Source organism: Populus nigra, chromosome 11 (genome assembly GCF_951802175.1).
Source record: "Populus nigra chromosome 11, ddPopNigr1.1, whole genome shotgun sequence".
Classification (NCBI taxonomy): domain Eukaryota; kingdom Viridiplantae; phylum Streptophyta; class Magnoliopsida; order Malpighiales; family Salicaceae; genus Populus; species Populus nigra.
In genome coordinates this window covers 1799291-1871216 of record NC_084862.1, presented here as the reverse complement: position 1 = coordinate 1871216, position 71926 = coordinate 1799291, and the positions used below count along the sequence as shown (strand labels likewise).

Genomic DNA, 71926 nt, shown 5'->3' with positions numbered 1-71926 from the left:
GGATTGATTCTCTTCTTGCTGTAGCTGTGCTTATCGCTGGTGTAACATTTGCTGGTGTACTCCAACTTCCTAAAAGCACAGACCTGCCTGGAAGTAGAGCTTCTAACATCACCTCCAACAATATCCAGATCCAGGGGATATCAGAAATAAATGAAGGCATCCTAAGGAATGTTTATATTTATTTTGACATGGTAGCCTTGAATGCCGCGGTCATGGCATCGATAATCCTTTGTTGGGCTCAACTATATGATGTCAAAGTAGCAGCACATGCAGTTTGGTTGGCATCAATATTAACAGGTGGTGCTATCTACTTGATGTGCTTAGCATTCGTCTTTGCCGTTGCTATTGATGTAGGCAAAAGCTTTGCCTTCTTCGTTGTCACCATTGTCGTCGGAGGAGCGTTTTTTATTTTCCAAACCGTGGTTTCTATTCCATTGATTATTCCGCCGAGTGCCAACCAAATCATTGAAAGAATTGCTTCACCTTTCATCTATCTCCTGATTTTCTTCATACATTTCCTTTTGGACTGGCTGTATTTTAAATTGAAGAAAAAAAAGAAGCCACAACAAACAAAGTCTTCTTGATACGATGCTCTTCGGATCAGTGGATTGTGTGTGTTTAATCATCGTAATAATTTAATGTTGTTGATTGTATTAATTATTTGATATTTGTATTGTTGTAATAATTTGAGTTTATTCAATTCCATGGAAATGTACGTCTCCCGGTGAGCATTTTCTTTATTGAATAAAATAAAAGAAATGTTTTCTACTAATATAAGTAGTTTCTTTATGCAAATTAATTAATGTGATATTATGTTAGCATTCCATGCAAAATTTAACAAACAATTACTGTCCATGAGATGCCCTTTCTTGATCTGAAGTTTAGAAAACAAAAAATGTTTTCTTCGTAATAAAAATAAACAATAAACAAATTAACAAAAATTAAAGAAGAAGAAGAAGAAGGTGACAATATTGTAAAAAATTCATCTCCTTTCATTAAACCTTTGAAGAAAAAATGTCTTTTAATCACATTCCTTATATTAATTATAATTATAAATCATGTATTTTCACATTTTCATTTTCTATCATGAAAATTCATGTCTCATATATATAAAAAATAATGTATTTTTCATTAAAATTACAGATTTTGAAAAATATAACTATTTCACCAACAATAACAATCACAACTATGATTTTTTGTATCATCTTTTGGAAGCAAAGGTGTAGCACAGCTACTGTGTCCTCACATCCCTCTCCTAATCACCAGGATAAATTTCTAGGGTGATAATGCGCTTCATCTGGCTGCCAAAACTGGACGGCTAGACACAATTAAAAATCTCTTCGAGCATGTAAAATATCATCCTGAAACAATTGAAGTTCTAGCTTGCTGAGGATGAGGAATGCTAAGGGAAACACCCCTAATTTGCATGATGCAGTCATCAAGAGCAACATCAAATCCTTAAGATTCAGCCCTCAAATGACTTGATTTGTATTAAAATTCAGTCCTTAATATGTAAAGAGAGGAGAAACAAACTTTATTGTAAGATCATGACAATGCAATCCTGCTATCATGGTGTCCACTTGTTCTTACTTGTAAAGCCACTTTGTTAATAGAGATTACAACTCCCTGGATGGACAAAGAAAGGAGATAAGGGGCCAGGAAAATAATTAGATTTCTTTTACTTGATTTTTTTTTTCAATTTCTAAGGTGAATAAAGATTTGTTTTAAGGTTGTATAACAATTTATATATGTCTTTACAAGCTAAAACAATGGAGAAATGAGGTTTGGGAGGCCTGATCCGATGGCCTCCAATTCTTCAGCAACCATAACCCAGCTCTAGGGCTCATATTTTATTTTTCTTTTTCCCTCTTAAGTTGGGCGTACAAGGCCCAAGAGCATGCATTTGTTTATTCTAGACCTTTGTGCATGGGCCTAATGCACACCTAGCCCAGCTTTCCTCTTTTATTTTCTTTCTTTTTTTTTACACTGTTATTTTTTTATATTCATTTTTTTAAAATCAAAATTCCCAATGAGAAAAAACTCATTTTTATTTGGATAATTTTCATTAAATAATGAAGTTATTTCCATCAGATGCACATTTTCATGACGATAACAAAAATAAATCTCCTTGGTTTGATTTAATAAATAAATAAATAGTTTATTTTACATGATACAAAGTAAAAAAAGTATTATTTAAATTAATTAATTTTTGGAATTATTGAAAAATTGTATGTGAGTATGAGTGGTACTTCAAATTTACAACATATTTTTGATATAATTGAAGTTTTTTCGGATGATATGCGAACATTTTATATATATAAAAAATATTGTTATTTTCTCAATTACTAATACATTTTCTCAATTGTTAAGAAGAAGAAAAAAAGTTTATAGTAACTTATTATGAGTGTTACATTAATTTATAGTAATTTCTCAATTACCCGCTCATTTTCAAAAAGGATTGGAGTTTCTAAAGGTTAGCATGACCCATATCACTAGTGTACTCAAGTAAGACACTCAGTTTTTGTCCACATCATATAAATGAGATCCTTACAAGAGCTTTTGTGAGGAGGTTGACCAAAGAGAAAATATACTAAAATTGAAAGATAAAGTTTGTGCCCGTTATGTTCAAAAAGTAATTGCTTATGTTTGATCATGTCCGCAAAAGTGTTTTGACTTATAGTGATTTTTTGATCTAGTTTAGTTTTAATGGTAGTTTGCCTCATAATACCACAAGACTTTCTCAGTCAAATGAGCCCTTATTTTTTTTTAATGAAATCATGCATTTTCTTGTGTTCATGATGTGCCTTTATTTATTTATTTATTTTGCAAATAATACACTTATACAAAGACACCCTATACTTTCAGGAATCCTAAAAGTTTCATGATTCACAAAACCACTACACCAAAAATTCTTTGGTGTATTCCATTTTCTTTCAAAAACTATGCATGATCTTATGTTTTAACAAACGTTTCTTGAAAAATCAAAGTTTTAGTGCAAAAATAGAATTCAATTGGTGTTTATTCTAATAGGAAAGTTCTAAAAATTCAAGTGATCTTCTAAAAAAGTGACCATACACCTAGAAAAACCTGAAGAATAACCTAAACATAATGAGATGACTTCAAAGCTGAATTTTAGTTAAATAAATATTGAGAAACTATTTTGCATGATCACATGAATAAAAACAAAGAGAGCAAAGCTTACCGATTTTAAATGGAAAAAGCCATCTTTGATAATCTTTTTACATGGCTAAATTTATTATTTGTAGTCCCTATTAAACCTACTTTCTGTCGTAAGCAGGGGGCAACTGTTATAACTTTTTTTTAGGTTATTCCCCTAAAATTTACCTATTTTTTCCTTCCCTGTAAAAAAAATAAAAAATAAAGTAATAATAGCAAAAAAACCCAGCGATTTGGCAAAAATAGACTGATAAGGATTTCAAATATATAGAAAAATCAAGGTGTAATTTTGGATGGAACTAATAGCTTAATTATACCCCTATTGTACCTAAGACTAGAGAGACAAAGCGAATTCAAGGTCAAATGATTATTGGATGAATCTGCATAAAACTTAATTCTAAGGACACAATTAAATTTTTAATAGGCAAATTTGATTTAATCATAGGTCAAATTAAAAGTTTAATTATATTTAAGAATCAATTTGGGTCAAATTAAAGGATTCAATTAAGTGCAAGGACTTAATTATAGTTTAAATGGGTCAAATTAATGTTATTAGAGACTTAATTGGTAAAACTTAAGTTTGGGAGCTCAATTTTAGCTTAATTGAGAAGTTTGAAATTTTAGAGGACTAAACTTGATTTTTACAAAGTTAATTGATTGAAATCAGGGGTAAAATTACAACAAAATCAAAGTTTATGATCAATTAAGGGTTAAATTGAAAAAATTTATAGTCAATTATCTTTTTGAAAAAGACAAATTCTAGGAATTCAATTGATTGAAATTTGCTCGGATGACTACTTTTTAAGGTCATTTAATGCTTCTTCTCTCTCACTAAAACGAGCAAACCATACACGACGACATTGTACTACACCTTAGAATAGATCTCGCCAGGCAACTGCCCCTATGGCAGCCGCAGTGCTGTCCCAAAAAGGTCAACTCAAGCAATCTTTAACTACCAACTTTTCAGTCTATGATTGCTCCTTTGAGCCAACGGTTGGGATCATTCTTAGTTGAATCAAGGGCTAAGATTTATCTCTAATAAAAACAAAAGTGTCTCTCTTCCACCCCTTGTAAATAGAGGTGGATTCCAAACATTAAGTACCAAGAAATCAAAGTGCAAAGTGAGAAAAAAACTAGCCTCCTTAAACATTTTCAACATTTTTTTTCTTTCTTTCCCTACTGCCACCACCTCCTACATTTACCAAAACAACCACCAATTGATCAAATCCTCTCCCCTAGCACCATTGTAACCGATAGCTCCTCTCTTAGCACCGTTGTGATCTAACAACAACCACCATCTCTGACAACCTCGTTAGTTTCTACTTCTTCCTCTCCACCCCAGCCTCTTCAGTCGCCACACCCCCATGTCGGACCTCTCGGTAGTGGTTGCCACGCCACCTCCACGCTTAGTAACTTTCTTCTTTTCCTCGCCTTTACCCCCTTCCCCCACCTGCATTCCTTTTGCATATAGGATATGAAATAATTCATGTCCTGCAACTGCTGGTTTTTGCCAGCAGATCCAATAATGGGCCAGAGTCATTTCATCATAGCCCAGATGGCTGGACTAGGTCATGCCTAATATTAAAAAAAAAAGAGAGAAGGATGTTAGGTCGACAGTAGACCCAATTTGAATAAGTTAGGTTGGACTCGTTTCAGTCTGACCCAACATAAGAAAAAGGTTGTTGGGCTATCAGTCAACCCAACCCATCCGGGTTGGACCTGTTTCAACGAAGCCTAGATGGCTAGGCTGAGTTCAACCCAAGTAAAAAAAAAAAAGAAAAGGTATGTTGAGCTGTTAGTTGGTCCAACCCAACCTGACCGGGCCCTGCCCAGATGGATGAATCAGGTCCAACCCACTTAAGAAATAATATAATATAATAATATTAAAATATTAAAAAAATATTTAAAAAGAAAAAAAAATCAAAATGGCATTTTAAAAATATTTATGGGTCTCTTACATGTTTTCCAACTATTTTGCATAATATTAGGTTGTAGGTTTATATTGTAAGATATAAATCCGGTATTAAAAATACCTGATTTTCTCTGCAACTTTTTTTTAAAAAATTAAAAAATAATTAAAAAATTAAAAAATAATTTTCTCTTTCCAAAAACACAAAATATGTTTTGTTTTTGTACATACGACTAAATCCTAAAAGTTTTTAACATATATTTTCTAGAGAAAAATAAAATTATTTTTAACATATTTTTTTTAATATAATATAAATATTGTAATTTGGTTTATAATTATCTATTAGAATTTAATCAAAATATAAAAAATTTTATTTTAATTAGTTTGTCATTCAGATCATGCTAGGACTTAGCTATGCCAAAAACCTATGAGTGTTAACATATATTGTCACCAGTGCAGTTTTTTCAGACGTTATGCTTACACCTTATATAAAAGAAACATTGTCTTGTTGTCAATTTCTAGGAAACAAAATAAAGAAAATCTCTCTAAGTTAGCATAATTAACCTATTTGTATACAAGTTAAACTTCATTTTAACGTTTCTATTTTCTCAGTGGCAAACAGGCAAACCTTTACTTACAGTAGTTTGATGAATTTTGTGCACAAATAATATGATCAAGTTATCACAATATGCAAAAATGGAAGCTCCATATAAGAAATAATTAGGTTAATGAACAGGTTTAATAAGAAATAAGATCTTTTAAACTGTTAAAATCTTGAAAAAGGTTCTTCCTATGGTGGGTGCGTGGGTTTGAAGATTCAGAAATTCTAGAAACTGTAAATTTTAGTGTTGTTTGTAATTGAATTATGCATTTCTATGATAATAAATGGCATACAACCTGAACTTTGGAAATATGATTGAAAGGAAAATCATGAAAGATGGAAAATCGGGGACTTGAGATAACCTAAAGGTTACTTAAATATTTCTCACACAAGGAGAAAAAGAATAATCTGGTAAAGAGTGCTCTAAAAATAACTTATAATTGTTTAAATAGGCACTAAATAAATCTAATTTGGAAAAGAAAAGAAACCCTAAAATAGTTAAAAAAATAATAATCTAATAACATAATAAAAATTCAAAGACAACATTTTCTAATACTAATTTGAGGAACTTCCCGATTTCATTGGCTAAACATTTTGTTAAAATTTTAAATATGAGTATAATCTAATCTATAAAAATATTTGCTAGACATTATAGTTCAATTAACTTTACGCATGATATGATAAAAGTATTATTAAAAAAAGTAATATTAAAACACTCACTCCACCTTGGATGCTATGTGTTGCACGTTCATCACAATATCTATTTAAAAAGAAACGAATGGTGTAAAAGAATAAATTAAGTACTGTAAAATAATGAATTGCATTCAAAAGAGAGAAGCAAAGAAACCTGATTAGCTTAAGAGTTTTTCTTTGCATACATGTGATGCACGCGAAAATCATCAGGATAATAATAATATAGAAAATTCAATGAATAAAAATGATTGTAGATATAAGCTCTAAATTAATTCATAATTTATTCTTTTAAAAAATAAAGCTAAAAAAGTCTTTGAACCTTATTATTTTTACTAAGAAACAACTAAAAATCTAAAAACACAAAGGAAATTAATAGAATCCAAATTAAAATAATAAATTTAAAAAACTAGAAAAAATAATAAAATTAAAAAACACAATAACTTTTAGATAGATTTAATTTTAGAAGATCCAACATTGCAATAAACGATGAAATGACTCTCCTAGAGAAAAACTATATATAGAATCATTTGAAAAAAAAAATTAAAATCAATTCAATGATCAGATCTCTTTTGACATGACTTGATTTTCTTTTGGGTTTAAATTTATCCTATTAGTTTATAAAAATATATATATGCCAAGCCTTTCAAATAATTTCTCTATGATATATTTCCATCTAGTTACTACAAATCTCCATCCAAAAGCTCACAACTTCAGAATCTGCAATTGCTTAGGCAGTATCAACAATTCTCTTAATTTCGTCTAATCATTGGAAGGGTAAGCACTCTTGGTATCATTGCTGGCGAATCAAAATGGACCTTTCTTCACTTTTTCGTACTATCTTCTGCATGCAGAAGGTGATATTCTTTGTATATCCATGCACATTGATTTATATAATTTCTTGCATGCAAAATTCGAGTCCTTTTGCTAATTCAAGGCTGTAAAAGAATCCACAAATTAAGCTGGATAAATTAATGCCGCGCGTCTCATCTCATTGTTTTTAGGCCTTCTTTTTCTACTTTCAAAAGATCACTCTCCTTGTTAAATGTAAATTATTTTATTACAGGGATGGTGTTGTACGATGATCCTAGCCTGTTAAAGCCTTGCTTCTTCTTCTTTTTTAAGATTATCAGTTTGGGGCCTAAAGTGATGGCTTTAATTAGTTTAATTAAGGCCAGCGTGTATCTTGTTTGAGCCCGCTTGCAAACACTGTGCTTGGATTCTAAGTAAGAGCACCATTGCTCTTTTTGAGTTCTGGAAATTTCCCTCCATTTTTCTATTCTCTTGTATGCTAATAACAGCTCCTTTAGCCATGGTGAAGCTTGTCCTGGCATTTTCTATCAGCTGGTTCCTCTCGAGTTGAGACAAGGTATTGATGCAGGTGAATCAGAGTGAACCTCACTTCACTTCGGATTCTATTCATCTATAGCCTACGGGTCTCCTTCTATAAGTAGAAGACCAGCTTGGTGGCAACAACAAAGCTAATTCAAGAAATAAACTGTCATCGTTACACTAAATACCTTCTAGAAAGCCTCTCATTTCCACTGTTGCAACAATAGAGCTACATCCAAGAGCCATTTCATAATCAGTGTTATGGAATTATCGATAAACATATGCGGACAAGCCTTCAAACAGAGAGATGAGAACTTCCGAAAGTGTAAGTCAGAGAGTTTCCCATCACAAATACCAGGTGATGATGACGCGAAGAAGTTGATGGATAAGGAGTTATACAAGTACGCAGCAGAAGACAAATTTGATGAATTATTTGGTGAACGGCAGCGTGTTTCATCAGCGGAACTATCATCCATCATTTACACACAAGTTAGCCCTTCTGGAAATTCATTGCTTCATGTTTCAGCAAGCAATGGAAGCAAACATGTGACGGAGCTCCTTCTACAACACTTTCCGCTTCTAATGATGAGGAAAAACTTCCACGATGATACTGCACTTCATTTAGCAGCCGGAGCTGGACAGCTGGAAACTACAACAGTTCTTATCAACAAGGCAAAAGGCCATGGAGGAGCCAGCGACTTTCCTAACTTTTTGGAGATGAAGAATGATAGAGGAAACACAGCTTTACATGATGCAGTCATTAATGGGCACGACATTTTGGCCCATTTTCTGGTTTCAGAGAGCTTGAAACTTTCCTATTCCGAAAACAATGAACGTAAGTCTCCCTTGTATCTTGCAGTCGAGAATAGTGATGAGAAGATGCTCACTATTCTTATGGATGCTATACCTGATGATGTTGATTTACTTCACAAGCTAGAAGGAAAGTCTCCAGTGCACGCCGCTGTCCAGGGAAAAAAGAGAAGTAAAATGAGTTTTTTTTCCTTCTCCATATATTTTCCCTTCTACCATGGCAGTGTTTTTTTTCATTATTTAATAGATCATTCATTTGTTTTAAATTAATTTCAGATATACTGGAACAAATCGCGAATAAAAAGCCAGACCTTTTATGTCAGAAAGATGAAAAGGGCAGAAATGCACTTCACTTGGCATCGCTCATAGGTCATCTAGAGGGAGTTCAATTCCTATTGAAGAAAATTAGGAATGGTGCATTTGAAAATGACGACGAAGGGCTCTACCCCATCCATGTAGCTAGCAAAAATGGCCATGTTAAAGTTGTGAAAGAATTGATAAATCAGTGGCCCGATCCGAAAGAACTCCTGACTAAAAAATCGAAGAACATTCTTCATGTGGCAGCAGAGAACGACAGAGAAAATGTCGTGCGGTACATACTCAGAAATCACGAGCTGGGATTTCTTCTAAATGGGAAAGATGAGGATGGAAATACGCCTTTCCATTTGGCAACCAAAAATGGTTGTCGTATGGCAGTTATTGCTCTAATTCAAGACAGACGGGTTCAGAAAGAGAGTGTAAACAGCGAAAACATGACACCATTTGATTTCGTCGTGGGACAATGTCAAAAAGCTGAAGCACAATACTTTGAAAGCCCTATTTCAAATGGAAAGGTATACATGATATACAGTATCAAATTCTACTCACAGCTACTTGTTTTTATCCCAATTTTATTTAGTTATGACTTCCTTGCCCTAGTGATTCCTCTATGTTCCTTACCCAGGACATGCAGCCTTCAACAACCAATTGCGGTGATATCCCCTGGAAGGTATAACCTTCCGAGTTTTAATTTTTCTTTTAGTACCATGTTTTCTTTTCCTCTTTTCAAGTTGAAACTGCAAAATTGCGAATTGGATTGGCACTCAAATAATGCAACAAAAATTCATTACAAACTAAAACCCAATAATCCATGAATTACTGAAACAATTGATTGGTTGGTGTGTGCTAAATCAAATAATTAGAGAATAAATATTTTTCCGAAGAATGGATTCAACGTAACATGGCCCTACCTCCTTTCTTGTGATTGAAGTTATTGATGTGTAATACAGGACCATCCAGTTAATGCAAATTTGGTGGACCATGAAAAGAGTACTCGACCTAAAGCAGTGGACTTGAAGGATTCTAAACAACTAGATTATAATGACTTGGTTAGTGTTTCAGTATTTTTATTATTTTTCTTGGTGAAATTATCAGAGATTATTATATAGCTTATATACTACTTTAAAGTTCTAACTGTACTGCCTTTTCTTCTGTAGATGATGATATTCTCGATCTTTTCGTGGTTCACTAAACGTGAATACCCCTTTGATGAAATCATACACGTTCAACGCAAACCCTTCTCAAAAGAGGACATGATAAAAAGGATAGATACTCTTCTTGTGGTGGCAATACTTGTTTCCGGCGTAACCTTTGCCGGTGTTATCCAGCTACCTCAACCAGGTCACAGTGGTGGTAAAAGTATTAAGGTTTTGCTAAGCATGTATGTTGGTTTGGACGTTCTCGCTTTTCTTTCTGCCACATCAGCAGCTATAATCCTTTGTTACGCACAATTAAATGATATCAAATTTGCCAGTCCTGCAATTTGGTATGCCTCAGCATTTGTTGGTTATTCTATGTACATGATGTTCCTGGCATTCTTATTTGCTGCTGTTCTAGCAGTAAGGGAAAATCTTCCGTTCGTGGCGATTATCATTCTGGTCGGAGTAGTTTTCTTCGTTTATCAAACTTTGTTTTACATACTATGGCTGATTCCTCCTGCAATAAACCGAGTTGTACATACATTCTTCTCGATTTCCCTCCACAAGTTCATGTTCTTATATACTTATGTTGTGGAAAGGTGGCTTGAGATCTTAAAGAAACCCAATCAACCGGAAGAGCAGCTAGCTAGCTAGCTATTCTAGAAGTTGCCTGCGGAGGGTGGCAGTCTTGCATGCCAGCTTCTTTTACTTCTAATTAATTATATCTAAGAGAAGATGTTGTCTTGTGATAAGTAATATATATAAAACATCATGTATTACGTTTTTCAGAGATTGTAACAATTTGAGTTTATGTCTGTAATAATAATTTGAACTTGTTTGTATTCAAATTGCTTCATTTAACTTTTCTTTTTTCTCAATGGACCAACCCTCTTGGTCACCTCTCTATCGATCTCTTAGGCTCAACAAATTACTATAGTCAAATGGTGCTACGTACATCTTCTGCAATCGATTCCATCTGAATCCGCTCTTGAAGTTACCATGAGAATGATCAGAATACGATCGAGACTAGTTACACCAACAGGCAAATCTTTACTTATTGTAGTTGACTAGTTTCACCAACAGGCAAATCTTTACTTATTGTAGTTTGATGAATATTGTGCACAAATAATTTAAGTTACCACCATATGCAAAAAATAGAAGCTTGATATAAGAAAAGAATTAGGTTAAAACAATCTCGTCACTCCACCTTTGGATGCCAATGTGTTGTATGATCATCATGTCAAAGAACCATCTTAATCCAAAAACTTAAGCTGTTAGGTGAGGTCCTAGGATATGATTTATATTATTCTCTAACACCCCCTCTCGAGTGAAAGCTTTTTGGACTTGAAACTTGCACAGACCCACATTACCTTTGTGCTTAATTTTTATCAAGTAAATGGAGATGGTGAGATTCGAACTCGAGACCATTTGGTCATTAAGGCTCTGATATCATGTCAAAAAACCATCTCAACCTAAAAGGTTAAGCTTTTAGGTGAGGTCCTAGGATATGATTTATATTATTCTCTAACAGATCATAGTTTCTATTTAAAAAGAATACACAGAAAGAATAAACGTATATATGCCTGGTAGATAATCAATTACTTATACGTTGTATTAACTTTATTCATAAATATATGTTTATATTTAATGTAAACCCGGCTCAAAAATTTTAATCTATGAATTCAAATTTAAAATTTTAAATCAAAGGATAAGGAAATTAAATAAAATTTAATAAATAAAAATAATATATATATAAGAGAGCAGTGCCAATCATGCATCATCGAGTAATAAAAACTCTTGCGTCTAGTATCTGAACTACGCCTCAATAATCCAACAGTAACTTCTGTGTAAATTATAAGAAGATAAGAGATAATAAAATGGCTCAAAAATTTATATTTAACTAAAAAATGTTATGATCAGTGTCAGGGCATTGTACAAGGAATGTGTTGGAATGGGAGAACATAAGTTCCCAGACCAAGAATAGGAACATCCAAGGACACACCCAATTATAAACAACTGTATAAAATTCTCACCTGAGAAGTGAGCAGCACTAAAAACAGCTGAGCTTAGTAAAACTGCCTGCTGCCAGTTCATGGTAGAGGCAAGAGATTTCAATAGAAAGCCTCTGTAAACAATTTCTTCCAACAGGGGGGTGACAAGGCAATAAACCAGGATGCAGGCAACTTTCGAGATGTTGCTGCTCAGAAGAATGTCCTTCACAACAGGGTTGTTCACAGCCTGAAAACATCATTTCAAGAATGTTAATGTCAGCACATCTCTGGATTGTTCACAATAGGGTTGTTCACAGCCTGAAAACGTCATTTCAAATTTGCATGCCCTATCATGTAAATTGGTATAAATTCTAATTGAATCTATGATAGGACCATAAATGCCAATGAAATCAATTTTGGACTTTTTCCAGAAGAGATGATGCATTCTGGACTCCCCTGTCCATAAAACTATCTATTTTGCATAAAAAATTAGTCAGATCAACAACTCACAACATAAGGTCAAGCTACAGTATGGGCAAACCATTTTGTTTCTGTTGCACATATCTATACCTAAAACAACTTGTAAAGCAACATTATAGAGGCTCTATGCGTTTAGAAACTAGCAAACCTTATGAAGTTATAACAAAGTTGTTTCAAATTATATGTACAATATGGGCAAACCATCTTGTTTCTGTTGCACATACCTATACCAAATGCAACTTAATGAATGCTCTAATAGCAGAAAATGAAACTCCTCCCGACCCCTTATTTCCCAACCTTTGTCTTTCATGATATATCAGTCTTCCTTTCACGTGAATGGCATATCATCTTTCCAAAAGTATCAGTAGTCTTGGGGGGAAGAGGAAAAAAATATAGCAGTTCTGGTCAACTCAATGAGTCTGAGATATAACCCGTACACCCACAATATTGTTGACCACTTTAGTTAAAAATGGTCAAAACAGAGTTACAGTAAACTATTCATTACTTAGAAATTCAGAGGATCTATCAACAACAATTAAAATCCATAAAACCATCCTGCATCAAACAAAAAGATACCTAGAAAGTCAAGGTAGGGGGAAACTCATATTTGTTCCATCTATTGAAAGAAAAAGTAAGCTACTTAAGATAACAAGTCAAGCCTACTGGATAGCGAATAAAACTCTCTACTCTTACTTGAATTATTTTCATATTTTTTTTATAATATAACCATGACTTGTATGGTTTCATTTCATTGTATATTGTTATGAAAACTCATCTATAACAACTCCAAACACATTATAACTTATTTAATCTTAATAACAGGTATTAGAATTGTACCAATGAGCTTATAGTCATTGATCTCAAACAGGAATCATCAAGATTAAGGCAAATCAAAATTAAACTAAGCCAGAAAGATCTGTGCATATTTTGTAAAAGCAAACGAAAATCAGAAGCGCCAAAACAAATGGACAACCAATTAATTGATAGTACATTATGCCCTGACTTCGTATACAAAATTTGAATAAAGCCTCATCCGGAAATTGTCAGTGCACACCATCAATGATATAAAGAAGGCTTGAAAGCATTTAAGAAAAGAAATAGATAAATCCAAAAACCAACCTTAGGTCCAATTAGTCTGTCAGCAACAAGTGATGTAAGGAACACCAACAGAAAAAGAAAGCCGAAACCTAGTGATGAAGCCACCAGCCAGTTCCTCTTCTTTGACAATTCCTCACTTCTAAAAAAGCTCACTACCTCATATTCTGGCTTAGCAGTGCTCTTAAGTAGAAGCAGTGAGTTCTAAAATTTGGATTGCAAGCAGTGATAACACCTGGAGTATAGAAAACAAACATCATTATGCAACTGCTTGGGTACAGAGATGAACACCTGCACTGCTTATAATACAAAATATATCGAGTTACCCTCTGCTGAATGAAGTTCTTGTCATGAATGTTTGATGATGGCACATCAGAAGATGACCATACCACTGGTGTAGCTAAACATGCAATTGATGAATTCCATGCCAGGAAAATCCTCGCGAATCAATTTGTATAATAATGAAAGCCAATTGACAGTCGAATTATTTAGAAAGAGTTCATTTTGACACTAAAACGAAAATGAAAAATGTGAATCTTATGGGTTTCTATGATTTATTGCATAACGAAGAATTATTAATGCTGTCCATAGATCCATTGTAATTGTTACCCCCATGGCAGATTCCATTCTATGAAAAGAACACCAAGTTGTATTGCGTAAAGTTCTGTACTAGCAGCTGCATTTGGTTTTTGCATTTGTCTAAGTTGTGGATTATTAGTCTATGTTCGATGATGGTTCCCCTCAAAACTAAAATCATAAATCTGGTCCTAATCAAGAAAGGTACAGGTATCAATGCATCTGGTTACCAAATCGGCCACACCTCGCCTCAACAAGCTATGGGTTTAGACTTATGGTGCTTAGACCAATATGGAAAACATTATTCTACCATGCAAAATGAAGGTAAGAGAAACTCACTCACTTCCGTCTGAGGATCAAGAACAGGTTGATGCAATACATTGGCAACTATAGACAAGCCTCCAATACCCAAAGGGATATGAAAATTGAACATGTACAAAGCCATAGTGCTCCATATACTCCCTCTCTCCCATGGAATATCCAACGAAAGCACTGAAAATTCCTGTCAGCATTCACCCCACAAATTAAAAGAAAAAGAAAAAGAAAAAGGAAACCATGCTTACATATCACAACAAACCCCATTACACGATAATTTAGCTAGAAATTAACTAAAACTAAAAGAAAAAGCAAACCCATTAAGAAATTTGCTTCTGTAAAACTCAACAAATCCAAACATGGGTCATCCTTACTATACAAGAACAAACCCTATTCCGTAATTCTCTTTCAACTCCTGTTAGCATTCACCCCAATGATTAAAAAAAAAAAAACAAGAAAAAGATAAACCCACGTTTACTTATCACAACAAAACCCCATTCCAACAATATAACTTGACAACGACTAAAAATGAAGAAACAAACCAAACCCATCAAGCAATTTACTGAGAACTACCAATTTACATACTCTGCAACTCAAAAACTAAACAAATCCAAACATAGGTCATTTTCATTATACAAGAACAAACCCTACCAATTGCTCTCTTGTCTAACCGTGACAAGTTACGCGAGCTTAGATTACAATTTAATGCAAGAAAATATCATGATATACGGGTTTTGAATAAATTATACATACCTCAGTGGCTTTATCAGTGATTTCTTTCTTGATGCAGCGGCATTTGAGAGAAGATTTGAAGCCGAGATTGGATTTGAATTTGAGTTTGGAGGTGTGATAGAGAGGATTTGGATTTTGAATCAACGATTTGTTAAAACTGACCCCAAACTTGGCGGGTAGTGTACCAACGGTTAGATAAGGCGCCATAGTACGCATTTGCTTCACTCCCTCTCTCTCTTGTACTTATTATATGTGGGAGAAAATGAAATAAAACAATAGAAATTAAAGGTAGTAATTGTTACGATGGATAATGATAAACTGAACGTATTTTTTTTTTTTTGAAGTTGTTTGGTGTATTTTTTATTAATATAAAAATTAATTTTTATCATGTTTAGGGTTATTTTAATTTATAAAAAAGTGTCCTATTAAAAAAATATAACAAGTTTATTTAATTCTCTAGATAAAGGTTAATATGAATTGATTTAAGTTAATATAAAAATAAAAATAAAAAAAAACTATTATCATAGTTTTGAAACCCGACTAGAAGTTCAACTTGAAGTCAGGCTTAGGTCAAGTTGACTATTAACTTAGGTCAACTTAAGGATAAAAATAGTTATCATTATAATTTTAAAACATTACTCGAGGGTTGACCCAGAGTAATTAAGGTCCGGGTTGTGAGTCAGATTGATCATTAATCCAGGCCATAAGGATAAAAATAATTATTATCATAGTTTTAAAACTCACTTAAGAGTTGATTTAGGGCCAGACCCAAGTCGAGTTGACCATTGATTCAGGTCAACTTAAAGATAAAAGTGGTTATTATTATAATTATAAAACCCGACTCAGGGATTAACCTAAGAGAAGGCCCGAGTTATGGTTTGGGTTAACCATTGATTTGATCAATGTAACGATAAAAATGATTATTAGCATAGTTTTTAAACCCATTTGAGGTTGATCTAGGGTCAGGCCCTGGTCGGGTGGACAATTGACCCAAATCAACCTATGGATAAAAGTAATTATTATCATAATTTTAAAAACTGACTAGAAGGTCAACCTAAGATAAGGCTTGGATCACGGATTGGGTTGACCATTAACTGAGTTAATATAATGATAAAAATAATTATTATTATAATTTAAAAACTCAATTCAGAGGTTAACCTGGGGCCAATCTTTGGTGAGGTTAACCTTTGACCTAGGATAATTTTAAAATAAAAATAGTTATTATCATGGTTTTAAAATTTAACTTAAAAGTCAATCTGAGATGAGACTTCGATCACATATTAGGTTAATCATTAATATAATCAATGTAAAAATAAAAATAATTATTATTATAATTTTAAAATTTAACTTAAAGATTAACTTGTGCAAGGCTTAATACAAGTGTAACTGATTATGAGTGTTACATCAATTTTACAGATTTACGTTTTGTGTTAAATCCGATTTTTCCAAATGTTATGCAGACATTTTACATAAAAACATTATTTTTTTCTCAAATACCAATGTGTTTTCTCAATTGTTAGGAAAAAAAATAAACACTCAGGGTCCAATTTAGCAAATTTATTTAATAATGGTTTAATCATGTTAAGAAAAATTACACTAGATATTATAATCATTAAATAACAAGAAAAAAGATATTTTTTTCTATTTTCATAATTATCGTTAAATAACGAAGTTATTTACAAGAGATGCACAATTCCATATCGCTCTTTTATTTTCTTTTTAAGTAAATAAATAGTTAGATTTCAGGCATGACAATATAAGTTAAGGAATGAATTGCTTTTAATAAACAAAAATAATGGATAGGTTACACATCATATTTTGTCATGATCGAATACAGATTTTTCGAGGTTATACATAACATTTTATATATAAAAAAGCACCATTGTTTTCTGCTAAGTTGTTTTTTCAATATTTACCAAGAAAATAAAAATAAAGTCGTACTCTAAGTTAGCAACTTCATCAAATCATGGTTTAATTATGTTAATCAAATAGTAAAGTAAATAACAAAAAGAAACTCCTTTTTTTTATATAAGTAAATAAATACTTCCATTCCAACATGACAATACATTCACAATGGTGTGGGAAATATAATAAGCATTTGCTAAGCACATATATATAAAAAGATTATTCCTATATATGGTGGTATATATGGTGGGTGGGTGGGTGGTTTTGAAGATTCAGATATTCTTGAAACTGCAAATTTTAATGTTGTTTGTAATTATTGAAGTTATGTATTTTTATTGTAATAAGAGGTGTTTCAAAATATAATATAGTTGTTTTTTAAAGTATTTTTTATTTAAAAATATATCAAATAATATTTTTTATTTTTTTAAATATTATTTTTTATATTAAAATATCAAAACAATCTGAAAATATTAAAAAAATCTAATTTAAAATAAAAAAAATATTTTTTTTTAATTTTTTATAAAATACTTCTAAAATACAAAAACAAATAGCAACGTAAACTTTGTAATTAGAATTGAAAGGAAAATAATGAAAGATGGAAAACCGAGGACTTGAGATAACCCTAAAGGGGACTTAAATTCTCACACAAGGAGAAGAAAAATAATCTCGTAAAAAGTGTTGTAAAAATAACTTATAATTGTTTAAACAGGCACTAAACAAATCTAATTTGGAAAGGTAAAGAAACCCTAAAATAGTTAAAAAATCTAAATCTAAAATTATCTAAGAAAGTACTAAGAATTCAAAAACAACTTTTTCTAATCCTAATTCGAAAATCTTTCGATCTTAATTATCTAGTTATCGGGCATAAAATATGTAGAACATCCTGTCTAAATTAATCTGAGCATATTATAATTGTGCTTATTTTTGTTAAAAAAAAACTTGTTTGACAAGCACAACCTTTTTGTCATATGATCCATAAAGATATTTGCTATATATTCCATATTCCATGTACGGATGCAAGAAATCCAAATATATAGCTCAGCTTTTTCAAAATCTACTGGACCAAAACTTTGTGCTTTATATTATGCTTGATGTGATAAAAGTATTATTAAAGTAAAAAAGATAATATTAAAACAACCTGTTCACTCCACTGTAGATGCCTATATATATATATATATATATATATATATATATATTCTCTAAAAATAACTTATAATAATTTAAATAGTCACTAAACAAATCTAATTTGGAAAGGAATAGAAAACATACAATAGTTTAAAAAATATCTAAAATTATCTAAGAAAATACTAAGAATTTGAAAACAATATTTTCTAACCATAATTCTATCATAATTTGGCAAGACAAGATTTGTTAAATGTTAATTATTTTATTACAGGGACGGTGTTGTACGATGATCCTGTTAAAGCCTTGCTTCTAAGTAAGAGCACCAATGCTCTTCTAGAGTTCTGGGAATTTCCCTCCTTTTCTCTATTCTCTTATATGCTAGTAACAGTTCCTTTAGCCAAGGTGAAGTTTGTCCTGGCAATCTCTATCAGCTGGTTCCTCTCAAGTTGAGACAAGGTATTGATGCAGGTGAATCAGAGTGAACCTCACTTCACTTCGGATTCTATTCATATAGCCTACGGGTCTCCTTCTATAAGTAGAAGACCAGCTTGGTGGCAACAACAAAGCTAATTCAAGAAATAAACTGTCATCGTTGCACTAAATACCTTCTAGAAAGCCTCTCATTTCCACTGTTGCAACAATAGAGCTACATCCAAGAACCATTTCATAATCAGTGTTATGGAATTATCGATAAACATATGCGGACAAGCCTCCAATCAGAGAGATGAGATCTTCCGAAAGTGTAAGTCAGAGAGTTTCCCATCACAAATACCAGGTGATGATGACGCGAAGAAGTTGATGGATAAGGAGTTATACAAGTACGCAGCAGAAGACAAATTTGATGAATTATTTGGTGAACGGCGGCGTGTTTCATCAGCGGAACTATCATCCATCATTTACACACAAGTTAGCCCCTCTGGAAATTCACTGCTTCATGTTTCAGCAAGCAATGGAAGCAAACATGTGACGGAGCTCCTTCTACAACACTTTCCGCTTCTAATGATGAGGAAAAACTTCCACGATGATACTGCACTTCATTTAGCAGCCGGAGCTGGACAGCTGGGAACTACAACAGTTCTTATCAACAAGGCAAAAGGCCATGGAAGAGCCAGCGACTTTCCTAACTTTTTGGAGATGAAGAATGATAGAGGAAACACAGCTTTACATGAAGCAGTCATTAATGGGCACGACATTTTGGCCCATTTTCTGGTTTCGGAGAGCTCGAAGCTTTTATATACAGAAAACAATGAACATAAGTCTCCCTTGTATCTTGCAGTCGAGAATAGCGATGAGAAGATGCTCACTACTCTAATGGATACTATACGTGATGATGTTGATTTACTTAACAAGCTAGAAGGAAAGTCTCCCGTGCACGCCGCTGTCCAAGGAAGAAAGAGAAGTAAAATGATTTTTTTCCCTTCTCATTCATATATTTTCCCTTCTAACATGCTAGTGTTTCTTTCATTATTTGATCTATTTTTCATTCGAGTTAAATTAATTTCAGCAATATTGGAACAAATAGCGAAAAACAAGCCAGGCCTTTTGCGCCGGAAAGATGAAAAGGGGGAGAATCCACTTCACTGTGCAGCATACATGGGTTATGTTTGGGAAACTCAATTCCTGTTCAATGAATATCGTGATGGTGCAATCCAGCAGAACGATGAAGGCAACATGCCTATCCATGTTGCTAGCAAAAAAGGCTATGTTGACGTAGTTGATGCATACATTTCCGAGTGGACTGATCCAGCAGAATTTCTCAACAGCAAAAGGCAGAACATTCTACATGTCGCCGCCGAGAGAGGAAGACATGGAGTGGTGAAGTATATCCTACGAAATAAGAATCTGGAAGCACTTATAAATAAGCAGGATCTGGATGGAAATACACCTTTGCATTTAGCATCAAAGAATGGCCGATCCATTTCAACATTTACTCTTGTGCGAAACTCTATGCTTATTAAACACAAAGCCAATGGCGAAAACATGACACCATATGAGGTTGCAAAGAAGCAATCTAAAATGGTGGGAGCAGAATTCTCAGGAGAACCAATTCCGAAGGGGAAGGTATGTTAAGTAATAAATGTACAAAGAAACTACTTTGGCCTAGATGAAAAAAGCAGCAATCATTCGACTGCTACATACATCAAATCAGTAGGCATTTAGCTTTATGGTGCTTCTATAAAATACATTTCAAGGTTTTTTGTTTTCTTTTCCCTTGAATCATATACAAATCAGCAAACAAAAAATATCTTTCTCCAAATTTTCTTGGTGTAGGACAACGATGCAGAGATGCTACAAACAGAGGACAAACCAGATCATGGAGTGGTATCCCATTTTCTTTCATTCATTTCCTTTTCTTTTATGAGATAACTAGTTCCATAGTCTATTTTTTCGGTTCTTTTTCCGAAAACCATACGCATAATAACATCTTTTGGTTTTTTGATGTGGGGAAACCAAGTTGGTCCAGATGACAGAAAAGGAGGGAAGGAAAACCTAGATTATTATGGAGTGGTATGTCTTCTTCTTCTTCTTCTTGACAAAAATGGAGGCAAGGGAAAACTAGATTAATGGTCTACTTCTTCCGGAAGGAAAAACTAGATTATTATGGATTTCTATGTCTTCTTCTTCTTCTTCTTCTTGACAAAATATAGAGGAAAGGGAAAACTAGATTATTATGGATTTCTATGTCTCCTCCTCCTCCTTGAAGAAATTATCCTGGACACTTCGTAACTAGCTAAAAAGAAAACTTCTGACTGCATATTTTCTTTGTCAAATAATTTATAGGTTACATATCTCTTTTATCTGTTGTTTTCCAGATGATGACATTATCGATCTTGCATTTTTGGGCCAGCCCTAAGAGATCCAAAGTAGAATATTTCCGTATTAAGGGCAGGCCTATACCAAAAGAGGAAATCAAGAACAGGATTAATTCTCTTCTTGTTGTAGCCGTACTCGTCGCAAGTGTAACATTTTCTGGTGTGCTCCAACTCCCTAGAAGTACAGACCAGCCTGGAAGTAGAGCTTCTAACATCACCACCAACAATATCCACAATATCCAGAACCAGGGGATATCAGAAATAAATGAAGGCATCCTAAGGAATGTTTATATTTATTTTGACATGGTAGCCTTGAATGCCTCGGTCATGGCATCGATAATCCTTTGTTGGGCTCATCTATATGATGTCAAAGTAGCAGCACATGTAATTTGGGTGGCATCAATATTAACAGGTGGTGCTATCTACTTGATGTGCTTAGCATTCGTCTTTGCCGTTGCTATTGATGTAGGCAAAAGCTTTGCCTTCTTCGTTCTCACCATTGTCGTCGGTGGAGTGCTTTTTCTTTTCCAAACCGTGGTTTCTATTCCATTGATTATTCCGCCGAGTGCCAACCAAATCATTGAAAGAATTGCTTCACCTTACATCTATCTCCTGATTTTCTGCGTATATTACCTTTTGGACTGGTTTTATTTTAAATTGAAGAGAAAAGAGAAGCCACAACAAACAACGTCGTCTTCTTGATATGATGCTCTTCGGATCAGTGGATTGTGTGTGTTTAATCATCGTAATAATTTAATGTTGTTGATTGTATTAATTATTTGATATTTGTATTGTTGTCATAATTTGAGTTTATTCAATTCCATGGAAATGTATGGCTCCCGGTGAGCATTTTCTTTATTGAATAAAATAAAAGAAATGTTTTCTACTAATATAAGTAATTTCTTTATGCAAATTAATTAATGTGAAATTATGTAAGCATTCCATGCAAAATTTAATAAACAATATTTACTGTCCATGAGATGCACTCTCTTGATCTGAAGTCAGAAAACAAAAAATGTTTTCTTCGTAATAAAAATACACAATAAACAAATTAACAAAAATTAAAGCTTGCGCTAACTACAAAGAAGAAGAAGAAGAAGAAGAAGAAGAAGAAGATGGTCGTGTATGCTCGTTTTTCAATCTATTCTTTAGGTGTACAAATCCAACTTTAGAAGTAAATGATTAGTCATGCACTTGAAAGCTTAAATACTTTCTGAAGCCTCTAGGTGTACACTCGCCTAAGATATTGCGTGCACTTAACATCTGGAGCCAAAAGAAGAAGATGGTCAGTCAAACTTGATTCGATGATTTCTTTTTAATCGAGTTCCCAATTACTGTCTCTTATTTATTAAGGTTTAGAAGTGGGGTAGTGTTCTGTTTTTGTTTTTTTAAGATTTTGGTTGTATTTATGTTTTAAAAGTGTTTTTTAAAAAAAATAATTTTTTTTACTTTAAATTATTTATTTTTTATATTTTTATATTTTTTGATATATTGATGTTAAAATAATTTTTATAAAATAAAAAAATATATTATTTTGATACATTTCCGAATGAATATAACTTTGAAAAGCAATTACTACTATTATATTTTCAAATACTTTCAAAGTGTATTTTACTCAGAAATGTATTAAAATAATATTTTTTTTATTTTTAAAAAATAATTTTGATATTAGCATATTAATACAATTTAAAAATAAAAAAATAATTAAATTTTTTTTTTAAAAGTTCATTTTCAACCGCATTTACCCTTGTGTTTGTAATCAAAAGCAAACATCAAATCCTTAAGATTCAGCCATCGAATGGTCCTGCACTTGATTTGTATTAAAATTCAGTCCCTAATACGTAAAGAGAGGAGAATCAAACTTTAGTCTAAGATCATGATTGTCGCACCCGACATCACGGCGACTCTAAAAATAATCTTAATTAAAAAAAAACATATATCTGACATCTTATTCTTTTAAAAGAAAAGATCTTGTTTAAGGAGTTGCCACCTAGTATTATGGTCACTAAGAAACCTGACTGGTTAACAGAGATTCTATGGTACGAGACTGGTTACATAAAAGGAAAGATGTTTGAGGTTGCCGCACGTTGAAAGAGAACAGATAGACCTTCAACAACAATATTAAAAAAAAAAAAAAGGAGATAGGGGATCACCTTGCCTAATACCTCACCCCACTTTGAATTATAGGTAAGGAGAGCCATTGACTAAGACTGAAACCTGACCAGTAGACAAGCAAGAGGAAATCCACCCTCTCAATTTAATACCAAAACACATGTAAGTCATCACCTCATCAATGTAATCCCATAGAACTGAATCAAAAGCTTTTTAGAAATCAACCTTGAATATGAGACATGATCTTCTACTGCTTTTTAGATCATAAACCACTTCATTAGCTATCATAAAACCATCAACAATTTGTCTGTCTGCTATAAAAGCAGTCTGATTGTCACTAATCAAGCTGCCTATTACTTCCTTTAGTCTACTGGACAAAATCTTCGCAATAATCTTGTAAATACCATGGATCAAACTAATTGGGCGATACTCTTTGAATTCTGAGGTAACCTTTTTTTTCGGCACCAATGTGATATAAGAGAGGTTAACCCCTTTTGGCATAGACCCTGTTCCAAAAAATTCAGTGATAAGGTCAAATAAGTCATCAATAATAAAATCCCAAGCGAGCTTATAGAATTTAAAATTGAAGTCGTCTGGACCAGGACTCTTAGAACCATCACAATCCCATACACATATTTTAATTTCATCAGAGGTCACCTCTCGCTCTAGCCAAAGAGACAACTTTGAATTTAACCTTTTAAAACCTACAAGACCCATCTTTGCCTTATTCCCAATTGGAGCTTTATACAGATTGAAAAAATAATCAACAGCAACGGATTTGATTTCTAGTAGAGACCAAAGTTCAACCCCCTCATGATTGATCATCATAATTTGAGATTTGGCTCTTCTAAAGTTAGCAATCAAATGGAAAAACCTGGTATTACGGTCCCCTAGCTTGAACCATAATTGTCTAGATCTCTGCCTCCACTTGCATTCAACTATATTACTGTAGGTCCATTTATCCCTTATAAGAGATTCAAGCTTCAGCTGATATGAGGGACATAGAGAATCAACCTCCTGTTTTCTCTCTAGATCATCAATTTAAGAAATCACAACCTGAAGCTTGTGCTCCTGAGCACCAAAAGCATCTTTGTTCCATTGCCGAAGTTGAGCTGCTACAAAGCTAAGCTTCTTAATAAATCTGAAGCGTCTTGGAAGTGCCGTACACCCGTCAAACCAGAAGCCTCTAATAATGTTTTTGAAGTTAGGGAATTGAAGCCAACTGTCCAAAAATTTAAAAGGACGATAACCATTCTCTAGGAGGCAATCAGACACAAGCAGGGGATAATGATCTGACATTTCTCTAGGTAGACGATGGAGCATTACATTGGAGAACTGAAGAAGAAAGGATTCATCTAAAAAAGCACGGTCTTGTTTGCTCATCAAGCAATTCCTGAACCAAGTGAAGTAACCTCCAACCAATGGATACTCAATAAGGTGACAAGAATCCAGAAAATTCCTAAAAACTGAAGAGCCCCGGATATGAAGATAGCCACTGCTTCTATCAGTCTGATTTAAAGTCTCATTAAAATCTCTCACCATCAACCACGGAATAGGGAAGGCATGTCTGAGGATGCACAAGCTATTCCAAAGGTCCTATTTTTCTGACAAAGAACAAGGGGCATAAACACCAACAACAGCACAGACAAAACCACTTTGCATATGCTGACCGTACATACCAATCCACCCGTAACCATATTCAATAGAAGAAACCTGAAATTTTGTATCATCCCAAAGAGCAATAATACCCCCTCTACTTCCTTCAGCCTCATTACAAGCCCAGTTAACATTGCTATTGTTCCAAACATGAAAAATAAAAGAGTGTGTGCAAGTCTTAATTTTTGATTTTAGAAGAAAGCACACATCAATATTATGAGTATCAATAAGCCTACCCACAGCCCGTAATTTTCCAGCCCTAACCAGTCCACATAAGTTCCAAGAGAGAACCTTCATAAAGAAAACAAAAAAAATCCTAACCAAAACAGAGGAAACAAAGGACTTACTGGACAACCCTCCAGTCAGCCTTCTCTTGTTGAAGTTGTTTCCGAATATCTCCTTCAAAAGCATATAAGTTGGAATTGTCCCCAATAAGCAAAGCTTCCCCAATCTGGACCATACCCTGAACTTCTCGATCTTTTGAACTCACAGTAGCTTCTTCATATCCTGATTGTACAGATCCTGTTATACAAAGATGTTTATGAGAATCCCCACCATTTTGAAAATGGCGTCTATTCCCTATGTGAACATCTGAGTCATCTGTGGATTCTTCCATGTCATCCGCATGGCTCTGTAAAGTCCCATGAATAATTAAGAGTTTTGTCTTTCTTCATCTTGAGCGAAATTTCACTTGACTGTTGTCCTTTTGAGCAAGATCTTTAGAGTTGGTATGCACAGTAGAACCCAACTTTAAAAGTTGGGGCCATGTATCTTGAATTGGCTCCTGGGCCAAATTATAATTGGAGCAAGAAGAGGAGGAGGTACTGTCAAGGGAGTCAAAGCAGTAAGTACCCAAACTAAGCTGGGCTTCTAACATAAAGGGGTGGCTCGAAGTAACGTGACCAAGGTCCACTAAATGATGAGCTTGAACATTAGAGTCTTACACCTTGCTAACATCTGCAGTATTGTTGCTAGTGGTGCTGGCGTGATGATTTAAGTGTTGAGTATATCCTAAAATTTTAGGGAAAAGATCTGCAGACATTGTTGGGAAGTGGACTTGCCCCCCTAGTTGTTGTAGTGCATTTATGATGACAAGAGAGCTATGGTCTTGGAGACTAGTGGGAGCCGAATAGGTAGCCTCCCTATAAGCTGGATCACCAGCTAGATGTTGTTTAGCAGTTGCCGCCTCTTCATAATTTGAAAAAGATTTCATTTTCTCCCCCGTATCAAGCCTTACGTCATGAGTAGTTTCAACTGGAAAATGTGTTATAGTTCCATCCGAGCTAGATTCATATCTATAGGTTGTGTACCCATCTTCCAAAAGTAAGCTACTATGGAAGGTGTCCATGGAGTAGTAAATTGAGTCAGCCATGGGATAGTGAAGACTGTCGATTTCATCAATACGAATGGTATGATCTTCCCCATCAATGTGCAAGATGATTGTCTTCCTTATATCTTCATCACTTTTTGTACCAAGTAATAAGCGTAAAGATACAAGAGCTAAGCGTCTAAGGCCTAAATGATCAAAGCCAATAATATCTCCTGTAGATCCGAGAAGAGTTACTAGACAGTTTCTGTTCCATCCAACTATTGACAATCCTTGTATGGAGATCCATGTTAACCTATCAATGGCACAATCCGTCGAAAGCCATGGCCTTATATCATCAAAGTATTTGTCCCAATAAGGCAAGTCAGCCTCAAAAGCATGCATCATGGAGGGATGATCTTCAAATAGGAGCAGAACCTGTGAAGCACCAAGAAACCTCATTCTAGTTGATTGAATATCACAACTAATAAGGTCATCTTGAATCTTTCCATAGTCTGCACCTGCAGATATGGATGCAAGCAAACAATTGTTCAGCCATGATATGTCTTGTGGTTTTGGAGAGTAAATGACAGTTTCGTTCATCGAAACAAGTTTAGGTGGCTTTTGAGGAAGACAAGCTTCTTGCGCAGACATTTGATGGTGCGGGGTATCCATTGTTTGCAGAACTGTTGCATAAGTTCAGTGATCTCTTGTTCTAAAAGGTGGGCTTTTCAGTCTAGCTACAGGTTTAAGGGGATTTTGTGGGATTTTTCTTTGAATGTGTCTTGTTTCAAATCTTGCTAAGTTGACCCGCAACTTGTAAGAGTCAAACCAAATATTATTTAAGCTGCGAAGTAGATCATCAGTTGAGTCTTTAAAGGAAAGGGTACAAAACCCAAATCGTCTTCCAGCTTTGTTTAGTTTTCTTGCCATAAAAAGACTTTGGACAGATCCAATTTGGAGAAGACGAGCTCGAAGATCATGGTAGGAAAGGTAGCTTGGACATCTCTCCAAGTAGAACTTGTATGGTTGAGGGTGGTGTGTGTGGGACAGGGGACGTGAAGGTGGAAGGATTTGGATGTTTTGTTTGTTTGAGGGATGTCATACCCGGACATCGTGGCGACTTTAAAAATTTAAATAATCTTTGGAAGGAATGGATTGCTGGCATCCTGTTCTTTAATGAAGATATTCTTTGTTTAAGGAGTCGCCACCTAGTATTACGGTTACTAGGAACCCTAACTGGTCAACAGAGATTCTATGGTCCGAGACTGGTTACGTAAAAGGGAAGATATTATCACCCCTTAAACGTCCTGCATTGTTGATCTTTGTCATTAATTTCTAACATTTTTTTTATTGTTGGTTTATACTATGATTGTTTGTGTGTAATATTCCTGACTCTGGCGACAGTGAATATTCAACTACGGATATTTCCAACTCTGGCGTTGGTAAATATTAAGTAGCTATAAAAACAAAATAAATTTAAATTAGTTTTTTTGTTTATTCCCGACTCTGGCGTCGGTGAATAAAAAAATCAAATAAATTTATTTTTTTTAGCATACACATTTTTTATGTAACTAATTAAAAGTAAAATACAATAAAATAAAATAAATTTACATCAGCATCTTTATTCCTGACTCTAGCGTCAGTGAATAAACCAATTAATTTACTTTATTTTATTTTATTTTTGCATTCATATTTTTTATTTCTCTAGCTAAATAAAATAATATTACAATGAATAAAAATAATATAAATTTAAACCGATATTTTTATTCCTGACTCTGGCGTCAATGAATAAAATCAATAAATTTATATTATTTTTATTCATACATTTATTTTTATGTTATTTTTTTTCGCATGCACATTCTTTATTTTTCTGGCTAAATAAAATAAAATACAATGAATAAAAATAATATAAATTTAAACCGCTATTTTTATTCCTGACTCTGGCGTCAGTGAATAAAATCAATAAATTTTTATTATTTTTATTAATGCATACCCATTTTTTTTTATATATATATTTTTTTACTTTTTATTTACATTTTTGGGCTGGGCTGGACCCAGCCAGCTCGGCCCGGGTCACTGGCCCAAGCCAGTGATCCGGATGTAAAAAAACAGATGCACGCGTGAAACAATTTCACGCGTGCATCAACAGTGCGAAGGTAATTAAATTACCTTCGCACTGTTCAAATGTTATTTGAACAGGGAAGAGCAAAAAAAAAAAATGGAAATGGACGCACCTGCTTCTGGAGATTGCGAAGAAGGCTGCGATGGGTGGCTACTTTGGTTCGGCTGATTTCCACTCTTTCCCCCGGTGTGCCCGCTGTCGCTTTCTTTTGATTTCTCAGTTCTTGAGATGAAGGGCTTCTGTTTTTTTTATTGTGTTCTGTTTCCTCTGTTTTCACGAGGACGACAAGCAGACAATGGGGATGCTGGCTGTCAATAATCTTTGGTTCAGTGGCGTTCTTTTTTTCTTACAGGGACGAAGACAATGGCAGGGCTGATCCATGACTCTCCTCTGCCTTTCTCTCCTCCTCTGTATATATATTTTTTGGGTTTATGTTCTGTTTCTTTTCTTTTGTGATTTGCTCTGTTTTTGGGTTCTGTTTTTGTTCTTGACTCTGTATTTTTTTTTTTGTGTTTTGTGCTCTGTTTTTTTCTGGGTTGATTGCTCTGTTTTTCTGGGTCTCTTCCTCCTCTTTTTTTTTCATACCCTGAGATCTGTATTTATAGTGCCAGAGTCCATTCACTTGTGAGAAACCAAGTTTCAATTAAACTCATTTTCTTTTTTTAAGTTCGAATTTGATTAAGAATCAAATTTGAAAGCGGATAACTATCATTATCTTAAAGACAAGGATTATCTCGAAGATAAAGATTATCTTGAAGATAGGGATTATCTTGAACATAAAAATAGAATGATAAAAGCACATTGTAGTCCTTAATTTTCACGGAAGTTGACAAATCACACTTTTCAACGAAATAAATCTCTGATCTTTTAATTTTTCATTTTAAACCCTGTAAAAATTAAATTAAAAGTCAAAGGGCTAAAATTGGGTTATGACAAGGGATGTTCATGTTGATGTTGGTTTGCCATGGCTTTTTAGAGAGGTTTTTTGAGGACCCTGAAGGAATCTGATATACCCAATAGCTTCTAAACAGGATAGAAGCCATATCAGTCTGCAAAAGAGCACCAAATCACAACAGGACAGGAGGTGGAAGTGGTGATAGGCCGGCTGAGTTAGGGGGAAGTGATGGGCTGAAGGTTTGTTTGGTTTGGGAGAGAAACAGAGGAAAAAAGGGGAAAGATCTTGTGGGGAGCGGCTGGTTTTGTTTCTCTAGTTTTGGTCAGGGAAGGGAGAGTGAGATCTGTCGGTTGAGGGAGGGGAAAACTATGGCTGATGAGAGGAGAGAGTGGTGCTGAGAAGGGGAGGCTTTTGTGTTAGTGGGCGGCGACTCTTTTCAAAATGTGAGTCTAATTACCTCAAACCAAAACCAAGAGTAAATAAATATCATTAATATTTACTCTCATTGCGTAATAAGTATTAAATATTAAGTGTTACATGAAATTTACAACATATTTTTTCATGAATGCAATTTTTTTTTTGAAGTTATGCATACATTTTATGTTTCATAAAAAAATGCATACATTTTATGTAAGAAACATTGTTGTTTTCTTATCAATTGTTAGGAAAATAAAAATAAAACCATAGTCTAAATTAGCAATTTTATATAATCATGGCTTAACCATGTTAAACAAAAATTATATTGAATATTATAATCATTGTATAACAAGAAAAAATATATTAAAAAATTTATTTGCATAATTATCATTAAATAATGAAATTATTTTCAATAGATGCATAATTTCATAACGCTAACAAAAAGAAACTCCTTTTTTTTGTATAAGTAAATAAATACTTCCATTCCAACATGACAATATATTCACAGTGGTGTGGGAAATATAATAAGCATTTGCTAAGCACATATATATAAAAAAGATTCTTCCTATATATGGTGGGTGGGTGGTTTTGAAGATTCAGATATTCTTGAAACTGTAAATTTTAGAGTTGTTTGTAATTATTGAAGTTATGCAATTTTATTGTTGGAGTAATGATTATTTTTTAAAAATATTTTTTTATTTAAAAATATATTAAAAAATATTTTTTTATATTATTACATCAAAAAATCTAGCTGTAACAATAAACCCAGTAATCCATGAACTGAAACAATTGACTGGTTGGTGTGTACTCAATCAAATAATTAGAGAATAAATATTTTTCCGAAGAATGGATTCAACGTAACATGGCCCTACTTCCTTTCTTCTGATTGAATTTATTGATGTGTAATACAGGACCATCCAGTTAATGCAAAGTTGGTGGACCATGAAAAGACTCGACCTGAAGCAGTGGACTTGAAGGATTCTAAACAGCTAGATTATGATGACTTGGTCAGTGTTTCAGTATTTTTATTATTTTTCTTGGTGAAATTATCAGAGATTATTATATAGCTTATATACTACTTTAAAGTTCTAACTGTACTGCCTTTTCTTCTGCAGATGATGATATTTTCGATCTTTTCGTGGTTCACTAAACGTGCATACCCCTTTGGTGAAATCATACACGTTCAACGCAAGCCTTTCTCAAAAGAGGACATGATAAAAAGGATAGATACTCTTCTTGTGGTGGCAATACTTGTTTCTGGCGTAACCTTTGCCGGCGTTATCCAGCTACCTCAACCACGTCACAGTGGTAGTAAAATTATCAAGGTTTTGCTAAGCATGTATGTTGGTTTGGACGTTCTCGCTTTTCTTTCTGCCGCATTAGCTAGCAGCTATAATCCTTTGTTCCGCACAATTAAATGATATCAAATTTGCCACTCCTGCAATTTGGTATGCCTCAGCATATGTTGGTTACTCTATGTACATAATGTTCCTGGCATTCTTATTTGCTGCTGTTCTAGCAGTAAGGGAAAATCTTCCGTTCGTGGCGATTATCATTCTGCTCGGAGTACTTTTCTTCGTTTATCAAACTTTTTTTTACGTACTATGGCTGATTCCTCCTTCAATAAACCGAGTTGTACATACATTCTTCTCGATTTCCCTCCACAAGTTCATGTTCTTATATACTTATCTTGTGGGAAGGTGGCTTGAGATCTTAAAGAAACCCAATCAACCGGAAGAGCAGCTAGCTAGCTAGCTATTCTAGAAGTTGCCTGCAGAGGGTGGCAGTCTTGCATGCCAGCTTCTTTTACTTCTAATTAATTATATCTAAGAGAAGATGTTGTCTTGTGATAAGTAATATATATAAAACATCATGTATTACGTTTTTCAGAGATTGTAACAATTTGAGTTTATGTCTCTGTAATAATAATTTGAACTTGTTTGTATTCAAATTGCTTCATTTAACTTTTCTTTTTCTCAATGGACCACCCCTCTTGGTCACCTCTCTATCTCTTAGGCTCAACAAATTACTATATATACTCTAATTGTGCTGCGCACATCTTCTGCAATCGATTCCATCTGAATATGCTCTTGAAGTTACCATGAGGATGATCAGAATATATACGAGACTAGTTTCAACAACAGGCAAACTTTTACTTATTGTAGTTTGATGAATATTGTGCACAAATAATTTAAGTTACCACCATATGCAAAAAATAGAAGCTTGATATAAGAAAAGAATTAGGTTAATGAACAATCTTAATCTGTTAATGGATCTTTTTTAACGGTTAATTTTTTTAAAAAAAGACTCATAATAAAAGTATAAATAAAAATCTGATAAAAAAATACTCTGAAAATAACTTTTAATTAAATAGATACTAAACCAACCTAATTTGAAATGGAAAAGATACTCTAAAATAGCTAAAAAATTAATAAAATAAAAATTAACTAGAAAAATTATAAAAATTATAAAATAATATTTTTTGAGCTCAATTTATGGAGTTTCTCTACCTCAACTAGTTATAAGGCCTCTGAAACATTATGACTAAATTTGAATATGATTCATCGATAAGATCAAAATTTTTATTTACTTTATATATATATAAAAAACTTTTTGACAAGTTTGAGTTTTGAGATTTAGAGTTCATCATCAATATCCATAAACGTATTTGTTATTGTTAGATATTTCAACATAATTCAATGGCAACAAATCCAAATCTGATAGCTAAGCTCTTTCAAAATCTAATGTACCAATACTTTGTGCTTCAATAAACAAAAGATGTGGTCAAATTTGAATAATAATTATGTGGATGTTGGATTAATGATGAGAGGAAACCTTGTCAAATTTAAAGTTCGATATGATAAAAGTATTATGAAAACAAGTTCTTCAATCCACCTTTGGATGCCAATGTGTTGAATGATCATCATAGTTTCTTTTTAAAAAGAAAGGAGCAATACACAGAAAGAATAAAGTATATGCCTGGTAGCTAATTAATTTGTATTAACTTTATTCACAAATATATTTAATATAAACCCTGGCCCAAAAATTTAAATCTATGAATTCAAATTCAAAATTTTAAACAAAGGATAAGGAAATTAAATAAAAACAACACACACACAGAGACAGTTATATATATATATATATATGAGACTTGTAGTCTGAGATTTCCAGCAACTGCATTGCAAGTGTGATCAATAATTATTTAAGAGAGCAATGCTAATCATGCAGCCCCAAGTAACAAAAACTCTTGCGTACAAGAAGATAAAAGATACTAAAACGGCTCAAAATTTTATATTTAACTGAAAAATGTTATGATCAGTGTCAGGGCATTGCACAAGGAATGTGTTAGAATGGGAGAACTTAAGCTCCCAGACCAAGAATAACCAAGAATAGGAGCATCCAAGGACACACCCGATTATAAACAACTGTATAAAATTCTCAACAGAGAAGTGAGCAGCACTAAAAACAGCTGAGCTTACTAAAACTGCCTGCTTCCAGTTCATGGTAGAGGCAAGAGATTTCAACAGAAAGCCTCTGTAAACAATTTCTTCCAGCAGCGGGGTGACAAGGCAACAAACCAGGATGCAGGCAACTTTCGAGACTGTTAAAAAAAATTGAGGATAAAATTAAAAAAAATAAAATTATTGTAGATTGTTACATTGAAATGCCTAGTCTTTTTAATATATTTTGTACTAGTTTACTTTCCATGCTACGTTATGGACTGGACCAAAAGGTTTTTTAATATATAAAAAAAAAGAATGTTCAAGCTATGAGAAATTTTTTGGCATTGTCATTAAACACGGTCCAATAAGTCACACTTAAAAACTCTTGATTTGACTCTTTGTTTAGTCTAGGTTTCAAATTAAATAATGTAGAAATTGTCACAATATAACCTAATTGACTTGGTAGGGCCAAAGGAAAAAAATCAAGAAAAACAAATGAAAAAAAAAAGTCCAAGCAAACAGGGCCAAAAGCAACCTGGATGATTGATAAAATCATAATTTGACTTTAAAAAAAATCTAAAGATAACATTTAAAAAAAAAGATTTGACACGAGACATATTTGACCGACTTAATTAACCCGTCAAACTTGTGACCTGAGTCATAAACTCTACTAGGTTCAATAATATTTTTTATTTAATTATATAATAACAAATATGAAGATCAATTTAAAATCAACCAAATATTGAAGGATAAAATTGAAAAATAGAAGTCAATAAAAAAATTTCAATAAAAATTTAATATTGAAAAATAAAATTATTAAAAAAACACCAAGTGAATGAGCTTGGGTGGCCTAGTAATTATTAAGGAACAAATTCAAAATCTAACCAATTGAGTTATCCCAGAATTAAAATATATAACTTATAATTGTTTAAACAACACTAAACAAATCTACTTTTGAAAGGTAAAGAAACCCTAAAATAGTTTAAAAAAAAAATAAATCTAAAATTATCTAAGAAATACTAAGAATTCAAAACAAATTTTTCTAATCCTAATTCGAAAATCTTTCGATCTTAATTATCTAGTTATATATATAGGGTATAAGATATGTAGAACATCCTGTCTAAATTAATCTGAGCATAGTATAATTGTGCTTATTTTTGTTAAAAAAAAAAAAAACTTGTATGACAAGTACAAACCTTTTGTCATCTGATCCATAAAGATATTTGCTATACATTCCATATTCCATGTACTGATGCAAGAAATCCAAATATATAGCTCAGCTTTTTCAAAATCTACCGGACCAAAACTTTATGCTTTATATTATTCTTGATGTGATAAAAGTATTATTAAAAAAAAAAAAGGGATAATATTAAAACAACCTGTTCACTCCACCGTGGATGCCTCTATGTTGCACGTTCATCACAATTTCTATTTAAAAAGAAAAGAATGATTCTCTAAAAATAACTTATAATTGTTTAAAGAGGCACTAAACAAATCTAATTTGGAAAGGAATAGAAAACCTACAATAGTTTTAAAAAATCTAAAATTATCTAAGAAAACACTAAAAAAATTTAAAAAATATTTTCTAACCATAATTTAAAAGTCTTCTCGATCTCAACGTAGAACATCTTGTCCAAATATTATGCTTATTTTTGTTTAAAAATTTTTGTCTGACAAGTCCAAACTTTATGCTTGATATGATAAAAGTATTAAAAAAAAAAGTAATATTAAAACGACCCCGTCACGCCACCTTGGAGGCCTATGTGTTGCACGTTCCTCACCATTTCTATTTAAAAGGAAAAGAATATTGATGTGAAAGAATAAAGTACTGTACAAAAAAAGAACTGCATCCAAAAGCACCAACCCAGAGGAGATGCTGTCATGATAAAAAAAGAAAAAAAAAAGAGAGAAACAAATAAAAAAGAGTTTCTCTTTGCATGCTCTTGATGCAGAGAAGTTACAAGGAAGATAAAATTTCATAAGTGAAAATGATTATAGATATTAGCTATAAATTTGTAATTTATTCCTCTAAAAAAAAATAAAGCTATTGAAGCATTTCTTCTAAAACATTTACAAGATATTTTAAATAAGTTAGAAAATCCTACATTTATAAAAAAAAAAACAACTGAGACTTTCAAAATATAAAGAAAATTAAGATAATAAATTCAAAAAACTAAAAAAAATATAACAAAACTGATTAAGACAACAATTTATAAGCCTAATTATAAAAGATATAACGGTTCAATATGCGCGTAACCAAGCAACCTTTTTTAAAAAAATTATTAATAGAATCACTAAACAAATTTAAATTCAATTTCACAATTAAATTTCTCGTATACTCTATTTTAAGCTATTATCATAGTCTCACACCAAAATAAAATTCCTTTGCATTTAGATTTTTGCTACTATTCCATAAAATATATATGTTAGCCATTCAAATAATCTGCGTAAATCAATATGTCCACGAAAAAAATTCCCCATCCAAATGCTAACTTTTAGTTTTTACAAGCTAGGCCGAATCAACAAGTTCTTAATTTCGTCTAATCATTGGAAGGGTACGTACTCTTGGTATCATTGCTGGCGAATCAAAATGGATCTTTCTTCACTTTTTCGTATTATCTTCTGCATGCAGAAGGTGATCTTCTTTGTATATCCATGCACATTAATTTATATAATTTCTTGCATGCAAAATTCGAGTCCTTTTGCTAATTCAAGACTGTAAAAGAATCCACAAATTAAGCTGGATAAATTAATGCCGTCTCACCTCATTGTTTTTAGGCCTTCCTTTTCTACTTTCAAAAGATCACTCTCCTTGTTAAATGTTAATTATTTTATTACAGGGATGGTGTTGTACGATGATCCTGTTAAAGCCTTGCTTCTTCTTCTTTTTTAAGATTATCAGTTTGGGGCCTAAAGTGATGGCTTTAATTAGTTTAATTAAGGCCAGCGTGTATCTTGTTTGAGCCCGATCACTACTAAAAAATGGAGTAATTAGCAACGGAATTATCCGTTGCTAAATTCAGATGCTAATACCCCTTTTTTTAGTAGTGGATTGCAAACGCTGAGCATGGATTCCAAGTAAGAGCACCATTGCTCTTTTTGAGTTCTGGAAATTTCCCTCCATTTTTCTATTCTCTTGTATGCTAATAACAGCTCCTTTAGCCATGGTGAAGCTTGTCCTGGCATTTTCTATTAGCTGGTTCCTCTCCAGTTGAGACAAGGTATTGATGCAGGTGAATCAGAGTGAACCTCACTTCACTTCGGATTCTATTCATCTATAGCCTACGGGTCTCCTTCTATAAGTAGAAGACCAGCTTGGTGGCAACAACAAAGCTAATTCAAGAAATAAATTGTCACCGTTGCACTAAAAACCTCTCACTGCCACTGTTGCAACAATAGAGCTACATCCAAGAGCCATTTCATAACAATAGTTATGGAATTATCGATAAACATTTCCGGACAAGCCTCGAATGAGAGAGACGAGAACTTCCGAAAGTGGAAGGCAGAGAGTTTCGCACCGCAACTACCACGTGATGATGACCCAAAGAAGATGATGGATGAGAAGTTGTACAATTATGCAGAAGAAGACAAATTTGATGAATTATTTGGTGAACTGCGGCGTGTTTCATCAGCGGAACTATCATCCATCATTTACACACAAGTTAGCCCTTCTGGAAATTCATTGCTTCATGTTTCAGCAAGAAATGGAAGCCAACATGTGACGGAACTCCTTCTACAACACTTTCCGCTTCTAATGATGAGGAAAAACTTCCACGATGAAACTGCACTTCATTTAGCAGCCGGAGCTGGACAGCTGGGAACTGCAACAGTTCTTATCAACAAGTCAAAAGGCCATGGAGGAGCCAGCCACTTTCCTAACTTTTTGGAGATGAAGAATGATAGAGGAAACACAGCTTTACATGATGCAGTCATTAATGGGCACGACATTTTGGCCCATTTTCTTGTTTCAGAGAGCTTGAAACTTTCCTATTCCGAAAATAATGAACGTAAGTCTCCCTTGTATCTTGCAGTCGAGAATAGCGATGAGAAGATGCTCACTACTCTAATGGATACAATACGTGATGATGTTGATTTACTTAACAACCTAGAAGGAAAGTCTCCTGTGCACGCCGCTGTCCAAGGAAGAAAGAGAAGTAAAATGATTTTCCCCCCTTCTCATTCATATATTTTCCCTTCTAACATGCTAGTGTTTCTTTCATTATTTGATCTATTATTCATTGGAGTTAAATTAATTTCAGCAATATTGGAACAAATAGCGAAAAAAAAGCCAGGCCTTTTGCGCCGGAAAGATGAAAAGGGGGAGAATCCACTTCACTGTGCAGCATACATGGGTTATGTTTGGGAAACTCAATTCCTGTTCAATGAATATCGTGATGGTGCAATCCAGCAGAACGATGAAGGCAACATGCCTATCCATGTTGCTAGCAAAAAAGGCTATGTTGACGTAGTTGATGCATACATTTCCAAGTGGACTGATCCAGCAGAATTTCTCAACAGCAAAAGGCAGAACATTCTACATGTCGCCGCGGAGAGAGGAAGACATCGAGTGGTGAAGTATATCCTACAAAATAAGAATCTGGAAGCACTTATAAATAAGCAGGATCTGGATGGAAATACACCTTTGCATTTAGCATCAAAGAATGGCGGATCCATTGCAACATTTACTCTTGTGCGAAACTCTATGGTTATGAAAGACAAAGCCAATGGCGAAAACTTGACACCATATGAGGTTGCAAAGAAGCAATCTAAAATGGTGGGAGCAGAATTCTCAGGAGAACCAATTCCGAATGGGAAGGTATGTTAAGTAATAAATGTACAAAGAAACTGCTTTGGCCTAGATGAAAAAAGCAGCAATCATTCGAATGCTACACACATCAAATGATCAGTAGCCATTTAGCTTAATGGTGCTTCTATAAAATACATTTCAAGGTTTTTTGTTTTCTTTTTCCTTGAATCATATACAAATCAGCAAACAAAAAATATCTTTCTCCAAATTTTCTTGGTGTAGGACAACAATGTTGACCCAAAGAGTGACAGCAATGGAGAGAAGCCACAAACAAAGGACAAACCAGATCATGGAGTGGTATACCATTTTCTTTCATTCATTTCCTTTTCTTTTATGAGATAACTTGTTCCATAGTTTATTTTTTCGGTTCTTTTTCCTAAAACCATACGCTTAAAAACATCTTTTGGTTTTTTGATGTAGGGAAACCAAGATGGTCCAGATGACAGAAAAGGAGGGAAGGGAAAACTAGACTATTATGGAGTTGTATGTCTTCTTCTTCTTCTTCTTCTTCTTGACAAAAATGGAGGCAAGGGAAAACTAGATTATGTCTTCTTTAATTGTCGGGAAGGGAAAACTAGATTATTATGGATAATTTTTATGTCTTCTTCTTCTTCTTCTTGACAAAATATAGAGGAAAGGGAAAACTAGATTATTATGGATTTGTATGTCTCCTCCTCCTCCTCGTTGAAGAGATTATCCTGGACACTTCCTAATTAACTAGCTAAAAAGGAAACTTCTGACTACAAATTTTCTTTGTCAAATAATTTATAGGTTACATTTCTCTTTTATCTGTTGTTTTCCAGATGATGACATTATCGATCTTGCATTTCTGGGCTGGCCATAAGAGATCCAAAGTAGAATATTTCCGTATTAAGAGCAGGCCTCTACCAAAAGAGGAAATCAAGGGCAGGATCGATTCTCTTCTTGTTGTAGCCGTGCTTATCGCTGGTGTAACATTTTCTGGTATACTCCAACTTCCTCGAAATGCAGACCAGCCTGAAAGTGGACCTTCTAACATCACCACCACCAATAGTACCCAAAACCAGGGCATATCAGCAAAAAATGAAGGCGTTCTAAGGAATGTTTATATTTATTTTGACATGGTAGCCTTGAATGCCGCGGTCATGGCATCGATAATCCTTTGTTGGGCTCAACTATATGATGTCAAAGTAGCAGCACATGCAGTTTGGTTGGCATCAATATTAACAGGTGGTGCTATCTACTTGATGTGCTTAGCATTCGTCTTTGCTGTTGCTATTGATGTAGGCAAAAACTTTGCCTTCTTCGTTGTCACCATTGTCGTCGGAGGAGCGTTTTTTATTTTCCAAACAGTGGTTTCTATTCCATTGATTATTCCGCCGAGTGCCAACCAAATCATTGAAAGAATTGCTTCACCTTTCATCTATCTCCTGATTTTCTACTTATATTTCCTTGTGGACCGGTTGTATTTTAAATTGAAGAAAAAAGAGAAGCTACAACAAACAAAGTCTTCTTGATACGATGCTCTTCGGATCGGTGGATTGTGTGTGTTTAATCGTCGTAATAATTTAATGTTGTTGATTGTATTAATTATTTGATATTTGTATTGTTGTCATAATTTGAGTTTATTCAATTCCATGGAAATGTACGTCTCCCGGTGAGCATTTTCTTTTTTGAATAAAATAAAAGAAATGTTTTCTACTAATATAAGTAATTTCTTTATGCAAATTAATTAATGTGAAATTATGTTAGCATTCCATGCAAAATTTAATAAATAATATTTACCGTCCATGAGATGCACTTTCTTGATCTGAAGTTCAGAAAACAAAAAATGTTTTCTTCGTAATAAAAATAAACAAATTAACAAAAATTAAAGCTTGCGCGCGCTAGCTACAAGAAGAAGAAGAAGAAGAAGAAGAAGAAGAAGGTGACAATATTGTTAAAATTTCATCTCCTTTCATTAAATCTTTGTAAGAAAAAATGTCTTTTAATCACATTCCTTATATTAATTATAATTATAAACCATATCTTTTCACATTTTCATTTTCTATTATAAAAATTCATGTCTCGTATAAAAAAAAGTATTTTTCATTAAAATTACAGATTTTGAAAAATATAACTATTTCACCAACAATAACAGTCACAACTATGATTTTTTGTATCATCTTTTGGAAGCAAAGGTGTGACACGGCTAATGTGTCCTCACTTCCCTCTCCTAATCACCAGGATAAATTTCTAGGGTGATAATGCGCTTCATCTGGCTGCCAGAGCTGGACGGCTACACACAATTAAAAATCTCGTTGAGCATGTAAAATATCATCCTGAAACAATTGAAGTTTCTAGCGTGCTGAGGATGAGGAATGCTAAGGGAAACACCCCTTTGCCTGATGCAGTCATCAAGGGTTGCCAGAGGTGGCCTGTTTCCTCATTAATTTCTGAAGACCCAGAATTAAGTTTCCTACCAGAAGAACAAGGAAAACAAGTCTCCTTTGTTCTTGGCAGTAGAGAGCTGCAAACTAACTTTTAACTCTTGAAAGATGGTCGTGTATGCTCGTTTTTCAATCCATTCTTTAGGTGTACAAATCCAACTTTGGAAGTAAATGATTAGTCATGCACTTAAAAGCTTAAATACTTTCTGAAGCCTCTAGGTGTAGACTCGCCTAAGATATTGCACTCAAATCTGGAGCCAATGTCAATCAAACTTGATTCGATGATTTCTTTTTAATCGAGTTCCAATTACTGTCATTTATTTATTAAGGTTTAGAAGTGGGGTATTTTTTTTTTAAGATTTTGCTTGTTTTTATATTTTAAAAGTGTTTTTAAAAAAAATTAAATTTTTTTTTCTTTACTTCAAATTATTATTTTTTGGTATTTTTATATGTTTTGATATACTGATGTTAAAATGATTTTTATAAAATAAAAAAATATTATTTTGTTGTATTTCCGAGTGAACATAACTTTGAAAAGCAACTATTATCATATTCTCAAATACTTTTAAAGTGTTTTTACTCGGAAATGCATCAAAATAATATTTTTTATTTTAAAAAAATAATTTTGACATCAATACATTAATGCAATTTAAAAATAAAAAAATTATTTTTTAAAAAAAATTCAATTTCAACCGACCCTTATGTTTGTAATCAAGAGCAACATCAAATCCTTAAGATTCAGCCATCGAATGGTCCTGCACTTGATTTGTATTAAGATTCAGTCCCTAATACGTAAAGAGAGGAGAATCAAACTTTAGTCTAAGATCATGACAATGCAGTCCTGCTATCATGGTGTCCCCTTGTTCTTCCTTATAAAGCCACTTTGTTAATAGTGATTACGACTCCCTAGATGGACAAATAATAGTAATTATTTTCCCTAGACGGGCCAGGAAAATAATTAGATTTCTTTTACTTGATTCTTTTTTTTTTCTTTCAATTTCTAAGGTGATTAAAGATTTGTTTTAAGGTTGTATAACAATTTATACATGTCTTTAGAAGCTAAAACAATGGAGAAACGAGGTTCGGGAGGCCTAATCCGATGGCCTCCAATTCTTCAGCAACCACAATGCAGCTCCCAAACAACACTAGGGCTCACTTTTTATTTTTATTTTTCCTCTTAAGCTGGTGTACAGGGCCCAAAGGCATGCGCTTGTTTATTCCAGACCCTTGCGCGTGGGCATATTGCACACCCAGCCCATCTTTCCTCTCTTATTTTCCTTCTCTTCTTTACACTGTTATTTTTTTATTTTCATTTTTTTTAAAATCAAAATTCCCAACGAGAAAAAAACTCGTTTTTATTTGGATAATTTTCATTAAATAATGAAGTTATTTCCTTCAGATGCACATTTTCATGACGATAACGAAAATAAATCTCCTTGGTTTGATTTTATAAATAAATAAATAGTTTCATTTACATGATATAAATTAAAAAACAGATTATTTAAATTAATTACTCTTTGGTATTATTGAAAAATTGTATGTGAGTATGAGTGGTACTTCAAATTTTCAACATATTTTTGATATGATTGAAGTTTTTTCGGATGGTATGCGAACATTTTATATATATAAAAAAGGTATTGTTATTTTCTCAATTACTAATAAATTTTCTCAATTGTTAAGAAGAAAAAAATAAGTTTATATTAACTGATTATGAGTGTTACATCAATTTATAATATTTTTTTAATTACCCGCTCATTTCCAAAAAAAATTGGAGTCTCCAAAAGCTAGCATGACCCACATCACTAGTTTACTCAAGTAAGACACTCAGTTTTTGTCCACACCAAATTGATGAGATCCTTGCAAGAGCTTTTGTGAGGAGGTTGACCAAAGGAGAAATGTACTAGAATTGAAAGATGAAGTTTGTGCCTATTGTGTTCAAAAAGTAATTTCTTCTGTTTGATCATCTCCGCAAAAGTGTTTTGACTTGGAATGATTTTTTTGATCTATTTTAGTTTTGATTATAGTTTGACTTATAATGCCACAAGACTTTCTCTGTCAAATGAGTCCACATTTTTTAAAAATAAAATTATATGTTTTCTTGTGTTCATGATATGCCTTTATTATTATTATTTTTCTTTGCAAATAATACACTTATACAAAGACATCATATACTTTCAGGAATCCTAAAATTTTCATAGATTCACAAAAACACTACACCAAGAATTCTTTGGTGTATTCCCTTTTCTTCAAAAAAATATGCATGATCTTATGTTTTCACAAAAGTTTCTGGAAAAATCAAAGTTTTAGTACAAAAACAGAATTTAAATTAGTGTTTGTTCTAATATAAAAGTTCTGAAAATTCAGGTGATCTCCAAAAAAGATGACTATATATCTAGAAAAACTTAAAGAACAACTTAAACACCATGAGATGACTTCAAAGCTGAATTTTAACTAAATAAATAATGAAAAACCATTTTGAATGATCACATTAAAAAAAGTAAAGATTGCCAATTTTAAATGGGGAGAAGCCATCTTTGATAATCTTTTTAAATGGATAAATATATTCTTTATAGTCCCTATTAAGCCTACTTTCTCTCGTAAGCAGGGGGTAACTGTTATAACTTTTTTTTAGGTTATTCCTCTAAAATTTACCTATTTTTTCCTTCCTTATAAAGAAATAAAAAATAAAGTAATACTAGCAAGAAGACTAGCGATTTGGCAAAAATAGACTGATAAGAATTTCAAATATATAGAAAAATCAAGATGTAATTTTGGATGGGACTAGTAGCTTAATTATACCTCTATTGTCCCTAAAACTAGAGAGACAAAGCGAATTTAAGGTCAAATTAAATGATTATTAGATGAATCTGTATAAAACTTAAGTCTAGGGTCACAATTAAATTTTTAATAGGTCAATTTGATTTAATCATGAGCCAAATTAAAAGTTTAATTATGTTTAAGAATCAATTTGGGTCAAATTAAAGGATTTAATTAAGTGCAATGACTAAATTATAGTTTAAATGGGTCAAATTAATTTTATTAGGGACTTAATTGGTAAAAATTAAGTTTGGGAGCCCAATTTGAGCTTAATTGGGAAGATTGAGATTTTAGAGGATCAAACTTGATTTTTACAAAGTTAATTGATTGAAATCAGGGGTAAAATTGCAACAAAATCAAAGTTTATGGTCAATTAGGGATTAAATTGAAGAAATTTGTAACCAATGACCTTTTTGAAAAAGACGTCAAATTCTAGGAACTCAATTGATTGAAATTTGCTCGGATGACTACTTTTTAGGGTCATTTAATGCTTCTTCTCTCCCACTAAAACGGGCAAACGATACACCACCACATTGTGCTACACCCCAGAATAGGTCTTGCCAGATAACTGTCCTTATGGCCGTCGTGGCATCGTCCTAAAAAGGCCAACTCAAGCAACCTTTAGATACCAACTTTTTCAGTCTATGATTACTTCTTTGAGCCAACAGTTGAGATCCTTCCCAGTTAAATCAAGGGTCTAGATTTGTCCCCTATAAAAACAAAGTGTCCCTCTTCCACCCCTTGTAAATAGAAGTGGATTCCAAACATTAAGTATCAATAAATCAGAATGCAAAGTGAGAAAAAATCCAGCCTCTTTAAGCATTTTCAACATTGTTTTTCTTTCTTTCCCCACTACCTCCACCTCCTACATTTACCAAAACAACCACCAATTGACCAAATCCTCGCCCCTAGCACCGTTGTGACCGATAGCTCCTCTCTTAACACCATAGTGATCTAACAACAATCACCATCTCTGACAGCCCTGTTAGTTTCTACTTCTTCCTCTCCAGCAACGTTAGCCTCTCCACCCCAGCCTCTTCAGTCGCCACACCCCCACATCAGACATCTAAGTAACGGCTGTCACACCACCTCCACGCTTGGTAACTTTCTTCTTTTCCTCGCCTTTACCCCCTCCCCCCACCTGCATTCCTTTTACATATAGGATATGAAATAATTCACGTCTTGCAACTACTAGTTTTTGCCAGCAAATCCAATAATAAGCTAGAGTCATTTCATCATAGCCTAAATGGCTGGACTAGGTCATGCCCAATATTAAAAAAAAAAGGATGTTGGGTCGACAGTGGGCCCAATCCAAATGAGTTAGATTGGACTTGTTCCAGCCTGGCCCAACATAAAAAAAAAGGTTGTTGGGTTGTCAGTCAACCCAACCCAGCCAGGTTGGACCTATTTCAGCCAAGCCTAGATGGCTAAGCTGAGTCTAACCCAAGTAAAAAAAGAAAAAGGAAAAAGTATGTTGAGCTGTTAGTCGGCCCAACCCAACCTAACCGAGTCCTGCCTAGATGGATGGGTCGAGTCCAACCAATTTAATAAATAATATAATATAATAATATTAAAATATTAAAAACATATTTAAAAAAAATTCAAAAGGGCATTTTAATAATATTTTCAGGTCCCTAGCATGTTTTCCAACTATTTTGCATAATATCAGGTTGTAAACTTATATTGTAAGATACAGATCCGGTATTAAAAATACTCAGTTTTCTCCGAAACTTTTTTAAAAAGAAATTCAAAAAAATTAAAAATAATTTCCTCTTTCCAAAAACACAAAATATGTTTTGTCTTTACATACGACCAAATCCTAAAAGTTTTTCACTTATATTTTCTAGATAAAGATAAAATCATTTTTAACATGTTTTTTTATATAAATAATATGAATATTGTAATTAGTTTATAATTATCCATTAGAATTTGATCAAAATATAAAAAATTTTATTTTAATTAGTTTGTCATTCGGATCATGCTAGCTAGGACTTAGCTATGCTGAAAACTTATGAGTGTTACATCAATTTTACAACATATAGTGTCACCAGTGCAGTTTTAGTGTTGTTTGTAATTGAAGTTTCTATGATAATAAATGGCATACAACCTGAACTTTGGAAATAGGATTGAAAGGAAAATCATGAAAGATGGAAAATCGGGGACTTGAGATAACCTAAAGGTTACTTAAATATTTCTCACACAAGGAGAAAAAGAATAATCTAGTAAAGAGTGCTCTAAAAATGACTTATAATTGTTTAAATAGGCACTAAATAAATCTAATTTGGAAAAGAAAAGAAACCCTAGAATAGTTACAAAATAATAAAAATTCAAAGACAACATTTTCTAATACTAATTTGAGGAACTTCCCGATTTTATTGGCTAAACATTTTGTTTAAATTTTAAATATGAGCATAGTTCAATTATGATTCAATCATGCTTATTTTTGTTAAAAAAAACTAATTGTATGACAAGTTCAAACCTTTTTTTAATCTAATCTATAAATATATATATTTGCTGGACATTATAGTTCAATTAACTTTACGCATGATATGATAAAAGTATTATTAAAAAAAGCAATATTAAAACACTCACTCCACCTTGGATGCTATGTGTTGCCCGTTCATCATCACAATTTCTATTTAAAAAGAAACTTATGGTGTAAAAGAATAAAGTACTGTAAAAAATGAATTGCATACAAAAGGACCAACACAGAGGAGATGCTTTCATGAGAAAAAAGAGAGAAGCGAAGAAACCTGATTAGCTTAAGAGTTTTTCTTTGCATACATGTGATGCACGCGAAAATCATCAGGACAATAATAATATTGAAAATTCAATGAATAAAAATGATAGTAGATATAAGCTCTAAATTCATAATTTATTCTTTTAAAAAATAAAGCTAAAAAAGTCTTTAAACCTTATTATTTTTACTAAGAAACAACTAAAAATCTAAAAACATAAAGGAAATTAATAGAATCCAAATCAAAACAATAAATTTAAAAAACTAGAAAAAATAATAAAAATTAAAAAACACAACAACTTTTAGATAGATTTAATTTTGGAAGATCCAACATTGCAATAAACGATGAAGTAACTCTCCTAGAGAGAAACTATATATAGAATTATCTGGAAAAAAAATTAAAACTCAATTTAATGATGAGATCTTTTGACATGAGTTGATTTTTTTTTGGTTTAAACTTATCCTATTAGTTTATAAAAATATATATATGCCAAGCCTTTCAAATAATTTCTCTATGATATATTTCCATCTAGTTACTACAAATCTCCATCCAAAAGCTCACAACTTCAGAATCTGCAATTGCTTAGGCAGTATCAACAATTCTCTTAATTTCGTCTAATCATTGGAAGGGTAAGCACTCTTGGTATCATTGCTGGCGAATCAAAATGGACCTTTCTTCACTTTTTCGTACTATCTTCTGCATGCAGAAGGTGATATTCTCTGTATATCGCACATTAATTTATATAATTTCTTGCATGCAAAATTTAAGTCCTTTTGCTAATCAAAGACTGTAAAAGAATCCACAAAGTTGGATAATTAATGCCGTCTCATCTCATTGATTTTAGGCCTTCTTTTTCTACTTTCAAAAGATCACTCTCCTTGTTAAATGTTAATTATTTTATTACAGGGATGGTGTTGTACGATGATCCTGTTAAAGCCTTGCTTCTTCTTCTTTTTTAAGATTATCGGTTTGACGCCTAAAGTGATGGCTTTAATTAGTTTAATTAAGGCCAGCGTGTATCTTGTTTGAGCCCGATTGCAAACACTGTGCTTGGATTCTAAGTAAGAGCACCATTGCTCTTTTTGAGTTCTGGAAATTTCCCTCCATTTTTCTATTCTCTTGTATGCTAATAACAGCTCCTTTAGCCATGGTGAAGTTTGTCCTGGCATTTTCTATCAGCTGGTTCCTCTCGAGTTGAGACAAGGTATTGATGCAGGTGAATCAGAGTGAACCTCACTTCACTTCGGATTCTATTCATCTATAGCCTACGGGTCTCCTTCTATAAGTAGATGACCAGCTTGGTGGCAACAACAAAGCTAATTCAAGAAATAAACTGTCATCGTTGCACTAAATACCTTCTAGAAGCCTCTCATTTCCACTATTGCAACAATAGAGCTACATCCAAGAACCATTTCATAATCAGTGTTATGGAATTATCGATAAACATATGCGGACAAGCCTCGAATCAGAGAGATGAGAACTTCCGAAAGTGGAAGTCAGAGAGTTTCCCATCACAAATACCACGTGATGATGACCCAAAGAAGTTGATGGATAAGGAGTTATACAAGTACGCAGCAGAAGACAAATTTGATGAATTATTTGGTGAACGGCGGCGTGTTTCATCAGCGGAACTATCATCCATCATTTACACACAAGTTAGCCCCTCTGGAAATTCATTGCTTCATGTTTCAGCAAGACATGGAAGTAAAGATGTGACAGAGCTCCTTCTTCAGCACTTTCCGCTTCTAATGACAAGGAAAAACTTCCACAAAGATACTGCACTTCATTTAGCAGCCGGAGCTGGACAGCTGAGAACTATTACAGTTCTTATCAACAAGGCAAAAGGCCATGGAGAAGCCAGCGACTTTTCTAGTTTTTTGGAGATGAAGAATGATAGAGGAAACACTGCTTTACATGATGCAGTCATTAATGGTCACCACGAAGTTGCCCGTTTTCTGGTTTCGGAAAGCTCGAAGCTTTTATATACTGAAAACAATGAACGTAAGTCTCCCTTGTATCTTGCAGTCGAGAATAGCATTGACAAGAGGTGTGATGAGAAGATGCTCACTATTCTTATGGATGCTATACCAGATGATGTTGATTTACTTGACAAGCTAGAAGGAAAGTCTCCTGTGCACGCCGCTGTCCAAGGAGGAAAGAGAAGTAAAATGATTCCCCCCCCCCCCCTCCCCCCCCGTTTCTCCATCATATATTTTCCGTTGTAACATGCCAGTGTTTCTTTCATTATTTGATCGATTATTCATTTGTTTTAAATTAATTTCAGCAATATTGGAACAAATAGCGAAAGAAAAGCCAGACCTTTTGCGCTGGAAAGATGAGAAGGGGGGCAATCCACTTCACTGTGCAGCATCCATGGGTTATGTTCGGGAAACTCAATTCCTGTTCGAAAAATTTCGTGATGGTGCAATCCAGCAAAACAATGAAGGCAACATGCCTATCCATGTTGCATGCAAAAAAGGCTATGTTGACGTAGTTGATGCATACATTTCCAATTGGACTGATGCAACAGAATTTCTCAACAGCAAAAGGCAGAACATTCTACATGTCGCCGCAGAGAGTGGAAGGCATCGAGTGGTGAAGTATATCCTACGAAATCAGAATCTGGAACCACTTATAAATGAGCAGGATCTAGATGGAAATACACCTTTGCATTTAGCATCAAAGAATGGCCGATCCATTGCAACATTTACTCTTGTGCGAAACCCTATTGTTAAGAAACGCAGAGGCATAGCCAATGGCGAAAACTTGACACCATATGATGTTGCAGAGAAGCAATCTAAAATAGTGGGAGCAGAATACTCAGGTGAACCAATTCCGAACGGGAAGGTATGTTAAGTAATAATTGCAAAACTAAACTACTTTGGCTTAGATGAAAAAGCAGCGACTATTCGAATGCTATACTCATCAAATCAGTAGGCTTTTAGCTTAACAGTACTTCTTCAAAATAAAATTTCAAAGTTTCTTTTTCTTTTTTCGTTTCCCTTAAATCATATACATAAACATCTTAATTTCTCCAAATATTCTTGGTGGGTTTTTTTGCTGTAGGACGACCAAGTTGATCATAAGAGTGAAAACAATGGAGAGAAGCCACTAACAAAGGACAAATCAGATCATGGAGTGGTATGTGCCTTTTTCTTTCATTCGATCTTTTATGACATAACTAGTTCCATATTCTATTTTTCAGGTTCTTTTTCCTAAAATCATGCCTATAAAACATCTTTTGGTTTTTCAATGTAGGGAAACCAAGTTGATCAAGATGACAAAAGTGGAGGGAAGGGAAAACTAGATTATTATGGAGTTGTATGTCTTCTCCTTCTCCTTCTGCTTCTGCTTCTTCTTCTTCTTCTTGTTCTTCATCAATATCATCATCCTTTTTTCATTTTCTTTTTATCAGAAAACTAGTAGCATATTTGATTTTAAAGATTCCACTATATATGAAACAAATGAGCTTAGGTATGACATTTGAGATAAATTACCGAAGGTACATATGATAATTTAATATTTCGAATTTCAACTAACGTGGACACTTCTTAGCTAACTAAAAAGGAAAATTCTGAATACATATATTCTTTGTCAAGTAATTTATATATAGTTGGCTCATCTCTTTTGTCTGTTGTTGTCCAGATGATGACATTCTCGATCTTACATTTCTTTGCTAGCCCTAAGAAATCCAAAATAGAATATTTCCGTATTAAGAGCAGGCCTCTACCAAAAGAGGAAATCAAGGGCAGGATTGATTCTCTTCTTGTTGTAGCCGTGCTTATCGCTGGTGTAACATTTTCTGGTGTACTCCAACTTCCTCGAAGTGCAGACCTGCCTGGAAGTGGACCTTCTAACATCACCACCACCACCACCAATAGTACCCAAAACCAGGGCATATCAGCACAAAATGAAGGCATTCTAAGGAATGTTTATATTTATTTTGACATGGTAGCCTTGAATGCCGCGGTCATGGCATCGATAATCCTTTGTTGGGCTCAACTATATGATGTCAAAGTAGCAGCACATGCAGTTTGGTTGGCATCAATATTAACAGGTGGTGCTATCTACTTGATGTGTTTGGCATTCGTCTTTGCCGTTGCTATTGATGTAGGCAACAGTTTTGCCTTCTTCGTTGTCACCCTTGTCGTCGGAGGAGCGCTTTTTCTTGTCCAAACCGTGCTTTCTGCTCCATTGATTATTCCGCCGAATGCCAACCAAATCATTGAAAGAATTGCTTCACCATACCTCTATTTCGTGTTCTTCATCTGTTATTGTGCTTTTGAGTGGCTGCTTTTTAAATTTAGCAATCGCAGTAAGAACAAAGAGGAGCTACAACAAACAAAGTCTTGTTGATATGATGCTCTTCGGATCAATGGATTTTGTGTTTAATCATCGTAATAATTTCATTTTGTTGATTGTAACAATTATTAAATAATTTTATATTTGTAATAATTTGAGTGTATTAAATTCTATGGAAATGTACGGCTCTTGGTGAGCTTTTTCTTTGATGAATAAAATAAAAGAAATGTTTTCTCCTAATATAAGTATTTTTTTTAATCCAAATTATTGTGATACTATGTTAGCATTCCATGCAAAATTTAACAGACAATTACTGTCCATGAGATGCACTTCCTAGATTTTAAGTTTAAAAAACAAAAAAAAATGTTTTCTTTGTAATAAAAGATAAAAACTAAACAATAAACAAATACTTCATAAACAAGGAAGGGTCGGAAACTTCCACCATTGCTGAATAAATTTTTAGCCTACACCTAGATATTCAATTTGCTAAGTTCTAATTGGTTGGGCTTGCAGAGATTGATGGTTTTGAGCATTCAAGTGTAAATCTAACACTAATAAGTAAGAATACATCTAGATTTAAAAGAAGGTCTAATCGCATCATACTAAATTAGCACATTAAACCTGAGATAAAAGGAGATTCGATCATCGGATTAAACTCAAATTTTTCCAAGTGATTCCATAAGTAATTTTCCAATAAGAAGCCACTTTGTCGTTTATCAAAATGTTGGATCTCCTAGAATTAGATCTAGAAGTTGTTGTTTGGTCCAATTTTGTTATTTTTCTAGGATTTTTTGGATTTATTATTTTTATTTTGAATTATATTTTAATTTCCTTAATGTTTTTAGAATTTAGGTTGTTTCCTAATAGAGGTAGATTTTCTTGGCTTATTTAAAGGTCTTATAAACCCCTTGAAGAGGTAGTCACCATATACTTAAATTTCAAATAATAAAATTGTGAATTTGGGGTGATTTTTGCTCATTAAAATTCTTTTGTTTTATGTGTTATTAATATCCTATTAGCTTTATCTTATGCTAGTTGGTATCAGAGCTCAACAATCCTAAGTTTTATAGTGCTTGTTGTATGTTTCAATTTCATGGATAATTATTAGTTTGCTATGTGCTGCCAACAACCATGGTAGAAAGAGGTTTCAGAGCAGGGCATGGCCAAGAGTATGAGGAGGCTTCTATTCAGAAGAGAAATGTCCAGGAGCTTTTTATGAAGGACATGTAAAGACAAATCATAAGATTTGACTCATAGGTTATAAGAGAATGAGCAATAAGAATAGATATAAGAAAGTGACTATGGGCCTTTGGCTAGTATTAAAAACCAAAGGCATGATCAGATGAGACAACCTCGTGAAATGAAAGAGGTCAAATATAAGGGGGATTTCAAGTTTTCGTATCAAAATCCCTAAGTTTTCTGGAACTTTACATGCAGAGGAGTTCGTAGACTGGTTAAATGAAGTTAAGAGAGTTTTTTAGTGTAAAAAGGTTTTAGAGTAAACACAAATTAAGTTAATCACAATCAAACTAAAAGGTTTGATATCTGCCTAGTGAGAACAGGTGAAAAAGATGTGAAAAAAACAAGAAAAGTCAAAAATCAATGATTGAGACAAGATGAAGAAAAAGATGAAGGAGCATTTTCTCTTTTTAGATATTTCTAAACATTCTACTAGAGGTTTTACATGCTTAACCAAGGAGGTAAGTCTATCATTGATTGTATTGATGATTTCTACTAGTTAGTAGCTTTAAATGATTTGGCAAAAACTAAAGAACAATTAGTGTTAAGGTGTCTGAGTGGTCTACGACAGTCTATATAGGATGTATTATGTATCTAGTCTCTATGGATAGTTTTTGAGGTCTATTAGAGGGTCTTAATAATAGAGAAGCAATACACTGTTATGGGCTTATGACTGTTAGGAAAAATTTCTGAGTAGGAATTTGCTAATAAATGAGCCTCTAAATGTGAGTGATCATAAGTATGATAATGACTTGGGTAATAAATGTGAGATTTTACATAGAGATTGTGATATAACCCTTGTTATTAGAAAGAGTTTTTTAACGCTCAATGATGATTTAGAAAAGAATTGGTGGTGTCATAGTATCTTTCATTCTATAAGCATTGTTAAAGAAAAGGTTTGCGGCTTAATTATAGACAATATTAGTTGCAAGAATATACTGTTTGCATAGGCAATGAAAAAACTTAAAATGATAACTGAAAATCATTTTAAGCTGTATAAAACTGGAATGGCTAAATAAAGACTTTGAGGTAATTATTGACAAACACTGCCTTGTTTTATTTTTCATTAGACAAAAATATTTTGATAGTACTTAGTGTGATGTTGTGTCTATGGATATGTGACATTTTCTATTAGGAAGGCTAAGGTAGTTTGATAGGAGTATGATGTGTTATAATCCAAATTTTAACCCCCTACTCTTGTATATATTTTGAAAAATTAGAAAAAAATCCAAAAATATATCTTTTTAGTAATTTTAGTTAAATTTAATCATTTCATTATTTTCTTCATTTTTATTTAATTTTTTATTTTTAAAAAAATCTTGAAAATCATAAATATATAAAACAAATTAAAAATACAAAAATAAAAAATATATCTAGGTTTGAAATTGAATCGATAATAGGCAAAAATAAGGTTCAATAATTTTGGACTATACTTAAGATTTGAATTGAAGAGGAAATTGAAGGAAATAATTTATTTGATTTAATTTGGCTAAAGTTAAAAGAAATTTAAAATTTAAGAATGATTTAGAAATAAATAATCAAATTAGAAATCATTGAAAGACTTAATTAAAGAAGAAAATCAGAATTGGGAGTTAGGTTAATAAAAAATGCATAATTTTGGAATTAAGAATGAATTTGCAACATGTTGTTAAATCTGAGATTTAATTGTTTCAATTAGAGATGTAATTTAAAAAAAAATAAGGGATTTTGAAAAACTAATGACTAAATTAAAACTGGAAAGATTAATTAATTCAATTTACAATTTAAATTGAAAGACATTTGAAAATTAAATATCTTAATTGAATGGAATTAAAAAAAAAATATGAAAGCCAAGGACTGTAATGAGAAGGGATAAATATTTCGAGGACCAATTAAATCTATTTACATAACTTCATTTCAGTCCTATTTGTTTTAATCAAGTCAATTCAGTCCAATTTATTCCGATTGGGTCCCCTTAAATTAAACTGACTTAATTCAATTCAGTCCAATTGTTTTTAATTGATTAATTTAGGCCAATTAAACCCCAAAATCCAACAATTAATTTTAGATTCTTTATTGGAATTCCAAGCAATTAAACCAGAGATTGCAATCTCCCAAACCAAATTCTTCAGCAATTAAATTGAGGATTCCAGCAATTAAAATCCCATAATCCTAGCTCGTCGAACCCAAATACCTGCCCATATCCAAATCTTCAATCCCTTGGATTAAGTCCTGAAATCATTCTCACCAATCCAACATTTTCTCTCCATAAAGGAACAAATACACAGCTACACGGACTAAAAGGGGGGCTCTCGGATTCAAACCAAAGAACCCAGAAAATCAAACCCATCCTCCTCACCACCAGTCCCCCACGGCAGGGCTCATGATCATCATAGCCTCCACTGTCTCTCCATTGCCAAACCAACACCACTCACCATAACCTCCCTCTCCGCCGCCAAAACATCCAACCCATCCTCTGATTCCAGAGAACTAAACCAATTTCCACAACAAAAACCGTTGTCCATTCATCAACTCCAATACTGGAAGACCCAACACCCGCAGCCTATCCTTCTTCCACAGAGCACTGGAACCAACACAAACTCTCCATCACTATCACCTCCACCAACGGCCCCTGCCTTCTTCCTCACAACCTCCATCTTTGAACCAGCCAACAACCACCTGATCCTCCACATAACCTCTCGCCCATTCACCCGAAACAACCCCCACGACCAACACACAACAACCAAGAAAACCAGTAGCCATGGCCAAAACCATAATCAACCTTAGACTCTCCAATAAAAACCTTCACTGACTTCCCTCTCGATAAAAACCCAATAGATTAAAGCTAAGAGCCATAAGCCCATTCTTTCACCCTCCGTTAACCAAAAGAAGAGGCATCCATCCAAATCAACTGTTTCTCCTCCACTGTAACCATTGAACCACGACCTATCTTCACCATCACAGACCAAACTCGTCTCTGCCCAAAAACCACTAGTCTCAAACCCCATACAAAATCCTAGCCACCAAAACATTGCTTAAATAAGCCACCATTCACCTCTCCCTCGCCACACCTTCTCCAGTAGCGCCATGAGAAGCTGAAAATCTCTTTCACTTCCTAGACAAACCACCCACACCACCAAGGCCAAAACGCAGTACCTCCATCTTGAACTACACTAACACTTTAACCCTCAACCACCAAGACTTCCACATCTACCACCCCTTTCAGCTGATGAAAAACAACCCAATTTCCCTTCCGTTCTTCCACCCGAACCAACCCAGCAGCTACACAACATAGCTGAACCAGCCATCACGTGAAACCACCATCTCCTTACACCCAAGTCAGACCCATATCCCTTCTCCTCTTTGCAAGCCACCAACAGATCCTTAATCTTTCTCCCATTACCCACTGAAAACCCCAGAAAAATCAATGTAATTTTTTTCTTTTGTTTTACAGGAGGAGGAAAAACCAAGAACAGAGGGAGAGAAGAAATAAATGGCCATTGGCGTTAAGAAATGAGGTTTGGGCTTTATATACAGCGCGTGAACAACACACTTCTTCAAGCTAATTTGTACAGATAAGTCACGCGTGTATCACACTCGCTCCACGGGTCCCAGACTGATTTTCCTGCAATTCTTGGTGTTTTTCCATCCCAAAAAAGTCAATTTCAAATCTCCAATAAATATTTTTGTTATTTGTGTATTTAAATCTCATGTATATTGATTCTTTTAGTTTTTTAAATTGTAAAAATCTGAATATTTTTTGTAGTTATATTCTCATATAATGAATAAATAAATAAAACACATAAAAATAATCATTGTAATAATAATAATAATAATAATAATAATAATAATAATAATAATAATAATAATATAAAACTAACAAAAATAATTGGGCCAAAGTCCAATTCTATTAAAGCCCATTGAGGTAATAGTTAGATCAAAAACTCAACTCGCATCATCTATATGAGTTCAACGCTCATTTATAACAACTTCAACAAAAACTCTTTTTTTTAGGAATAAGTGTCATTTTTGACATGTCTCGTTTAAAGGGATCGATGTTTAGATTTTAAAATTAAATATAGCTTATACCAACTTTTAGTAATTTTGATGACAATTGCTTTTTAAAACTTAACATCAACATCTTTGACGGGTCTTTTATTTTTAGAAACTGATATCATTTTCTGACATGTCTGAAAATCAATGTTATATTTTTCACAAAAATAATCATAAAATAAAAAAATTTAAAACACATAGTAATGATAATCTTTCACAAGAAAAAGTGTTGTAAGATGACATCACCTTCCCTTAAGCATAACTAACTCCTTATATGAATCTTTAGAACTAATACATATCTTTAGGATCTCTAGTTTTTTCTAATTACTAGGTGACAACTTCTAATTTTTCACGATATACATTTTAGCCCCCCCGCCTGCAATGTCTACCAAGGTGCAACATGATGCATGATAGTAGAAAAAATATGTACACCTTAAACATTAAGGGGAAACGTATAATGTTGGCACCTATGGAGGAGAAGGTGGGGACGAGAACTAAAAACATGAAAAATATGTTGTCTTTAACACAGATTTGACGCCAAATAAGTTACCACATGCATTGCCTTAGATATCCGACACTAGATTGACTTGATTCTAGGTTCTAGTCTTTCAACATATTAGCTTATAGACTTAGTCTCAAGAAAGTCAAAAAGCTTTAGAGGCAGGATGTGGAGTTGTTAAATAAGGGTTACATTCAGAAAAGTATGAGTCTATGTACAATCTCAGCTCTCCTAGCCTTAAAAAACTATGATTTATAACGTTTGTGTATGGATAATTGAGCTACTAACCAGATCATAGTAAAATAAAGATTTTCAATACCATAACTAGATAACATGTTAGATAAGTTGTCAAGTCCTAAGTTATTTTTGAAAATTGGTTTCAAAAGTGGTTACCTATAAGAATCAAACTTGGAGATGAGTGGAAGAAAAAATTTAAAACACAACAAAGGTTATACAAATGGATGGCTATGCCATTTATTCTATCCAATACCTTCATTTCATGATATTCATGTATCAGGTATTGAGGTCATTCATAGGCAGATTCATTGTGGTTTATAGCCCTAATCTGGAGTCTTATTTAGAGCATCTACATGTTGTTTTGACACTTTAAAGAATAAACAACTATATGTGAATAAAAAAAATATATGTTCTTCATTAGTACTGCTACTTTTTTAGGCTTTATTATGTTTGTTAAAAGGATTTAGGATTATCCATCTAAGATTTCTACAATTATGGAGTGGCCGACTCCAATGAATATTCATGATGTTTAGAGCTTTTATAGATATATATCTTTTTATGGGAGGTTCATCTGAAACTTCAATTCTATTATTGTACATATTATGGAGTGTCTAAAAGGGTACCTTTAAGTGGATAAATGAAGCCAAATCCAGCTTTCAGTTAATGAAGTAGAGAATGACTGAAGCTTCTATTTTGGCACTTTTAGATTTTAAGATAAACTTAATGCATCTGGGTTGGGCATTGAGGGAGTTCTTAGCCAAGATAAGCAACCAATTCAATAAGAAGTTATATAGCTCAGAGAAACTACTCAATGTATGATCTAGAGTTTTATACTATTATTTAAAGTCTTAAGTATTGGCAGCATTACCTAGTGAAAAAGGAGTTTATCCTAATTACATATCATGGAGCTCTTAAAACATATAAGAGTTCACCTTGCAAAATGGGTGTCATTTTTATAAGAGTTCACCTTTTGCTAAGGTACCACTCGAGCAACTTAAACAAAGTGGTTAATGTCCTCAGTATGTGTACCTAAGTGACAAGGTTTGATGCTTTCAAGGAGTTGTATTCATGTAATTCATCATTTAGACATATTTATGTTGAGTTGACGGATGAAGGTAAGCGATATAACTGTATACTTATGAATGGTTATCTATTTCATGATTTGCAGCTTTGTATCCTAGATTGCTCCTTACAGGAACATATCATTTGTGAATTGCATTGAGGGACACTTTGAGCAGGATAAGACATTGATCCTGATGTTTGTAAATTATTATTGGCCTAGGTTGTTTGGCCATATATCTAATTTTATAACAAGATGTGTTGTTTCTCAAAGGTTTAAGAGAGCCTTAACAAATGTTGGACTCTCTACTTCATTACTTGGTTCTTGTTGCTCTATGGTTGGATGTCAGTATATATTTTATGTTAGGTTTACCTCGTACCTAATGAGCCATGGATTTTATTTTTATTGATGTGGATAAGTTCTTAAAAATGGTTATTTTGTAGCCTGTTGACAGACTATGAATACAACATGAAAAGCCTACCTTTACTTTAATGAGGTGATTCGTTTACATGACATTTCTAAGTTTATCACTTCATATAGAGATGTGAAGTTTATAAGTAACTTTGAAAAATTTTATGAAGTAAGATAGGAACTCAACTAAACTTTGATAAAGCATATTATCCCTAGGCATATAGGCAGACAAAGGTGTTTAACCAAAGCCTTGGTAACTTACTGCGAAGTTTAGATGGAGATAAGCCAAAATAGTGGGATTTGACTTTTTTGCAAATAGATTTTACGTATAATAGATCTTGAAATTGGACTTTCCAAGTGAGTCCATTTGAGATCATCTATAGACAAAACACTTCTAGAGTGTTGGAGTTAATACATGTCCCTCATGTTGAATAATTAAGTGTCCAAAGATAATGGTATGGCAGATTACTTACATAGTTTTCATGACCAAGTCAAAAAGACAATCACTAACAGAAATGTCTAGTATAAAACCCTGGTTGATACTCATTGTAAGAGACTGATGTTTGAGGTTAGTAATTTAGTATAGGTAATGCTTACTCATTGAGGTGTGAGGTGTTGTAGAAGATAAATGAAAATGCTTATAGACACCATCTTATTAGCCATCTAAATACTTTTGATGTCTTTAAAGTTCAACATTTATCCCCTATTAGGTTAATAATTCAGGTTGATCTTCAAGAGATGTCAGGATTTATGGGATTTTCCTCCTTTAAAAGTTGTTGGGATCACCATAAAAATTTTATGGGATTTTGCTAAAACTTCATTGTCAAGATTGATATACCTTTACAACTCAAAGATATTTATCAGTGTCTCTTCAATATCGAATATATTACCCTAACTCCATTAGATCCTATAAAATCACCATTTCCTAAATGGTACAATCCAAAAAAGTGTGAATATCATAATCGGATCCTCGGCCATTCAATAAAAAATTGCAAGAATTTCAAGTATTAAATCTAGAAGCTTGTGACCAATAAACAAGTTGAGTTTGTAAAAGATAATGGTACCTACTACATTGTTAATAGACCATCCTCAGCATATCAAGTGATTGAAAATGCTAGTGAGACACATATATTGCTAGAGAAGTTGATCTAAGAAGGGTGTTGCATTATCAATCATTTTTGTTATAGAACTTGGGTGTGCCACATGCGCACATCTTTTTTTTCTCTCTTAAATTTAGCTAAATACAAAAATGACCCTAAGATGACTTTTTAAATACAAAAAAAAAACCCATTATGAGAACCAAAAACACCATTTGACCTTAGGCTTATTTTTTTTGTATTTTAAGGGTATTTTTATTGTTTACTATACATTTTAATTGTTTATTATTGATTATATGCGGTCAAATATCAAATTGTCTGTCAGCTTAAATTGTAATAAAAAAAATTATTGTAAAAATACAAAACTATCTTTTGACACTGGGTTTAAATTTTTTGCTTGTAAGGATTTTATAATCGTATTACTATGCATTCAACATAAAAAAAAATATTTGTTTGTCTCTCGTCAATATAGAATTGACAAATAATAATGTGAAAGACTTTAAAATCCTTTTAAGCCAATGCAAAGTTTGTTCATCGTAACGTTATTTGAGTGAATAATGCAAATTTGGAGCTACAATAATTTCTCAAGTCTAATTAGGTTTTGTTAATAGCTATTGTAGTAATCATTAACTTGATTATATTCTGGACTTGATTGTTATTACCTATCACTATTAATCCTAATTATGATAATATTTTAGTGATGTATAAGAGCAATTCATTTGGACTAACCCTTTTATTAATGAAACTGTTTTATGTTTTCTATTTTCTTAATCGAAAGAATAGGTGGAAAATCAAAAGCATAAACAATAAATGGCCATAATCGTGTGAGTAGATTGATGCTAAGATTGAGATGGACGAAATCAAATGTTTGTGTATTAGTATAGGATTCTCGGGAAAATCAGAACATAGCATTCAATTAAGAAAAAGGTAGAAGGGTACTAGGTCATTGGATTTCAGAACAAAAGGGTTTTCGTTAATGAACTTGAAAATATTTATTTATTTATTTTATGATAAGAAATATTAACAAAACTTTAAAATATATGGGAAAGCACTATAATTATTTTTTATAAACCATTATGGATTGTTATAATACTTTCTTATATATTTTTTTGTATTTTTTTGTATTTTTAATGATTTTTTTAAAATTATCTTTATCGATTTTATTTTTTTAATATTGAGCTGGTTGAAAATTTAATTTTTTAGTTTTTTTTTTCTTTAAAACACTGTGAATTGTTATAGTGTTTCCCCTTATAATTTTTTTAATGATTTTTTCTAAAATTATCTTTGTTAATTTTATTTTTTTGATATTGAAGTAGTTGAGAATTACAACTGTAATTTTTCTTACAAAACATTGTGGATTCCTACAGTGTTTCCCTACATGATTATTTTTATTTTTTTTATAATTTGTTTTGTTTTTTATAATTTTTTTCTAATATTATTTTTGTCAATTTTATTTTTTTAATATTCAGTTGGTTGAGAATTTAACTTTATATTTTAAAAAATAAAACACTATGGATTGCTACAATGTTTCCTCACATGATTTTTTTTGTTATGATTTTTTTTTCAAAATTATCTTTGTCGATTTTATTTTTTTAATATTAAAATGGTTGAGAATTACAATTATAACTTTCCTCACAAAACATTGTGAATTGCTACAGTGTTTCCCTACAAGGTTTATTTTTTTTTATTTTTTTTGTTTTGATTATTTTTATGATTTTTTCCAAAATTATTTTTGTTGATTTTTTTTTAATATTGAGCTGGTTGAGAATTTAGCTTTGTAGTTTTTTTTCTTTAAAACACTGTGGATTGTTACAGTGTTTTTTTATTTTTTAATTATTTTTTTTATTTTTTTAATGATTTTTTTTAATTATCTTTATCGATTTTATTTTTTTAATATTAAATTGGTTGAGAATTTAGCTTTGTAGTTTTTTTCTTTAAAACACTATGGATTGCTACAGTGTTTCCGTATATGATTTTTTTTAATGATTTTTTTTAAAATTTTCTTTGTTGATTTTTTTTTATATTGAGCTGGTTGAAAATTTAGCTCTGTAGTTTTTTTTCTTTAAAACACTTTGGATTGCTACAGTGTTTCCTCACATGATTTTTTTTTTTTTTGTTTTTTTCATAATTATCTTTGTCAATTTTATTTTGTTAATATTAAGTTGATTTAGAATTACAACTATAGCTTTCCTCATAAAACACTGTATATTGCTACAATGTTTTCCTAGATGATTTATTTTTTTCTTTTATTTTTTTTCTTTGTTCTTATTTTTTTGTGATTTTTCTTTGTATTTTTTTCAAAATTATCTTTGTTGATTTTTTTTTTAATATTGAGCTGGTTGAGAATTTAGCTTTCTAGTTTTTTTTTAAAAAAAACATTGTGGATTGCTACAAGCAATACTAAAATAAGATAGTATTTTAAAAACATTATGAATTGCTATAAGCAATACTACAAGCTTTCATAATTTTAACACTATCAATCATATTTGCTCCAAAAACCCGTCAGAGTGCACTTGCGTGCCATCTAGTCATTAAACTAGTTTGAGTGGGTCAATCAATACTAAAATAAGATCAAAGTAAAGTGAAAAGAAAGAAGGAGAAGAATAAAATTGAGAGAATCAAGAGGTAAGATAGGAAAAGAATAAAGTTCCAAACTTGTGCAATTCAAGCTGTGTGCACCCAAAACATGCATTAATTTTATATATTCAATTAACATTTACAATTTTACAAGTCAAGACTCCATCTATTTTATATAATCATGCGGTATATATAATTAAAAAAAACTCTCATTTAAATATAAGCTCTTTTCTTAATCTATTTAAAATATTAAATCAGGATTTCACCATATTTGGTTCATGTAACTTTCAAACCACAATATATATATATATATATATATATATATATATATATATATATATATATCATCCTTTGATATTGTAAAACTATGTGAATCATTAAAACTAATATATGAATAGTTAAATTTAATTTTTAAAATTAGAAAAACATCCATATCCATTATATATTTATAAAAATATTATAAAACTCAATTTTGCTCTCAAAATCCCTATAACATTTCCCTTTAACATTAAGGTGGTGCTTGAGATTATGGTTATGGTTTCTTTTTAAAATATTCTTTATTTGAAAATATATCAAAATAATATTTTTAAAATTTTTTTATATTAAAATAATTCAAATATTAAAACATCAAAAAATTATTTTGAAATAAAAAAATTATTTTTTTTCAAAAATAAGGTGCCATTGCAAAAACAAACACTCTTTTAAAAAAATTAAAATATACATAAAGTTTTGGATCTGAAAGGAAAAATCTGTAACATCAATTTTTATTTATAAAAATCCAAGTGTTAATGTATTTTACCTCTATTTTAAAACTATCTTGAACTTCATGGAATAGTTTAAAATTTTAGATTGTATATTTCTTTCACAGCCATTGTGCATCATGTTATTTGAATTTTATATAATTCGGCCAATCACATGGTGTATATAACGCTAGATATGTATCAACAAGTCTAATTTTAAGAAAAAGTACGAACACATAAAGTGATTTTTTTAATAAAACAAATATAATTTTTAATTTAACCTTTGAATCAAGCTAAAATTGATTCTTTATTTTCATAATTATTTCTTAATTCTTTTCCTAGTTAGATCTTAGAGTTTTAATTTAATTTGGTTTTAGTTAGTTAGATCAATTTAGTAATTATTTAAATAGCTTTGTAGCTTATTCTTCTAAAATACTTAAACATATATATATATATATATATATATATATATATACACACAAGTTAAGAATAAGCACAATCGTCTAGGCTTTTTCCTGTTACGGGAGATTCTTCCCTTTTCCTGTTCTTGTCCTAGATGCTGCTCTCTAACCATGGCCATTTGCTTTCTCTGTTGCTATGTTCCATGCAGAACAAATGGGTGGAGTCTTTGAGTGCTCAAAGTATATCCATGCAAGTGAAATCAAAGTAACCTCACATCACTATATATTCTACTGAAATGCTTCCCAGTCTATTCAAATAGAAATCCATTCAAGTACAAGCACTATTTCTTTTTCTTTTGCAATGTATCCCGTAGAAATAAACATACAAGAAAATTTGACCACAAGAAATGATGATCAAAATGTATTGATGGATCGTTTCTTGTATGAATATGTGAAGGAGGACAACATTGTGACCTTTAAGAGCTGTGTTCAGAAACATTCGCCAGATAAGCTAGTGACTCCCTCTGGGAATTCACTACTTCATGTAGCCGTGAGCTATGGAAGTGATAAAATTGCAGCTTATCTGGCAGAAGAGTTTCCTTCGCTAATCACCAGTCGAAACGACCAGGAGGACACAATCCTTCATGTTGCTGCCAGGGAAGGAAGGCTTAGTAATACAATTAAAACTCTGGTCGGATCGAATCCCAGCTTGGTGAGGTTGGAAAATAGAAAAGGAAACATTCCTTTGCATGATGCGGTGATCAGGGGTAATAAAGAAGCTGTCGCGTGGCTGGTATGCAAAGATCCAGGAGCGGCCTTTTACAACAACAATACACAAAAGTCTCCATTGTACCTGGCTGTTGAGAGTGGCCATAAGAATGGGATTCTTGATGATCTCCTGAATATCGAAGCTTCCTCTGGCGCGCTTCAAAAAGGAAAGTCCCCTGTTCATGCAGCCATCGAGCAACGTAACAAAGGTGATCACAATGTGTATCTATACTCATTAGAAAATGATTTACATAAAAAACAATTCTTGCAAATATATCATCGTTATGTTCATTGGAAACTATTTCTTTTGATTTTCAGATATATTGGAAAAAATTGGAAAGGCAAAACCAGAGCTATTACATTTCAAAGACGAAGAGTTGGGAAATTCCCTCCATTATGCATCATCCATGGGTTATCTGGATGGAGCTCGCTTCCTACTACAGAAGTTTCCTGCTGGAGCAAATGAAAGAGACCAAGAAGGAAACTATCCTATCCATCTTGCATGCAAAAATGATTCTGTTGATCTAGTAAAGGAATTTATGAAAGTCTTCCCATATCCAAAAGAGTTCCTCAATGCAAAGGGGCAGAACATTCTCCATGTAGCAGCTGAAAATGGACAAGGCAAAGTGGTTAGGCACATACTCAAACTGGATCAGAAGCTCATCGAACCACTGCTAAATGGCATTGATGAGGATGGAAACACACCTTTGCATTTGGCAACACAGTCAGGCCAATCCAATGCTGCATTTGCTCTAGTGCGCGACAACCGCGTTGAGCGTTCAATTGTCAACAATGCAAACAAGACACCGTATGATATTGCTGAAGAACAATCTAAAATAGCTGTGAATCAATATGAAAAAACAGATGAAATGGTACACTAGTTGATCATCATTTAGCAAGATCTACAAAAGTATATATTTTAGGAGAATAATTGGTTTAATATTTTTGTATCTGTGCTAATTAATTACTCTTTGTTGCCAGCTTGCTGAGGAACGAAAGCAGTTTGATTCAAAGAACAACACCCCTGCTGACGGGACCCAGGTATAAGAGTTCAAATGATATGTTCTTCGCTTACATTTTAAATATTTTGGGTAAAGATATGTACTCGATATTACAAGAATATTTTGTCAAGTAATGGAAACAATCAAGCAAGATCAAGAGACGAAAAAAATTCAAGATTGAACACCAAACCGTTTAAGGTTTTTGAGTATAATGATGTCATGTGATTTGAACAATTATCATTTATGCATTTCTTCATTATTTCTATTTTCTGAGACAGGACAAAGCAGTTGATCCAAAGAAGCAAGATAAAAAGAAACCCTCAAAGGATTACAAACTGCTAGATTATTATGGAGCGGTATTGTTTCTTTTCTTCTTTCCTATACTTTTGGGTTTTGATCTTTTCGGTTTCCGGAAGAGGTAAGACTTTAAGAAAGAAAAAAGATGGCCGTGTCTTGGTTTAAAAGTGGTGCTGAGCTACATGCTTAACTTGTATTCTATAGTATTCAAAATTCTGAAAACATTCCAGAATTTTGCTATCTTGCGTCCCCAAAAAGGCATTTCAAGGCCAGATGCTTTTGGATAATCTTCGAAGTGCGAAAAACTAAAAAAAACCATTAAGTTTTTTTCCTCTTGCTATGCAGATGACAACATTATCGATCCTACACTTCCACGCCCGCCCCAAAAAATCCCTACAACAGCCTTTCAGTAGTTCTCAAGGCAAGCCACCAAGGAAAGAGGAAACAAAGAGCAGCATAGAGAATCTTCTTGTGGTAGCAGTGCTTGTTGCTGGTGTAACCTTTTCTGGTGCTATACAATTGCCACAGCTAAAGAATATCAGTAACTCAAATGAACATCATCATGACTTTAACATCACTAGCACTGTCTTCCATAACAACACTGCCTTCGACAGTCCTACTGGTTCATCCCTTCTGGATGGCTATTTATGTCTTGATGTGTGGGCTTTGAATACCTCTGTGGTGGCAGCTATAATCCTTCTTTGGACGAACTTGAATGATGTCAAATTTGCACCATTTGTCGTTTGGTTTTCATCCTTAATGGTTGGTGGAGCTATTTACATGATGTGCTTGGCGTTCTTTTTTGCTGTGAGCATAGCATTAGGTGGATCCGATTATGGAGTGTTAGCAATCATCATTATTGTGGTGGGGGTTGTGTTTTTCCTTGCTCAAACATTGCTTTATATTCAATGGATTCTTCCACCATCTGTCAACCAAATTCTTGAAGGAATGCTCTCGTATTATGTCTACTTCCTCTCGTTTCTCTTTCTATTCTACAGTTGGAGGTGGCTGCCTGATAAACTCTCCGAGCTCAAGAGAGGGAGAACAAGCAACAAGAGCAATTCAGGTTGATCTTCAATAGATGTCAGGATTTCTGGGATTTTCCTCCTCTAAAAGTTGTTGGGATCAGTAAGACTATTTGCAGTTGCAATAATGAATCGAATGTGTCTGTACTACTTTCCTTTATTCAAAGCAAGTTCGTTGATTGTCCAAGAAATACTATACTAATGCCAGTGGTTTTAAATATACCAGAGAAGGGTTTGTCTCGGAGAACTGGATTCAAAATTGTCTTTCCTACTAGTGCTTCTCAGAGTTCTTGGCGTTCTTTATCAGTTTATCGTTATATAATCTTCTGCGTAAAGAAGACGACTAGCCTGTCCACTTTCCTGTTCTGCCTTAATTTGGAGTTGCCATAAATTATTTCAAAACTGTAAATCAATATTTTTTGTTTCAACTCCAAAACTAAAACACATTCTATACATGAACCAAATATAAAACTATATCAACATAAATTCATATATAACAACAATTCATTGATGGAGCAACCGAGTTTCGCTACTCCTCTATCCCAGAATGGGTCAACTCATTGCAAAACTCATTTCTAAACTAAATTAATTATTGAGTTGTATAATCATTATATATCTCATTAGCAAAGGATGAAGAAAGTGAAAGAACTGTCTGAAAAAAATCTAAAGAAAAAGAAAGAAGGTTTCTTTTTTTTTTCTTTTTTTTTTTCCTTCATCATGGTTTCTAGGTTGAAAGGAAAAGAGAAAAAAATACTAAAAAAAAAAAAACTAAAGGAATGATTTTTTATTTTGACAAAAACCATTTTAGCATCCCTTCGTTGGAGACCAGTTATTTTACCGGTTATTACTTGTAGCTTTTTCTTTGGCTCTCATGTTGGAGATGCTTTGATTTTAACAGATTCAAACCGAGGGACCAAATTGTTATATGGTTGATAATTGAGCCATTGATAGCAAAATTCAATACGATGGGGACTGACTTGTGAAACCCGTTATAGTTGGGGGGCTGATTTGTAGTTATCCCTATTGAAGTGAATGGAGGCAACAATTTCTAAGAGCAACGAAAATGTATATTTGCTTCGTGAGAAACTGTATTATTAGGTTTTTTTTTTTTTTAAGAAAATAGGTATAGCGATCATGTTGGACATATATTTATTATATTTGATTTTTATTGAAAGCTTTAAAAGATATAATTTTGTATTATATAAATAGCTGCGAGTCTAAAAAATATATATAATCACATAAAATAACACATAATAATAAAAAAAGAAATAAAATGAGAATCAAGAATCCTACAACAAAAATTAAATTGTTATAAAAATCAAAATTTAACTAGTTAAATTATACTTTTTTTTTCCTAGCACATTTCTTTCTTATTTAACTTTTATTTTGACCTAAATATTTCAAAGCTTTACCTTTACAGCAGCAGCAAAATGTAGAAATTGTAAAACAATTAGGATAAAAGGAATAGCAAGGAATTCAACAGAAATAATGTATAAAAAAGTGCAACATATTATTGACTAGAAAATTAATTGTTTAGTGTTGCTGCCCAGGATCGAACTGGGGACCTTTAGTGTGTAAGACTAACGTGATAACCACTACACCACAGCAACTTCATGTCCTTGATGCTCAAACAACAACATATCATATCGATATTGTGAAAGTCTTAGCTAACAAGCAACAAATGCCCTTTAAACACGGAAAAAACCGTGACAGATCGAAAGTGAAACCTTGAAGACTAAGAGAACAATAATCATTTGATTCTTTGTGTGATTTAAGCCCTTAAGATTCTTAAAAATCTTGGGCTTTCTGAGGTTTTTTTTTTTTTAATTGGTGAAATTAGTCCATTTGGTTTGGGTTGAAGAAGTAATAGTAAAGAAGGGAAAAAATGGCCAGTGTCATGAGGAGTTGCATACAATCAATATTAAAGTTATTGAATTGTGTGATAGGAATGGTTGGCATAGCAATGATGTTGTATGCAGTTTGGCTTATCAGAGTGTGGCAAAGAGAAATTGGTGATTTTCCATTTTTTGATGATGACGACGACGACTTTAGTCCATGGTATGCTTTTCTTTCTTGTTTTTGTGAAATTTTGGTTTGTGGGTTTTTTGTTTTATGTGTTTTTGGTTCATGGGTCAGCGTTAGAATTGTAAAAAGATGCTTTCTTTTGGTTGTGGAATGTGGGTTTTGTTTGGTTGGTGAGGAAAGTATTTGAATTTTAGGATTGGTTTGTTTGATGTTCCTTTGGGTTTGGTATTTTATGTTTTAGTCTCATTTGAATGTTTGATTAGTTGCTAAGTTGGTTGATTTATTTGTTAATTGGATGATGCTTGGGTGGAGGGAAAGCTGGAAAAAGAGGAGCTTTAGAAAGTTGAGGACTGATTTTCTATTGTTTGAAAAGAGAGGAGCCTGGCTGTGATTTTCTCTTAATGCCATTACTTTTTAAGAGGGGGAGGTGTGATTGGCCTAATTGGTTTTGCTTGTGAGTGGAACATCATTGAGGCAGAAGTCTGTCAATATATGCATCTTCTTTGCTTGCCTCTATTTTTTGAAGTGCACGTGTATTAAATTTGAAAAGGAAGTTTGCTTCTATCTAATATAGAGCGGGCTTCTGATCTTTTCAAGTGGGCCAAATATCTTTACAACTTTTCGGTTTGTGATTCATGTACATTTTCTATTTGCTTTTAACATTTTCATCAAGTTTCTGGACAACCAATGAAAAGGATAGGAAATTGAAGTTTGGAAGATTTTGGTGATGCTATTTTGCTTGTGATAGCATGAAACTTGAGTCTCTTTGATTAATTATTCAGTTTAATGGAGGTTTTTATTTCTCAATTGCCAAATTGGTAATTCAATTTTTTGATTTACTACCTAACCTTTCCCATAATGCTATTAACAATCAAAGAGCTTTATTTTCATGGCTTCTATAGAGTTGTTACAAATTTTGTAATTCTACAGTTAAAACCATACTCTGGTTTGTATTGCGGGAGAATTAATAATGACAAAACTGTGTTATTAATGGAGCTGTTTCTTTGAATGGAGATAAAATAATTGATTTTGGTTGGTGTTTGATCATTGATTTGTGATGTTAGTTGAAACAAGAGCTATAAGGGGGCATGGGCTGTTTTCACTTTCGATTTTAAAGTAATAGTCTTTATGCGGCTGGTTAGAGCTTATTTAACTCATAGTCAGTAAATGAATAGTGTATGGTTGTTTGCTGCTTTCTTGCCTGATTATCTTTAAAGCAATGTATTCATAAAATGCAGGTTCATTTACACATTTCTTGGCCTAGGTGTGACTTTGTCCATGATCACATGCTTAGGTCATATTGCTGCTGAAACTGCAAATGGTTGCTGCCTTTATCTAGTATCCTTTCCTCGAAGCAGTTAAATAAGTATCTGCATTTCCTGCTTTATTAGTTTTTTTGTTTAATTATTCTAATAAATATTGGTTTATAGCCCCATACATTACCTTTTAGCATCTGATCAGCATCATAATTTCAGTTTGATTTCGTTGAACTACCCATGTGGTTTAGTTATACCCATATTTCATCATGGTGAATAAGATTTTGAATTCGTACAATCAAATTCTGTTTTCAAAATTGTTGTTTACTTGAGAAGCACAACTTTGTTCATTCATGGAGCTTTAGTTTCTTAGAATGCATGACCTTTTTGGCCAATTTTGACCTTAACAGGATTCAGTATATGTTTTTTGTATTCTTACTCCTCATGCTGGAGGCTGGAGTTACAGCTGATGTATTTTTAAACCGTGACTGGGAAGAGGTATGCTACTATGACCAAAAACTCAATTTGATTATCACCTTATGGTTTTGTGGTTACAAGTTGCCATAAGTCCTTACTGAGAATTTATATGGTTACCATTCTATTTTGCCCGACTTGGCGCCAGGACTTCCCAAAAGACCCAAGTGGGAGTTTTGATCAGTTCAAAGGTTTCATCAGATCAAGCTTTGAACTCTGCAAATGGATAGGCTTGTCAATTGTGTCTGTGCAGGTCTCTCTCTCCCAGTCTCCTTCTTCCTCTATCTCTTTTTCCGTGCATCTCATTGACAAGGGAATTGGAGTGGGGTGTGATAATGAACTTATTTGAATAATTCAAAGCTTGTGAAATGCGGAAAACATTTGAGCATGACAAATAATTTCATAACATGTAAGCTTGATGATAAATTAATTCTAGACCATCAATCAGTTCATGTTAGCATACGTGTTCGAAACCACTGTTAGCTGTTCCAAGACCGCATCCCTTGGCTTGCCTTTGTGATGTGTATCCTCTTGATTCACATGCTATGTTTTTATTTGATTCACCTCTCACTCTTTTCTGTTTAAGCTATTCCCTGCATGCCTCAAGTCTTGAATTTAAGCAGCAATATTGTATTCCTATATTAAAAATGATAATTTAACTCTAGGTTTTACAAGTCTTGCTTTATTAATATTTTCTAGTATTCACATACTAGAAATTGTGAATCACCTGTGCCTTCAAATTTGCAGGGACTGTCTTTTCTAGTAGCAATGATACTCAAAGCTGTTGGGCCCCATCCATGTTATGACAGTGATGATGATTATGCTTCAGATAGGGTTCCACTCCTGAGGGATGTTGTTCACCCACCTCCTTATGTTGTTGTTAACCCTGTCACTGGATCTAGAAATGATGCGTGGAGTATAAGGATTAACGAGAAGGTATTATTCTGGCATTCATGTTACTGTCAATCAAGAACTTCTCATATCCACAACCACCATTATGCACCATGCTCCCCACCCGCACACCTTTTGTCCCTCCAACTTGGTCCGTCTCTTATTCTTACTAGGATGGTCGTTGGTCTGCATTGCAAAAGAGAAAATCATCTCAGCAAACTTCGTTTAGTTATTAGCTTATATTGGCTATACACTCATAGTTATCCTGCCATAACTCTATTGACTGGTAACTAGTAATACAAGTGGTGGTTTTGGTTACATAAAACCCTTTTATGCGTTCTGGCTGACCTCTGCTCTAGAAACTTTATTTGCTCCATCAAGTTTCCTTCAAATTTGCTACTAGACCTTTTCAGCTCACCTTCCTTTTTTTTTTGTCTATCCAGTTGATGGGCTTGATCAAAAATTGATTCGAGATAATAAAAAATGTTAGTGCAAAATATATCTAAGCTAGCAATTTCCATGTTTTCCCTTGTTCTGGGTCAACTTCTAGATATTGAATTTTCTGCTCAAAATCATATCCGGATTCCTGACTGTTGAACTTCTGCTTACAATTTGATAATTACTAGTTAGTTGAATATAATACATGGTCTAGCCGCTCTTGATCAAAATGGTGGCTGCATAATTATCTTGTAATAAAAGATAATTTATTCCTGAAGGTTCGCCATTAATCAGTCTAATCATCATTTGGAATCAAATCAATTTTTCCTTTTCCTTCTGCTGTTCTTAATGTTTACACACATGATATGAGAAGAAGAAAAAAAATCCAAAAAACGAGTGGCTTGATGTTTTCATCAGCAACATCTCTGAATCTATTTATATGATTTGTGTTCTTTCGGACCCTGAATCAGGCAAACAGGTGATAGCTTTCACAAGGATGGGAACTTGCATTTGGAAGATTGGAAGTGCAATGTCACAACCCGCTTATATCATCTGATGTCCAAGAGCTTGTACAAGTGCTGAAGCTTTCGAGAAGGAAAAGGCTCTGTGGATGTGCCGTCAGTACATACAGGATTTTGTGTACTTTTGTACCCAACCTTGTGTAACTAACACCATATAATGTAATAAAAATCTTCACCTTCAAGTGATGAATTCTTTGTTGTTTAATTAAAATCTGGTGTACAGATCTTCCATGTATGTTGTTTATCCCAGTAATGAGCAATAGTGATAACATATCTATCTAGAGGTTCCATCATCGGTAGGTTTCAAGCAGCCTTCATTTTCAATGATATTTATTCTCATTTTGCATCATCACCATCAAGAGTATGCGCATGATGTTTGCTGGTGCTGTCACACACTTCCGAGTACCTGAAAGAATTGGAAACTGATGTAGCAGCACTACAACTGTGAGTTTATCATTTAATCAATTCTGGCTGACGCAACTGAACTTAAATAATAGGAATCAAATGGATATAAATTAAATTTTGGAAGAATGGATCAAGCATAAACCTTAATCTGGGGTTTTATTCTTGAATAATTCTCTAAAATAAGTCTTAAGAAAAAATTTTAAAAAATAAAAATAATTAGAATTCTAATTCAAATATAAAAATAGCATAAACCTGAAAATCGAGCTAAAAATTAAAAATTAACCAAGAAAATAACAAGAATTATAAAAAAAACTTCTAAATCTAATGTAAAAGCCTTTTCAACCTTATTTGATTATAACCTCCTGAAAAAAAAATCTGATTCAATGATTCAACAATTAAATCTAAAGTTACGAGTTTTTTCATTAGATTGGTTACCTTTTCTCAAACCTGTATATGTGAATCTCTCATGCCTCATGTCACCGGCTCGCTGTTGCATAC

At 33.0% G+C, this 71926-nt stretch overlaps 5 protein-coding genes, 1 non-coding gene and 1 pseudogene across 8 annotated transcripts; 5 read left to right on the top strand and 2 right to left on the bottom strand.

Moving 5' to 3' along the window:
* Positions 1 to 11846: 11846 nt before the first annotated feature.
* On the bottom strand, positions 11847 to 15397 carry LOC133706268 (uncharacterized; annotated as a pseudogene).
* Positions 15398 to 18873: 3476 nt separating this feature from the next.
* On the top strand, positions 18874 to 21710 carry LOC133668644 (protein ACCELERATED CELL DEATH 6-like). The gene is made up of 3 exons (XM_062088594.1): positions 18874 to 20256; positions 20467 to 20517; positions 21009 to 21710. The coding sequence occupies exons 1-3, from the start codon at positions 18874 to 18876 to the stop codon at positions 21708 to 21710; spliced, it is 2136 nt and encodes a 711-aa protein (XP_061944578.1).
* A 14546-nt stretch (positions 21711 to 36256) lies between these two features.
* Positions 36257 to 39392, top strand: LOC133706178 (protein ACCELERATED CELL DEATH 6-like). The gene is made up of 5 exons (XM_062131654.1): positions 36257 to 37116; positions 37222 to 37778; positions 37992 to 38066; positions 38190 to 38252; positions 38573 to 39392. Exons 1-5 carry the CDS (start codon positions 36396 to 36398, stop codon positions 39263 to 39265), a joined length of 2109 nt encoding a protein of 702 aa, XP_061987638.1. The 5' UTR covers positions 36257 to 36395; the 3' UTR covers positions 39266 to 39392.
* A 7672-nt stretch (positions 39393 to 47064) lies between these two features.
* LOC133668055 (protein ACCELERATED CELL DEATH 6-like) lies at positions 47065 to 50279 on the top strand. Of its 2 annotated transcripts, XM_062087798.1 has the most exons (6): positions 47065 to 47733; positions 47824 to 47895; positions 48017 to 48579; positions 48799 to 48873; positions 48991 to 49053; positions 49378 to 50279. In XM_062087798.1, the coding sequence occupies exons 1-6, from the start codon at positions 47160 to 47162 to the stop codon at positions 50086 to 50088; spliced, it is 2058 nt and encodes a 685-aa protein (XP_061943782.1). In that variant the 5' UTR covers positions 47065 to 47159; the 3' UTR covers positions 50089 to 50279. The 2 variants fall into 2 exon arrangements, with proteins under 2 accessions (XP_061943782.1, XP_061943781.1); XM_062087797.1 differs by having other exon boundaries at positions 47065 to 47895.
* Positions 50280 to 62634: 12355 nt separating this feature from the next.
* Positions 62635 to 65692, top strand: LOC133668056 (protein ACCELERATED CELL DEATH 6-like). The gene is made up of 5 exons (XM_062087799.1): positions 62635 to 63304; positions 63414 to 63967; positions 64077 to 64136; positions 64375 to 64452; positions 64739 to 65692. Exons 1-5 carry the CDS (start codon positions 62689 to 62691, stop codon positions 65462 to 65464), a joined length of 2034 nt encoding a protein of 677 aa, XP_061943783.1. The 5' UTR covers positions 62635 to 62688; the 3' UTR covers positions 65465 to 65692.
* Positions 65693 to 66955: 1263 nt separating this feature from the next.
* TRNAV-UAC (transfer RNA valine (anticodon UAC)) lies at positions 66956 to 67028 on the bottom strand. Its single transcript has one exon. It is a non-coding gene; the product is annotated as a tRNA-Val (tRNA).
* An 87-nt stretch (positions 67029 to 67115) lies between these two features.
* LOC133668012 (tetraspanin-19-like) lies at positions 67116 to 71304 on the top strand. Of its 2 annotated transcripts, none has more exons than XM_062087746.1 (6): positions 67116 to 67476; positions 68682 to 68781; positions 69117 to 69197; positions 69322 to 69426; positions 69921 to 70109; positions 70973 to 71304. In XM_062087746.1, exons 1-6 carry the CDS (start codon positions 67304 to 67306, stop codon positions 70982 to 70984), a joined length of 660 nt encoding a protein of 219 aa, XP_061943730.1. In that variant the 5' UTR covers positions 67116 to 67303; the 3' UTR covers positions 70985 to 71304. The 2 variants fall into 2 exon arrangements, with proteins under 2 accessions (XP_061943730.1, XP_061943731.1); XM_062087747.1 differs by lacking the exon at positions 67116 to 67476 and adding an exon at positions 67509 to 68261.
* The last annotated feature ends 622 nt before the right edge of the window (positions 71305 to 71926 follow it).

Excerpts from the sequence above, each read along its gene's own strand:
- LOC133668644 (XM_062088594.1), top strand. The coding sequence starts at position 18,874 with ATGGAATTATCGATAAACATATGCGGACAAGCCTCCAATCAGAGAGAT. Across the intron at positions 20,257-20,466 it reads AACCAATTCCGAAGGGGAAG|GACAACGATGCAGAGATGCT; the intron begins GTATGTTAAGTA and ends TTCTTGGTGTAG. Across the intron at positions 20,518-21,008 it reads ACAAACCAGATCATGGAGTG|ATGATGACATTATCGATCTT; the intron begins GTATCCCATTTT and ends GTTGTTTTCCAG.
- LOC133668012 (XM_062087746.1), top strand. The coding sequence starts at position 67,304 with ATGGCCAGTGTCATGAGGAGTTGCATACAATCAATATTAAAGTTATTG. Across the intron at positions 67,477-68,681 it reads GACGACGACTTTAGTCCATG|GTTCATTTACACATTTCTTG; the intron begins GTATGCTTTTCT and ends CATAAAATGCAG. Across the intron at positions 68,782-69,116 it reads ATGGTTGCTGCCTTTATCTA|TATATGTTTTTTGTATTCTT; the intron begins GTATCCTTTCCT and ends AACAGGATTCAG.
- LOC133706178 (XM_062131654.1), top strand. The coding sequence starts at position 36,396 with ATGGAATTATCGATAAACATTTCCGGACAAGCCTCGAATGAGAGAGAC. Across the intron at positions 37,779-37,991 it reads AACCAATTCCGAATGGGAAG|GACAACAATGTTGACCCAAA; the intron begins GTATGTTAAGTA and ends TTCTTGGTGTAG. Across the intron at positions 38,253-38,572 it reads AACTAGACTATTATGGAGTT|ATGATGACATTATCGATCTT; the intron begins GTATGTCTTCTT and ends GTTGTTTTCCAG.
- LOC133668056 (XM_062087799.1), top strand. The coding sequence starts at position 62,689 with ATGTATCCCGTAGAAATAAACATACAAGAAAATTTGACCACAAGAAAT. Across the intron at positions 63,305-63,413 it reads CATCGAGCAACGTAACAAAG|ATATATTGGAAAAAATTGGA; the intron begins GTGATCACAATG and ends TTTGATTTTCAG. Across the intron at positions 64,137-64,374 it reads CCCCTGCTGACGGGACCCAG|GACAAAGCAGTTGATCCAAA; the intron begins GTATAAGAGTTC and ends TTTCTGAGACAG.
- LOC133668055 (XM_062087797.1), top strand. The coding sequence starts at position 47,160 with ATGGAATTATCGATAAACATATGCGGACAAGCCTCGAATCAGAGAGAT. Across the intron at positions 48,874-48,990 it reads ACAAATCAGATCATGGAGTG|GGAAACCAAGTTGATCAAGA; the intron begins GTATGTGCCTTT and ends TTTTCAATGTAG. Across the intron at positions 49,054-49,377 it reads AACTAGATTATTATGGAGTT|ATGATGACATTCTCGATCTT; the intron begins GTATGTCTTCTC and ends GTTGTTGTCCAG.